At 35.6% G+C, this 72089-nt stretch overlaps 1 protein-coding gene across 1 annotated transcript; it reads right to left on the reverse strand.

Annotated features, from left to right (window-relative positions):
• Window positions 1-34630: 34630 nt before the first annotated feature.
• Window positions 34631-51145, reverse strand: XRCC1 (DNA repair protein XRCC1). Its single transcript, XM_089642535.1, has 8 exons — window positions 51019-51145; window positions 50295-50495; window positions 49416-49583; window positions 43760-43976; window positions 41636-42187; window positions 40726-40930; window positions 39092-39351; window positions 34631-37799 (listed from the first exon to the last, which is right to left on the reverse strand). The coding sequence occupies exons 1-8, from the start codon at window positions 51067-51069 to the stop codon at window positions 37069-37071; spliced, it is 2385 nt and encodes a 794-aa protein (XP_089498661.1). The 5' UTR covers window positions 51070-51145; the 3' UTR covers window positions 34631-37068.
• Window positions 51146-72089: the final 20944 nt, after the last annotated feature.

Consider the following 72089-nt stretch of genomic DNA (forward strand, 5'->3'; position numbering starts at 1 on the left):
ACATGGCCAAAAAGTGCCTTTTATTTTATTTTGTGGATGTTTAGGCATAAATATTTTTGTTTCCGATCATTTTATAAATAACTTAATTTGCCACATTTTTTTTTTTTTATAGTGAATACCTCACAAGAGTCCCAACTGCTCCCGTCTGGAGCCAGTGAGACTATGGCATCCCCAATTGGGGGATGTTGTGAGGCTGAAGGTAAGTGGGGAAGGGAAAGAGGAAGGTGGGGAAGTACCTGGCTATTCAGATCTAGTCACTCAACACGGCTTAAGCCATTTGGAGCAACGTTTCAATTCTGAATGGTGGTAATTCACATTATACAATAAAATCATAACCGAAAATGGGTTCGTAAGTAGGAGATTTTGAACTTTAAAGCAGTTTTCATAGGCTTATACATTTTTTTTTTGGGCTTATAAAAAGACTTATTTAAAAAAATACTCGATTATTTCAAAGGCCAAGATGTATTCTCCTCGCATTATTTAATTAAAGCATTAGAAAAATTTCTAGCCGACCAAATTTTCAAATCAAAAACACTTGATTTTGCATTCTCTGCAAATAAGAATACTAAGGTTTTTGTACAGCGCTGAGAAAATGCAAATGAAATTTCAAACTTCAAATTGGAATGCGCCTAAGTTTTAAAAGGTGAATAGGCCCAAATATATGTCTTTCAAGGCAAATGCAGGTGAATTAAAACGTGTTCCGATATATTACGAAGGTACTAAAAGTTTACCAGGAAACGGCTTGCAATCCCGTTTTTAACCGGATTACGAATAATTTGAAAATATTTAATAAATCAGTATTATTATTTTTTCTTCGTTCGCCGTTTTCCCTCAGCGCGCGTTAAGCAGAGGATGGACCGCAAAAAAATTGAGACTTCGTGCACGCCTCCCACGCGATGTCCCCACGGTATCCCCACGGTGTCCTCACGGTGTCCTCACGGTGTCCTCACGGTGTCCTCACGGTGTCCTCACGGTGTCCTCACGGTGTCCCCACGGTGTCCTCACAGTGTCTCCCACACGGCTACCCGACCCATACATTTTTTTCATATATTTTTGTTTGAAAAAAACATTTTTAACTGGAAACATTAAAAAATCAGTATTTTTATATAGTGAAACACGGGTGAGGATTTAGGTGGTTGGTTGCTCAGACTTTTCTTTTCTCAGACACTGTGGCACCGAACATTGGAATCCTTCTAAGAATTATAGTCTGCAGCTAAATCCGTAAGAAAATCTGCATAATATATCATTTTCGGAAAAAACATCTTTCCTACGGGCACAAATGCAAGACTTGGGTTCGGATTTTAAAAGCTGATTTTTCCGACTCTATACCATTGAACGGACTCAAATATTGGGATAGTACTTAGAATTGTATATTTACTATTGGTTATGTATAACTATAAATGTGCATTTAAAATAAAATATAATATAAACAAAAAATGTATGGTCTGAAGCGAAACCCGTAACAAAATCTACAAGTCTCATTTTTGGAAAAAAATCGTTTTTTGGGCACATTATATGCAAGACTTGGGTTGCTCTTGGGTGACTAGTGATGACATGTGACAGATGGTTTGCAAGACTTGGGTTGCTCTTGGGTGACTGGTGATGACATGTGACAGATGGTTTGCAAGACTTGGGTTGCTCTTAGGTGACTAGTGATGACATGTGACAGACGGTTTGCAAGACTTGGGTTGCTCTTGGGTGACTAGTGATGACATGTGACAGACGGTTTGCAAGACTTGGGTTGCTCTTGGGTGACTAGTGATGACATGTGACAGACGGTTTCATGATAACTCAACACAGTGACAATTCAACACACCTTTAAAAAAGGATATAAAGTCATTAGAAACGATGAAAAAAAAATTAAACCTAACCTTACCTAACCTACTTAACCCAGTTAATAAAGTTTTTGTTTCATCACTTTCCATGACTTTTTGTAACTATTTAAAAATGTGATGAATTATCATTTTGATGATTTATCCGGTCACCGTGACAGACATGTTAATAATGAGTCAAAATATATTTAACGTTTAGAATAATAATAAATGTAATATGTGTTATTAATAATTATTAAATATTCGAGATATGTTATTATGCATAATTACAATATAAAACCATACACAACGCTACTATGTAATTAGTTCAAGTTTGATGTAAAGCGAGATCACTGAAGTACGTTAAAAATAGGCTTTTACCATTGCGCCCCGGGCCTTATTCGAAAGCTTCATGGAGGAGTGTAGGAGGTTGCAGCACCACGTGACCTCTTCCCTGATGGGGTCACGCTAGGGCCCGCCTCACACTCGACCGGAAGCGTATGAATACCTTACAGATTTATTGTGAAGGAAGCGACTCGTAGTATAATCATAAATAATTATAATATTTGGATGATTTATATAGCGCCGTTTTTGTGCAAAATCACCTCAAGGGCGCTGTTCAAATATATATTACACTTCTACAATGATATACGAAGAACGATAGTATTTCGAAATATACAAAATAAATTCAAATCATTTTTTACCCATTCGTTCACTCGCTTTCGTCTTTCCTTTTCGAGAAAACATTTTTTTACGTAATTTATTAAATAGGTTTACCTCCTCGTACCAGTAGCTACCCAATATTTTTTTCAATCGACTGATCGGTCGGTAGTTCGTCGGCTGGGTTCTATCTTTGTTCGCCTTTCGAAAGACTTTCGGTCGCCGATTTCCATACCCGTGAAAGTGTCCTGTTAAGAGACAGTTTTGTAGTTATGATGGCTTTTTGCGTAATATGTTGTGTATTTGATATCTTCCCGGCTCTTTATTCGTTTTTAATCGCTTGATAGTAAAATGAATATCTCGTCGTAGTAAAATGAATATCGACAGCATTCGTCTGATCTGATTCGCTCAGTTCTCGTAGAGATTCAGCTACGATTTGGTCCGTTACCGGGTCACAAAGGCCGTCCGTGGCCACGTAGGCTCTCTCTTATCCGTCGGCGAGCGTGTCAGTTTTTTCTTGTTGCGACAGCACCGTTCCTGTGACGTTTAACTTTGCTAGAGGGGGGATCGTGTGATCTTTGTGTCTCAGCAGGCTTGCCGTTTTCCTTAGGAAATTGTCCTTTGACGTGAGCTATGCAACTTTTTTATTCCAAAGTTTTTCATCTTGATTTCTCTCTGCAGGCAGTTGTAGGCTGTCTTAAAATATCCGTCGCGCGGTAGTACATGCGTCGCAGGCGATTTTTATCATTGATGTGCGATATAACGTACTCGGGAAGCTTGATCATATACGAGTGTATTTCGTTGAGAAGTATGAATGCGTCTTGAACTTTTTGAAGTATTTCCGTGAGAGTGCTTGTGGCGGGGTCGATTTTTTGTATCGAGCGCAGAATTGTCAAAGTTAGATGTGTTCGTTCGTTGATTTCCTTTTTGAATCATTCGCAGTTGGCATTCTTATAATTGCGTTGTTTTCTAGAGCTCCTTGAAGTCGATCCTCTATAGTGAAGCTCACGGGCAGGTGGTCCGATGACAGCTCTGCTTGTGTGCATAGTGGCGAGATTGTCCTTACATTTTTCTCGAATACGATATTCAATGTACCGGGGTATCTTTCGTGCTGCGTGTAGAACGTCGGTTATATTATATTATTATTATTTTTTTATTTTTTTTATTAACGACAATTTTAATTACAAAGTTAAGTATATTATTCGCAGTCCTCCTCACTAGGTATTCCTGTTCCGAGGCGGACTGTAGGTTTTGGTATAGGTATAGATCGTGATTTCCTTGTTGATTTCTACAAAAAAAAATTTAAAAATTGTCCTCACATTTGTTCAGTTCATAATTTTATTGATTTCCTCATCTTCGTGTTTACTTAGCCATAATTTGATCTCGTTTTTAAATTTTTGTGTCTCCGTTGTGTTTTTGAGTTCAATTGGGAGGGCATTATATAGTTTTGTAGCATGGAAATGATGATTTTTCTGGCCAAAAGACTATTTAATTTTGGGATGTTCAATAGTTTTGAGGATTTCTTCCTTGTAATATAGTTGTGTTGGTCAGAAAGGTACTCATATTTTTCTGTAAATTTGATTAGAGCATTTTTTGAGTATAGAGTATTATAGAGTAGGTGTTTGTCTGCATGTGCGTAAAGAGCGTATTCCCGTCTCCATTGCCTCTATAGTTAATCCAGGAGTTGTGTTTGGCGTTTTAATCGTCTCCAATCACAACAATTGGTCCCGGATTGAGCAATTTATTTAAATCTTCTCTCACTAGATTTCTTGCACTAGTGAGTAGATGGCGATGATGGTATGCGCTCTATCCTCTATGGTGAGTGCGATAATTGTAGTTTCACTGGTTTTCAACTTTGGCGTAGGGATTTTTGTAGATGTAATGTATTGACGAACTATTATGGCGGTTCCTCCGCCCATTATTTCCAGTCGATCGTCTCGATGGATCTCGAAGCTTATCACTCTCAAAGGTACGCTATGTTTTATGTGGGTTTCTGATATGAGAATGAGATCGATGTCTGTGTAGTATGCCAGATATAAGCTAGACCTTGGAGCAGGGCCATAATATCAACGTCGTCCTCAGTAGATGTTGGCGCACGCTCATTCTCTTGCTGTGGGTGGGGCTGTGTGCGGGGATCTGGGTGTGGCTGGAGCTCGGACCTCTGTTGAGCGGGAGCGGGAGTCTCCAGCCATATCGGTCCACGTGCGTCCGTCCGTCCTTGCCTAAGGAGGTGGCCTGCTGGGACCCCGATGTGCCGGGCGTTGGGACTATTGGGTTCGCTTCTGGATCAAGGCGACGTATGCTACCCGCTTCGGGCAGCATCTGTAGTTGGCCAGATGTGGGCCTCCGCAGTTGCAACATGAGGTTGGCTCGTGTGGGAGCAGTTTCGGGACCCGTGGCCGAAATCCTGGCACCGTTAGCACTGCGTACCGTGCTGTAGATTATTACTGCTGTGCTTCTGCAGGCATATGCGGCAGTGTAATTTACAGCCGAGCGCAGGTGTCTCATGTTCACTTCCTTATTGAAGTGAACCAGGTAGATGGGGTATTCATCGGAGGCGGTCGTCATCCTGACCACCTTGACAGCTGAAAAGCCTTGTGCTTCCAGGTCCTCTGCAATTTCTACGAAGTCCACGCTCGGCAGGCCCTTTATGACGGCCTTGTTCAGCTTTTCTGCCTCTGCCGTGAACGTGAAGAAGCCGCGAGCCTTCGGTCGCAGCCCGTTGGTGAGGGTTCGGCGGTCCTTCGTCGTGCGCATGAAAATGTTGACCTGCTGCCCCTGTTATACCTGAAGGTTAACAGCTTGCCTACCCCCAGATGTCCTTGCGCCGCATCTGCATGTTCCCCATGGTCATTACTACCTGGAGAACTCGATCTTTCCTGCCGGCGCGCTTCATTCGAAATCCGGTATACTTCTGTCGGTCGGGTCATCTCCAAGCCTGGCCCTCTCGATATATTTTTGACGTGAGGTCTACTATTTACAGAACTCGTAGTCATAGATATTGCCTACGTTTAATTGAATACCTCATATAACAAAGGCGTGTTTTAATCCGTTCACAGAACAAAGAATCACGGAAACTGCGTTTTTGTATCAACCCATTTATGGGTTCAACGAAATTATTTGACGTTTGGACAAAATCAAGAATAATAATTCAAATCTTCCCACTTACGAACCACTATGTATGACGAATAAAACAATAATGTTATTATACTCCATAGATAATATTATTACAGATGGACAATAAAATATATTTATGGAGGATGTTTCTCTCGGAGTATTCTGATACCCTACCATAAATCATGTGCACACTTTGTAAAGCACTAGGAACGATGTGGCCCTGTGCTTCAGTCTGCAGAGTGTATCCCTCACGGGGTTTCTCAAAATGTACCCAGATTTTGTTATTTAACAAGCCGTTTTTTTTGTCTAGTAATGAACATAATTGAAAATGGTTGAACTATAGAATTACAAAAAAAACAGTTTTTTCGGCAAAATACTGAAAACGGAATAAATCAAATTCTGCGGCTGTTGGATGGAGTCATAGATATTTTAAAGAAGGGAGATAAGCTAGAAACAATAAAGTAGGTACTCCAGTCCAAGATTGATCTAAAATATTCACAGGTATACCACACAAGTAGTCCCAAGTCCCAACTGTCTGGAGCCAGTGAAACTATGGTATCCCCAACTGGGGTATGTTGTGAGGCTGAAGGTAATGGGGAGGGAAAGGAGATGGGGGGGTGAGGGAGTACCTGGCTCTTCAGATCTGATCACCAAACACGGCAAAACGCCATTTCAAGCAACATGGTATTCTTACACCAAGGACTGGAGTACCTACTTTATTCATTACTAGAATACCATATTGCTTGGTGTAAGAATACCATTTCAAGCAACATGGTATTCTTACACCAAGGCGATAGTGAGAGTATCTTCCACTCTGGAACGTGCCGCAAATATACTAAATATTATTTTTAATAAGTAAATTGTGAAATAGCTCAAATTAATCAAATAAAATTTATTTGCGCGTGCTGGAATTTGAACCTGCGACTTCAGGCTTGCTAGTCGAGAGCCTTATTTAATATTTAATAATTTAACATTTTTAAGGCACGCTAAAATGCACCAATTCTATGGCTTTTCGTGTTTACAGCCAACTTTTTAGTTTGACAGTGTCAAAAGTCAATAGTCGTTACTGTACTTCATCTAGCAGAATCAGCACTTTTTTTTTTTAAATGTATCTGTTTATTTATTTTTTGCCCATGTTTACTAGCATGCGAACCCTTTTTTCTTCCCCCGACATATGTATATATGTATACACTCACTCCATTGCTTCACTTAACTTACTGATTCAGCGTTAGTACTGCAAAACCGGTCTTAAATCCGACGTAAGACTGGTTTAACCATTCCTACTAATAATATTTCTCACTGTTTGACTTCACGTTTAAATCAATTCATCTTTGAAGAAAATATTAAAAACTGTCAAAGAAAAATCAGAAATAAAACGATTGCGTCTAGGAATTAAACTCCGGACCTCTGATTTGCCGGGGCTTTGCTCTAACCACCAACCTGATTCGACCCTAACCCATTTGCTCATTTTTAACTGTATATCACTTCGACTAAGAACTGCCAACATTATCTTCATTTTCTTAACGCATATATTTTTTGCTATCTTTATAATTGATTTCAAGATTCTATCCTAATATTGAAATCCAGATAGGGTGTTGGATAAAAAAAACATTTTTATTTTTTAAATTTTTTTTTAGCGCGATATCTATTGACTTTCTCACATGTCTAGGATGAAAATTCCGTATTTATAGTGGTGTAATTTATTTAGTGAAACCTAAAGTTGTATTTTGATGGTTTGGATTAGCCAAGTAATCAGAGCAGAGTTGACTTTAACTCCTGAATGCGACCGAATCTTTTTCTGATTTTTCTATTTCACATTTTTTGACCGATTGTTATTTGTATTATTTTCATTAATTAAATATTACAATTTGACGTTTTACTCACAATATTTTATTCCACTTTAAAAATCTTCAATTTATTGATTCTTCGCGACAAAAAATCTTTAGTAAGTATTTTCTGTAACGATTTTATTATTAATTTTTAAATATTACCCCACACACAGGCAGTGCCTTGTGGGTTCTTTTAACATAATCTTTTAAACGTATGTAATTATTAATTCTAAAAATTTGTATGTTACTTATGTGTAAAAAAAAATATTGGAAAATAAGTTCCCGGCAGCATTTTCATAAAATTGAAACTTGAAATGGCGAATTAAAATGGCGAATTGGTAAAGAATGGTAGAATTGAAAAATATTTCATGTGAAACCGGAAAAAATAAGTTTTAATTAATCATTTCAAATAATTTCTCCAATATCATAGAAATAAAAATACGCCATGACATTTATAAAAAATCCCCACAGTTGGAGAATTCCCGGTGCATGTGGGTTGAAATGCTTCTCAGTCTGGCGCCGGAAGTGTAAGTAGGTACCTACTGTAGGTGCACCGATCTGTGTACAATATGATTATAATCCGAGATATTGTTGTATGGATTTATCTCCAGTCGACTGTGGCGCAAGTTGGGCCATACCTGCAAATTGACGATGCCTTATCAAACTTGAAAAACGACAACTCATAAGTAAAATAAAATCATAAGTATATAAAAATCAATTTAAAAACGTATAATATGTACTGACGTGCGAGAATGTATTTAATGTTATGTTTATTCTAAATATAAACGGTGTCTGGAAACTCGTAGTACAAGCGGAAAACTTGTCAATCTCAATCAAATCACATTTCAAGTCGATTTTGTAGCATAATCCTTTTTGCTTTGAGCTTTCGTTTTCGATTAAATCGAGTCCAGGTCGATAAAGGGTTAATATCAGCTGTTTATATGCCTTTTGAAGTTTTGAAATTAATAAGTTTGTTAACCCGTTAGCTGCCTAAAAAAATGGAAAACTTGAAAAAAATATCGAAATACTTAGAAGAGGTTTTTTTTGGTTCTCTGTGTGATGTAGATTCACGTATCGTTTGTTCTACGCGTTTCCAGACATCGTGTAATATATATTTAATTTTTTATTCCATAAAAGTCGTTTCCCAAAATTTTCAATGAACGTCGTCAATGCGTTATCATGAAGCATTTGTTTTCTAATCGTTTGGCGTACCTACGGATTGGTAATTTTCAATTAACGTCGTCAATGCGTTATCATGAAGCATTTGTTTTCTAATCGTTTGGCGTACCTACGGATTGGTAATTTTCAATGAACGTCGTCAATGCGTTATCATGAAGCATTTGTTTTCTAATCGTTTGGCGTACCTACGGATTGGTAATTTTCAATGAACGTCGTCAATGCGTTATCATGAAGCATTTGTTTTCTAATCGTTTGGCGTACCTACGGATTGGTAATTTTCAATGAACGTCGTCAATGCGTTATCATGAAGCATTTGTTTTCTAATCGTTTGGCGTACCTACGGATTGGTAATTTTCAATGAACGTCGTCAATGCGTTATCATGAAGCATTTGTTTTCTAATCGTTTGGCGTACCTACGGATTGGTAATTTTCAATTAACGTCGTCAATGCGTTATCATGAAGCATTTGTTTTCTAATCGTTGGCGTACCTACGGATTGGTAATTTTCAATTAACGTCGTCAATGCGTTATCATGAAGCATTTGTTTTCTAATCGTTTGGCGTACCTACGGATTGGTAATTTTTACATGTATTTTAAAACGTTATCCACAAAAAAGTAGTTTCTTAGAATTATCAGTTAACGTTATCATGACGTTATCATAGACCTACTCTTTTAATCACCGTTTGACATATTTGTTGAAAGGATAATATTATATTGTATATAAAAGGAGATGTTGGTGAATCACCATAATATATTGTTAAAAAAACATATAAAAAATACTATCACATAATAATTAACAGTACAAATTCCTACCTTACTCGCCACGGTGAGATATGGGAGGAGGTAGGCGCTCTGTAATTTTAATTGCATGAAACGCAACAACTTTGTACCATAATTTATAATTATTTTTATTATCATTGCTCCATTTTACACTGAATTGAAGAAATTATATTGGGTTCTTTATCATCGTAATCGCGCTATTTGTTAAAACAGCTACCGTTGTAATACACAATTTTCAGAAATGCGTTAAATAACGTATTTCTGAAAATGAAAAAGTATGACTTGCAATTTCAGACACTAAGCCGGTAATAGAATCCTCGGCAACGAATCCGGTGATGGCAATTTCGAATCACTGCGTGTGTCAGTAAATTGTTTTAAAATTTGTACCTTTTTGTTTTTTTAATAATATGGTCAAAACTAGATTTGGCTGATAGATGTTTCGCCTTCTTAAGGCATTATAAAACAGTTTAATAATGCCTTCATAAGGCGAAACTGCTTTTTTAATAATAATTGAACAGTAGAACTTCTTTATAAATAAACTGTTAATAATAATATTATTTCTTCAATACTTGCAAAAAATATATGTAAATTTATATATTTAACCAATTTTTTATTTAAATTGAACAAAATATTATTGATAAATAAAAAAAATTATTATAAGAAATAATTAGTCGCCTGAAGTATCCATACAAATTGAAAACATCTCCCGAGTAAAAATAAATGATAAGAATTTGTTATCCTTTGTGCCAAGCATAAAACCTTGTCTTATAAATATTATAAACATTAATGTATTTAAAAAAAAAATTAAATTAGAATGTTGTTCTACATATTGAACTTAATAACAATAAATCAAAATAGATTTGACTATTTATTACAAAAATAATTCTCTTTTATTCCTTTTCAGGCCGGAATTATAACTGACAGTGGTAGAAATGGTACATTTATTTTCAAATGGCCGGTGTTTTTTTCAATAGTTTAGTAGTTATTGCTAATTTCTTTTGAAATAACACTAGATCTATATGAAGGAATAAGAGGGAATTTGATTTCTACGAGGGTGTGTTTCACATAAATAACATTAGATCTCTCTGAGGGAACAAGAAAGAGTTAGACCTCTCTGTGGGAACATCAGAGAATTAAATCTCTCTGAGGGATTTTTTCAAATAAAGAACAGCGCCCCTAAGGTGATATCTCACAAAAGCGGCGCTATACAAATTGTCCATTATTATTATTATTATTAGTAAAAGATATGCTATGCATAATACATTAACCTGATTTATTAATAACAATCTCTATGGATCTATAGTTCGGACCATCTCTTAAGGAACCGTCAAAATGAAAACACTTTATGAAGTCATACTGATATACCATTTATTTGGAAACAAAGTAATGCATATTTTTACAACATTATCTTAACACTCGCTTGCAACAACTGTATGCTGGAAGTTACTGGCTGTTTCATTACGTTTGTTAGAGGTACCATATACTTAAAAGCGCTACTGCTGTGCACCGATGTGGCAAGTTTGGGTTGCTTCTCTCGCGTCCCTCTCGTAGTTCAACCCTCCAGCGTTTTAGAGTAAATCTTAATTCGGCCTCACTGCTATTTGCGGGAAAACTAATGGTTCTTCTCCAAACTCCAACAACTGAAATCCATGGCTCTCTGCACTGAAAGGCCGAGTTCTACCACCTCAAGTCCTTGTCTGCCGCTCTGTGTTCTTCTTTCTCTCCTGTTTCGTCTCCCCTTCTCTTATTTTCCCTCGTCCGCAGTTAATCGTTCCTTTTATGGGCATGATTTTTGCGTCAGCGCTTATTGCATCTACATCGTTGGTTATCATATAAGGTGATCCTTCCGATTGCACGTAACCAATGCATTTTTTACACTATATTGCTGCGTGATCGATGTCGTGGTGTATCCTCTAAGATTTTTCGTGGGGGTGATTGATTTATGGAGGATATGATCAACTCACAACAGAACATTAGATCTCTCTGAGGGAGTGTTTCACATAAAGAACATTAGATCTCAATGAGGGAGTGCTTCACATAAAATGACAAATTGTTCACTGTATACAGAAAATTACACACTTCAAAAATATTTAAAAAATTAAACCAAAACTTGTTACTAAAATCCAATTGACAAAACAGCGCGCAAAGGCAGTTATTCATGACAGCGAACGGAAAACGAATACCGCCAGGACTGTGTCTCAATCTGTCTGCGCAGATAGAGAAACAGTAGCTTGACATTGTGTCACTTTTACGTCCAATAGATGGTGCTGTTTTTTTTCAAAAAAGCGTGTTTGTCTACAGATGGCGCTGTTTTTTTAAAAAAGCGTGGTTTACCTGTCACAGGTGACATCTATCTACTATAGGTATATTAAACACACGCGTAATCGAATGCATTGAATGTTGTGTAAAAATTTCAAAGCAATCGGTGAAGCATTCTGGGATATTTAAGATTTTGAACAAACTTTATTTATTTATTTATTTATTTATTTATTAAACGCCATAAAAGGCTTTTACAGTAATGTGAAACATTAGATTATAAGTACACAGTTCAGGGCTGTCAGAGACTTGACAATTAAAAATAACATTTTTCATTAAAATAATACATCCATTAGCCAACACTATAAGACATCTGAAGCAAGCAGTTTATATTGATGCTATACATATAAATTTCACATACATGTATATATGTGGAATGTATATGTATAGAACACCATACATATGTTACACATAAAGAAGAACATGTCAGTATGATGCAGTACAAACAGACATTTAACATTTCACAAACATATCAGTTACATTCACAACCAAGTATTTTTGCCTTGATGCAAGACGGTGAGGTTTTGAAAATATCAAAAAGGTCTGTATACGTGTTGACAGTGCGGTGAAAACGCGCCAACGGTGAATGATACAAATAGTTAGTGCTATGATTGTCACTGTGGAAAAGATGGTGGAGTCGAGTTGATTTAACAGGGACACGAAAATTTATAACACTTAACATTTGAGGGCAGTCTATGAGATTGTTCAGTAATTTAAAAAGTATAAGAATGTCATTAATAGTTCGCCGGGTAGAAAGAAGTGGTAGATTTAGACCAGACATTAATGTATTATAGAGATATCAATAACAGGCTGTCTCAATTTGAATTGAACGTATCGAAGAAATTTTCTTTGTACTTTCTCCAAGCGGTGTAAGTTACAGGTATAAATAGGAGACCATACAGGAGATGCATATTCTAGGTGCGATCTCACAAGAGAGCAGTAGAGTTATTTAATTGACTCAATGTAGTGAAAAGTCCTTGTGTTACGCATTACAAAACCTAGAATTTGCATGGCCTTATTGGAAATTGTTTCACAGTGACGATCGAAGGTAAGTTTTCTGTCAAAAATAACACCAAGGTCTTTGATAAATGGTACTAATGCAATTTCATTATTGTTAATTGAATACGATATGGTTATTGGAGTCCGTGAACGGTAAAAACACATGTGGAAACACTTTTTTACGTTTAGGAATAATTTGTTTATTTCACACCAGCTAGCAAGTCTATCTATATTATGCTGAAGGATAAGTGCATCATTTAAACATTTTATAATCTTAAAAAGCTTTAGGTCATCTGCAAATAGAATGAATTTGACATTTTCGAAACATAGAGATAAATCATTTATAAACAATACGAAGAGAAGTGGGCCCAGATGAGAGCCTTGAGGAACTTCCGATGTTACTTTAAATTTATATGAGACTTTATTATTTAATTTTACCATCAGTTCGCGGTTACAGAGGTAACTATTCAACCATTTTAGGAATGATCCATGTATACCAATGGCTTGCAGTTTCGCGAGAAGGATATTAATATTTACTTAGTTAATAGGTATAGTTACATTATCATTTTTCTGTTCATAAACACTAGAGAAATGATCAGCAAAGAGATCAACTATTTCTTGATCACTGTCAGCATGTTTTCGCCCTGAATACATTGATCGAGGACAGTCGTTGTTGTCTTTAAGAGAATTCACATAATTCCAAAAATGTTTTGGATTTGACTTGATAGTCTGCTCTACATCTGTAATATAATAGAATAGCATTTTTTAGATAGACTTTTACATTTATTTCGTAAAACAGAAAAAAAAATAGCAGTCAGTGGAGTTATTGGATTAAAAGTTAATGTGGGCAATTTTTTTACATTGAATGAGTTTTTTTTAGTTCAGTACTAACCCATTTTGGGTAACAGTCGTACGAACATTTTTATTCATATAGATAGATAGAAGATTACATTTTCTATATAAATATTGTTTTTTTGTCGTCAAATATACGCATTACGTAATCACCATGGTAAGCATGCCAGTATTGTAGTGCATAAAAACCCTTAAGCTATCGAAAATCTTTTTGGTTCAAAAGGTCATAGACGTACTCCAACTTACCTGATATTGCTCGGAGGCATTTATCCCAAATATATATCCATACATACATACATTACACGCGGCTGACGCGTGGTGAAGTAGATGCGGTTGATAAACATCGGATTTATACGGCGCGAGTGCCCGGGGTGCAGAAGTACGACCGGGTGATGAACGGTCCAACGGGAAAACACAAACCATATTCAATAAGCTGGAACATCTAATTACGGGAACGGTAAATCACGAGACGCTGTGTGCAGTCATTCGCCCCTCGTTAACGCAGCGTCGCAAGCGAGTGCATTCTGCGCTTTCTGTAAAGAACCATGCGGCATTCTGTTACCCTGGTACTTTGTACGACTCAAGTATCTGATTTTCTTAATCGTGCCATGTCTTCCTCGGGCGTCCCCGACTTTGGTACCTTTCACATTTCCTTACTATACTTTCCTTACACTCCTTCTTACACTTACACCTTCTTCGATAATTCGCTCTACATGCCCAAACCATATAAGCGTCCCTTTCTTAATTTTACTCATTACGCTTACATTCTTTCCGGATTTCATTTCTCACACGATCATACATGGTTTTACCACAGATACGACTCAGGGATCTGATTTCTTGTTTTGGAATATGTCATTTCTCATTTTGGAAAATACGCGAACCCTTGAAAAATCACGAAATCTGACATTTTTAACGATTAAGGCGATGCCATACGTAACGTAATCATGTGTTTTTGGCTTGAAAATTTGGTCGCCTAGAAATTTTTTAAATGCTTTAATTAAATACTGCGAGTAGAATACATCTTGGCCTTTGAAATAATCGAGTATTTTTTAGATAAGTCTTTTTATAAGCCCATAAAAAAATAATGTATACGTCCTATGAAAACTACTTTAAAGTTCAAAATCTCCTTCTTACGAACCCATTTTCGGTTATGATTTTATTGTATAATGTGGCAAATTAAGTTATTTATAAAATTATCGAAAAAAAAAACAATATTTATGCCTGAACATCCACAAAATAAAATAAAAGGCACTTTTTGGCCAAGTTTTTTTCTTGCATAAATCAAAACAGGCGGATTGTGTTAAGCGGGAATTTAAACCTTATCGCCATCTACGTAAGGGTTGTTATTGATAGCGGCTCAATTTAAAATATTACACGACGTAGTGCATCGCCTTAACCCTAACAAATTTAAACACTTACAGAAACACCCACAACCGAAATTAGTATTTATGCCTTCACTATTCAATATTGTAATAACAGGTGCCTGGAGCAAGTTGGACCATGGCAGCCCGGAGAAGGGATGTCATGGGATGGTGAAAATACAGCGGGGAAGATAAAAAACGGAAAAATGTTTACAATATATTATGGATATGAAGATGTCGAATGTGACGGTTAGTTAAGCTAGCCCTGTATTGGTTTTTCCAGTTCTATGGATTTTGGCTGGCGCAATAATTTGTCAAAAATGTTTTATTTTGGATCTCAAGGCTGTTGCTTATATTCCAGGTGATAATCAAATTTGTTAGCAACAAATAAAGGACAAAATTTCACCAAAATCGGCTTCAAAAATATATATTTATAAAAAATAAGTAAATAAAGATATAAACAAAACAAACTCAATGATATCAACAAACATAATAATTTCGGTGGTAATGATCGTGTCCGTGATGTGCGTTAGTCCGGCGTAAAATCTGGTATAGTGAAATCAAATTTGTTTTTAATGTGAGAGTCATTTTCAAAATTGGTTCTGATTGTGTATATTTTTGTAACCCACAATATTATATTTTAACAAAAAATTATTTTAATCGTCGTTTTCAAAATTAGAATTATAATGTCCCGTGATTTTTCACGGGTCTGAGCTAGTTTTCCGTAAAAGGAAGTAAAAAAAAAATGGACGAGATAAGTAATTGTCACCTAAAATAGTAATGCATCGATAATGATAACTTTCCTACGAATCAAACAGACGTTTAATCATTTTCGTGATAATAATCTTAAGCAATCACGGTGGGTTAAAAACCCAACACAAATGATTGTATCTCCTAATAGGAAGTTCAATAAATTGAAGCGCTTCAGGCGCACACATAAATCCTATAACCAATACAAACCATCCCCGAGACTTCTACGAGATTCTACCTTTGGCGATCGGGAAAGAACTAAAGAGATTAAGTCGTATAGTTACACGATTAAGCTCTAGCACGAAATAATTTATTTAGAAGCTTAAAAAATACAAAAAAAAAATCTGGATATATCTGAGCTTTTATTCACTTATTCACAAATAGCATTAAGAGTAAAGAAAATCCTCTAAGATGACCAAGTCTGAATAGCCCAGTACTTTCGAATCTTCCTCAACCTCTTCTCCTTCCCTTTCCCTCTCCCTTCAGCCTTATAATATACCCTAATTGAGGGCCAATTCAGAGGCGGCTCGTGACTGAAATTGCCAGCACTGCACTTTGCTTTTAAAATGTTTGCATGCATAGCAAATTAATTAATAGGGGTTCTGCAATTCATTTACTCCAATAAGTTACATTAAAAAATAATTGAATAGATAATACTGCTCAAGTATACAAAATACTGCTAAAGGAAACGTAATCCATCGCTTAAAATCTCGCCAAACCGTTTAAATTCGCCGCGCACGAGTGCCTATGTATGAATGTTGTAGCGCTAACACTATAAATTAGTATTACTAAACTAATTAATTCAAGACTCGGTAACCGGGCAACTCAGGACTGATATAAATTCATGAAAAGTGATGAAAAATAGGTTAAATTAAATTAAATAGGCATTTTTAATGACTTTATATCACTTTTCAATAGTGTGTTGATTTGCCACTGTCCTAAGTTACCATGCCATACCTGAGTTTGCCATACTCATTGGAGTACGCATGTTCAAAGTCGTACAAAATTCACTTGCTTTCAAGGCTTTTCACGTACACATCGAGAGTGCACAGGAAAAGTTATATATCTGCACTGCTCAAACTGTCTCGATACTGCCCGATGAAGTAAAGTTTTGAACACAGCGAAATATGCTTGATTCTTGTACTAAAAGATTGCTCAAATGACCTACAGCGTACTTTCGTACATCGATGACTGGGTCATGGATATCATTGTGAGTTTTGAAAAAACAGAATACAAGCAGTGCAAAATATTTCCGAATACGTAGTGGAATCCCAAAGCTTATCAATGCAAGCAATTCTATATCCAGTATATAAGTGAATACATACTTATCCGCTATCCACACACATGTTATACATGTTAATTACTGCTGTATAGGGACACTAGATTCTAGGGTCAAGAGTAGTTTGTTACATGAATTTTGTTTTTTTGAGTCGTTTTAGTGCGCATTGAAAGAGTAACCATTTATTACTTATAACAGAGCGGAAAAGTGGTTCATAAATCTAAAACAAATTACATCGTCTTGCTGGATTCTTTAATACTCTTCATTTACTGGCTCAGTTCAATTCAGGACTCGGGTTCATAATAATAGATCCTACATCCTACCTATCTTTAAATTCAATTGTACTTGCCCCGACATTTGAAATATCGTTCATCTAAGACCGGCAATTATTCCAGAGTAAGATTTGTACTATATTATATTATGTGGGGATATACATTTTTGTAATGGAATGTGGCTGGCCTAGTATTAGCAGGTGAACAGTATTTAATTCTATTTATCATTTTTTTTAAATAGACACACGTCTATACTCGGTTTACCATTTTTTTACGAGTTATATCGGATTCTTCAATAATGACCGGTCAGTGGTCGAGATGGCAACGCGTCGGGTTCCCACCCAGGTGTCGTGAGTTCAATTTCTCGGCTGACTAGGTCCTCCATCACGACACAAGCAACATTTCCACTTAGTGTGATGGTACTAGGAGATTTCGAAACAGGTTATTCGTAACCGATTTCAGGTTAATCGTAACCCAGGTGTGTTTGTTTTTCTTTACAAAATGTAATCTCTGACACGAAGAAGTAATTAAATGGTTCGGGATTTAAATTTAGAGTTATAAAGAAAAGAAATCTATTAAATATCTGAACTAGACATAAAGTAAGTTGATATTATTTGCTGATCAATCTTGTTCTACTTGCTAACCGCAAGTGGCTGCCCAAATAACTATATTTGCTGATAGAAAACACTTCAGTGCTGACCAAAACCCCAATATTATGTTGATAATTTAAATCATACGAGTATGTTCTCAAACTTATTTCGAACACCACCCACTTTGAGATTAAAAAAATCTAGTGACCCAAATATTTTTTAACTAACCCTTTTGCATTACCATCTGCTGCGTATCTTAAATTGCATAAATAATTTTTAGGCATGCATTTTTATATGGATGGGATAGATAGGGTGTGACCCAAAGATATTAGAAGAACGAGATATGCTATGTTGGCCGCCGGACCGTAGCCGGAGTACTACCTAATTAGGGTACTTTGAACGGTATCGGGACGTGTACGCACAGAAATCTGTTCTATGTATTAGTGCGGATACCTTAGCGCAAGCGAAGGTGTGCAGTAGTATTGGTGAACAAAACCGGCGACACTCGGCAAAACAATTCCACTCAGTACGAACTGCTCATAGCACATCTCGTTCTTCTAATATCTTTGGTGTGACCCATATAGATATGCTAATAAAAATTAAATAAACAATCACTGCCTTTAGATTGGAAAAGACTCGCCGATTGGAACAAGACAAACTTGCAACGACTTGTTTACCTCATGTGATTAACCGAATTCGTATTGAGCAAGTTGAGCAAGAACAATTAATCATGTCAATTCATGCGAGGTTATAAAAATCGTATTATTTAACAAAAACTTGTTAGAACTTGATTGCCACACGGCACAAACTGAAGGAGAATAGTCCGTTACAGTTTTCCATACAAACCTTGAGGAAGCAATAACGATGATAGTAAAGATATAATTCCATTATTAGTGTTTTACTTAATTTAAAAAAAACTACCTAACAAAGTGGCCAATGTCCAGTTTTGATGTAAAAAATGTTTTGTTATAAAGAAGTAAAACAAACTATTATTATTTAATTCATCTTAGATTCCGTCGGATTTTTATAAATAGAATTTGTCTGCCGTCGCCTCTCTAGATTTACTTAACGCCCCCAAATATTATAAGAGCCTTCTACTGTGCCATTTTGAGAAAAAATATTTAAATGTTAGCCTTTTACAATCTTCCATCAAAGTGACATCTTATATCTATCTATTTATATAAATAAGAGTGTCTGTGGCGGGCGGCCGAGTGGTGGACTCCGCGTGGTCGTCGGGCGGGTGGCGTGTATTTTAATTTTATACTAATCTACAGTTTTATTCTTAAGTTGGTGAGATTTTGCACAGTCGACCTATAAAACGAGGGGAAGTTACAGTGATGAAATATTTTTCAGATTTCAAATATTTCAAACAATGATATGTTTCCTTGGGTGACCGGATAAATCATCACAATGATAATTATTCATCACATCTTTAAAAAGTTATATAAAGTCATGGAAAGTGATGAAACAAAAACTTTATTAACTGGGTTAAGTAGGTTAGGTTAGGTTAAAAAAAAATTTTTTCATTGTTTCTAATGACTTTATATCACTTTTTAAAAGTGTGTTGAATTGTCACTGTGTTGAGTTATCATGGAACCGTTGCGTTGGAATGTCTCATATGTGGTATGTATAGGTTTGTGGGTGTGTGTGTAAGTGTGAGTATGTTTGTGTATATGTATGCACACTAAACAGCTTACAATATTATTGACATGAATTTTTGTATTGCCGCCTTTAAATTTGGCAGTGAATTTTGGCAATTGTCTTGTTGTAGAAATACAAACTTTGTAAAGGGTGTAATTACCTACTTTTAATAGTTTCTGACTTTCATAATTCAGGAGTTCTTGTTTATTTCTCCGCCCACGGCAAGAGACATGCATCTGCAGTGTGAACCTTCTATTGCTTGAGTTCTAACGATCGCATAAAATATTTCGTTAACGTGCTTTAAAATCGACTTGATCGAAGTATCAAAGTAATCAATTAATCGACGTCTGTGAATTATTGGCCACGCTTCAAACATCAATAAGTTCGGCACGAGTACCCGGGATGTTCCTTTGTATACCGATACCTACCCAGAGAGTTTATGGGTTATGGGTACCTAACCAAAGAGCGGTAAGTTCCTGGTTGCATTTCCAGATAGCAGAGAAGAACAACGGCTCAGTGATAAATTGTACTGGATATAAATATTGGTTATTGCTTTCCTCTGTGACCAATTTATTTGACCGCCCTAGGGAATTAGTCGGGTCAGCCCGGTGCGATGGCAAAGATACGCTTTTGCGTCAACAGCCAAAGCGAGGATTACGAATAGAGAGGTTGCGGGTTCGTAACCTTTCTTCGTAAAATCGAATACAGCGCGTTATGTTTTCATTTTCCTCCGGGAGCACTGAACATAAAATCTACTGCATCTACTTTATGGTGACTACCAGATGTGCAAAATGGGTACCCAAAACCATTTGAAATGCAAAATGGAAATGGGTCAAAACTTTTCCATTTGAAAATGCAAAATGCAAAATGGTTTTTAGAAAAGCATTTCAAATGCAAAATACCTATTTTCAAAATGCATTGAAAATGCAAAATGGTTTCTCAGGTCAAACAATTAAAATAATTACAGAATTTTTAAACAATTTTGTCATTTAATAATAGAATAGAACAAACATATTACATTATGTTAAATCCAAAAACACCACGACTACAGATTATGAAACCACAAAAAATTTGCGCGTGACTAATGTTGCCAACGTAAAAACATAGAAACTGTTTTCTAACATTTAATATTACAGCGTCATGGCCCCATGTTCAGTATTTGAATCAGTATTTTTTGTAATGGTATCACTCAATTGCCAGGGCTCCTACCAGGGAGCAACTTGACAAATATAAATTATCTCTCATAGCGAGGTTGAGGACCGACTGATATTTGGGGCTTATGAAAAAAATATGAGTGGAGATAGTAGGAAGAATGTTGCAAAAAAGCATTTAAAATGGAAAATGCATTGAGAAAAGAATTTAAAATGCAAAAAGGAAAATAACCATTTTGCATTTCCATTTGAAATGGATTTATTTGAAATAAAGCATATCTCTGGTGACTACACATAAAGCTATATGCATCAAAGCGTTTTCTATAACACCATATCGCTCGCCATATAATCCCATTCAGACCTGTCACACCTCAGAGATGATGTGTGTGGGTGTGGTGATGATTATATGCCATGATCTGCTACCCAGGCGATATTTGAAAATGATGTGACCCTCTGCTGCCGTAGATCAATTTACATGCAGAACAATTTACGGAGCTGCCGTGAACACGCAGCTGTCAGCTGTCAATTTGACATAACCCGTACAGAGAAATGATATTCCGCGGCAGCTCCCCAATTGAAATGTCCCCCTCGCCTGCTGTGGGAAGAGGAAGATTATAGCATATTTTGACATCTCAATACAATAATAATAATAGCGTTGATGCGTATAGCGTAATGTGTCTTGTGCAAGGTGGCTAACTTTGACTAAGATTATTTTTTCAAATGTAAAATCGTCGTGTTTACTTGGACTTCCTCATTAACATTTTTTTCAATTTTTTGTAAATAAAACTTGGAAAAAAGTTTGAAAAAAATGACATTGTGAAAGGACAGTGTAGGTATAATTCCTTATTTGAAATTTGTAATCTATCAGTGAGATCAGTGAGACAATACAACAGTGATCTACGCATTAGGAACCTTAAGGGCCCGTTCCCACTTCCGTTTTCAAATCGGGGGCGGGTCCCGTTTTCAAAACGGATGCCCTAGTGGCTGTAGTGGATGTATGGAGCTGTTCACACTTGTCCGACACGATTTGAAAACGGATCCGACATTTTTTGTCGGATGGCTCGCCTACGCAGCGCGTCCGTTTTCAAATCGTGTCGGAACACGCTCGCTCATAGTGTTGTATGGAGCTGTTCACACTTGCCGTCCAGTCGTTCCGGCAGAGTCCCCGCCAAACCCCGACCCCTCCCCGCCCGCTCCCTGTCGCAAGGAAGCAGGCACGCTGCGTGCTTGTATTTGGTTATTTTGTTAAGTAAATAAATCAAAACTACAATAATGGATAAGGAAAAAAATCCCGAAAATTTAATACCACTGGTCGAAGAAAGAGTATGGTAATATTTTATCTTTAACTAAATAAAAACAAAACACTCGGTGTACACAACTTTTGTACATCAAAATTTTTATTTTTATTTTTTTAAGTTTACTTTTTTAAAATTTTAAATCTTTAATGAGATGCACGGAAGAGCGTATTAGTTTAATAAACACATAATAAAAAATATTTGAGTTGTTATTGTTTTCTTACTTTAAAATATCGATAGCCTTTCTTCAGGACAAATGCACTTTCTCAATTTTGTATTTTGATATGTTAAGCTCTCTGAAACTCATTTCAGTAGATGGTTAAAGGAAGTGATAGACATTCTCTTAAGCCATTAAGCGCCCTTGAGGTGATTTTTCATGGTGAAAACGGCGCTATATAAATAATCCAATCATTATTATTCTAAAATAATTAAAGAACTTTAGTTCATCACTTCTCAACTCACCAATTAACACTTGGAAAATTCCTACAGAAAATCATTCGGCTATGATTGGGTGTACCCAAAATTTTCTTTTCACTTTTTTTCCTTCTTTTTAATAAGTACAACATGACAACAAGAGCTTCATCGTCGTCCATTGCGCACCATTACTGAAGAATGAGCAAATAACATGTTTTTGTTGAATCGACAATTATTTTTTTTCGTAGAGTATGGTCCGTTTTTAAAACGGTAGTGTGAACAGGGCCATTGGCCATCCGTTTTTAAAACGGGACCCGCCCCCGATTTGAAAACGGAAGTGGGAACGGGCCCTAAGTTGAATAATTAATTCCAACTTTACAAGAAAGAATTTTTTAAATATTTTATGAGGACAGTTTTGCATTTTAATAACGGATAATGTCATTATGTAGGTGTACGAATTATCGAGAAATTAATTAAAGCAAGAACAATCCCCATAATAAATAATTGATTACATGAATATCATTGGCCTCGCGCCCGGGGGCCGCCGTAAATAACGCGCCTGCCCAAATCTTCTTCCTTGTACGATGCGTAGAACAATGTATCAATTCGATATTAAACAATACGAAGATAATTGTGCAATGATCTCACGTTCTCATTATATTCACGAATTTCAAACTTTCCCGGGTTATGAATAACTCAACACTATTTAAAAAAAAAACGCTTAAAATATCATCTTTAGGGAAGGAGGATCTTTTTGAAAGGAAAAGACGCATATTGTAGGAGGGAGGAAACACGAAGATAAACAAATCTTTCCACAGCCGAACTGTTGAACGCAATAACGAGTTCCCCTACTAAGCCTCTAGTTTCTCGGAGGATCTTCAATTGAGATACCGGTAGGACAAGGACAGCATTCCCACCGGACGTCAATGCTCTATAGATTGGAATCCGTTTGTTAAATTACGGGAACCCATCCAACGTACCGATGGGTTCTGCAAGTGTCTTGGGGCTCCAGGCCAGAGGTGGTTGCCAAATTCAACAATAAGGAGCACTTGTGATCTGTGAAGAGTCAGCAGTTGTGTACAATTAAAGTATCTGCGGAACCTGTACAGACGCCCAGCTACCGAGAGACTAATTTGATTGTGCAATGATGGAGAACTTAGCTAGCCGAGGAACTGAACCCATGACGCCTGTGTGTCAATTGTCATCAGGCACTAACCGGAGGTGACAACGGAATAAATGATTGTAGGTAGGTATCTACCCGTACTTTTACCGCCGCCCCGGGAACCATTTATTGTATAACCAACACCTCTGCCATAGGTAACCCCAAGTGGTTCGCTACGTTTGGTGATTTGGTAGAGGTGGCCAGGTTCATCGGGTGAGGTGGGTCCAGGATGCGCCTGCCCACCAGCTGCGCGGCGTGCCAGATCGGGAGAGGCTGGTTTGGGGAAACCCTTTGACCTCTCCAACTGGGCTCTCGACCCACCACCTAGCGCCGCAGTGATTGGTACCTATATATTCATATGTCCGACACTCCTACAGACACTGAACCTAAGATTCCTACCGACCCCTTATTTATTTTTCCTTTGCATAATTTCCTTAAAAAATACCGTCCCCACAGCATCCCCAAATTTGGAATAGGCCCTGAGGGAATATATTTTCCTCCTACATCGTCTCACACCTACTGTTTCTCGAATCTTTCCATGACCTGACTCAAGTATTTTCGCATACATCGTCTCATACATACCCTTCTATTATTCTGACTCTTGCCATGACCTGACTCAAGTATTTTCGCATACATCGTCTCATACATACCCTTCTATTATTCTGACTCTTGCCATGACCTGACTCAAGTATTTTCGCATACATCGTCTCATACATACCCTTCTATTATTCTGACTCTTGTTATGACCTGACTCAAGTATTTTCGCATACATCGTCTCATACATACCCTTCTATTATTCTGACTCTTGCCATGACCTGACTCAAGTATTTTCGCATACATCGTCTCATACATACCCTTCTATTATTCTGACTCTTGCCATGACCTGACTCAAGTATTTTCGCATACATCGTCTCATACATACCCTTCTATTATTCTGACTCTTGCCATGACCTGACTCAAGTATTATGTACATTTGATCGTGCCAAGTTTTCCTCGGGCGTCCCCGACTTCTTCGACCATCCTTAAATACTGCAAATGTTCTCCTTGAACTTATTTATACCATCTAAGGGTCCGATTGTTAGTGTTGCTCATTACGCTTTCATCAGCTTCGCATTCCTCGCCCTATCACACATGGTTTTAACACACATACGCCGCAGGGATTTCATTTCTACAGCATTTTGTCTACTTTCATCCTTCCTCTACCAGTTCCATGCCTCACTTCCGTACATCAGGGTAGGTACCAGCACTCCTTTGTAGACTGCTAGCTTCCTTTCTTCGGCCCATTTTTGTTAGCGATAATCGGAGTTTCCTCTGCTCTCAACATCAGCCATTCTATCTCTCGTAAACATACTACCTGAATACACAAACATATCCACCTGCTCCAAATATTCATTATTTATAACCATATTGCACAGTGCAGACCGTTTTTGTAATCTGTATTTCAAACACCATAACCTTAGAGTTACTCACACTTATCATTTACTCTTTCTTCATACATACTTCACTCTTATATACACACCATACTGTTATAAATCAGCACCGCATCATCAGCATACAACAGGGCCTGGTACATGTTATCCGATTACTCATTACATTAAATACTATTCTTAAAATGGTGTATTGATCCTTAGCAGATCTCCAGAAAGCGGCTAACTTATTCCTTGTGTTAGTAAAATAGCAACAGCCAAAACAAACTTATTTCTTGTGTCAGTGAAATATCAGCAGCCAAAACCAACTTATTTTTGTGTTAGTGAAATAGCAATAGCCAAAACCAACTTATTCCTTTTGTTCGTGAAATAGCAGCAAATTTTTTTTTTAAATTTCCAATCGATGAGGAAATTTAAAAACGAAATATCAAAACTTCTGTTTGTGTTTCTTATCTTAATAACTTGTTTACCCCTTTACTGATAGCAGTTTATTTAATCCATTCGATAAAAGTTCCCAAAATAAATTGGCACAGTTTTCGCGCTTATCAAAAATATGTTATCATTAGAAGATAATTTTATATGACTCTGGTTGAAGGGCTATTTCCTTTGAAACATCAATTTAAATGAATGCAGTTTTTTTCACGATTTATTGAATTAAATACGGTTTCAATAGACCCAGAAGCTTATATTACCATTTTGTAGAAGGTGAAGTTTTGGGATGAGAGTATTTTTAGGAAAATCTTAACTTTTCGGGATTATTACCCTCGCTTCTGGTAGGTACCTGCCTACAAACATAAAAGATAACAACGGATATCTGGTTACTATCCGGTATCCGGCCAATGCAAAAACTTTATTACTATCCGGATACCATTTAGAATTGAAAGGTTCACTCAACTTCTCTCCTTTCTCTTACCCATTTCCTTCCCTTCCCCACTATATTTAACATCATACTGTGTCCAGATGGTTGGGAGCAATCGGAACAGATGAAAAAAATATTTTCGGTATTTGAAAATGTTTGATTAATTTTACCCGACGTAAGGTAAAATTGAGCTTACTTTGGAGGCACGGGCAGCGGACACTCTCACAACAAACTTCTATAGGTTTATTTCTCAGTGGGTGCGAAACACGTAACCCACGCATGGTGGCAACATCCTCCGTAGTTCTTTGACCTGGTGGTCCCGAGGTTAGCAAATCGGCGGTACGCTGGGTGCATTTGGGTGGTCCCCGTCCAAATTACGTATTATTAAGGAAACAAGAAAGGGAATTTAATTATTCTCACGAGATCGCGGGGAGTAGCCGAGACAAGATAAGAGTCTACACTCTTTGCACACGACCACACATTTTATTTATCGAGTTAGTTCATATGACAGGGCAGTAGGTACCTACAATTTACGGAATTACGTTTGTTAAATATTGTGTGGCATCGCGAGATCAACTGAATCATTTGTGTTGCTTGACATTTCAACCCATCTACTTTAGTCATTTTTGGTGACTAGATCGCCCCTTTACTTTTCTACTTTCTTCATCCTCACAATATACCCCAATTGGGGAGGCCATGTCAGACGGGCTTCGGACAGTTGAGAGCAGTTGGGTATCTTGTGCAATAATACAAAATTGTGGGTTGTTCATATTATGTTCATCTATCTTCCTGCCTCTGTGAGGAAACGATGGCGACGTGATGGTTAGTTACCTATTTACTTTGTAATGTGTGTTGATGAATATTCAATAACTTCTCGTGAAGTTACATCACACCGTTCGTTAATTTTACATGAAGCGAAAAGACACACTCTCAAGAAAACTCTTTCATTTACTTTAAATTCATTGATATTTTGTTACCTGTGTGCCTTTATAGGTATTTCTTATTTTATCATTATCGCGATAATGTATCGTTTCATTGCTATCTGCATTTCTATCTTATTATTTTGTTTAGGTCTCTTAATAATAGAATTTTGAAAGTACATGCCTCCTTAGAACAGGAAACCCTAGTGAGGAGGATTGTGAATTTTGAAAGTACATGCCTCCTTAGAACAGGAAACCCTAGTGAGGAGGATTGTGAATTTTGAAAGTACATGCCTCCTTAGAACAGGAAACCCTAGTGAGGAGGATTGTGAATTTTGAAAGTACATGCCTCCTTAGAACAGGAAACCCTAGTGGGGAGGATTGTGAATTTTGAAAGTACATGCCTCCTTAGAACAGGAAACCCTAGTGAGGAGGATTGTGAATTTTGAAAGTACATGCCTCCTTAGAACAGGAAACCCTAGTGAGGAGGATTGTGAATTTTGAAAGTACATGCCTCCTTAGAACAGGAAACCCTAGTGGGGAGGATTGTGAATTTTGAAAGTACATGCCTCCTTAGAACAGGAAACCCTAGTGAGGAGGATTGTGAATTTTGAAAGTACATGCCTCCTTAGAACAGGAAACCCTAGTGAGGAGGATTGTGAATTTTGAAAGTACATGCCTCCTTAGAACAGGAAACCCTAGTGAGGAGGATTGTGAATTTTGAAAGTACATGCCTCCTTAGAACAGGAAACCCTAGTGAGGAGGATTGTGAATTTTGAAAGTACATGCCTCCTTAGAACAGGAAACCCTAGTGGGGAGGATTGTGAATTTTGAAAGTACATGCCTCCTTAGAACAGGAAACCCTAGTGAGGAGGATTGTGAATTTTGAAAGTACATGCCTCCTTAGAACAGGAAACCCTAGTGAGGAGGATTGTGAATTTTGAAAGTACATGCCTCCTTAGAACAGGAAACCCTAGTGGGGAGGATTGTGAATTTTGAAAGTACATGCCTCCTTAGAACAGGAAACCCTAGTGAGGAGGATTGTGAATTTTGAAAGTACATGCCTCCTTAGAACAGGAAACCCTAGTGAGGAGGATTGTGAATTTTGAAAGTACATGCCTCCTTAGAACAGGAAACCCTAGTGAGGAGGATTGTGAATTTTGAAAGTACATGCCTCCTTAGAACAGGAAACCCTAGTGAGGAGGATTGTGAATTTTGAAAGTACATGCCTCCTTAGAACAGGAAACCCTAGTGGGGAGGATTGTGAATTTTGAAAGTACATGCCTCCTTAGAACAGGAAACCCTAGTGAGGAGGATTGTGAATTTTGAAAGTACATGCCTCCTTAGAACAGGAAACCCTAGTGAGGAGGATTGTGAATTTTGAAAGTACATGCCTCCTTAGAACAGGAAACCCTAGTGGGGAGGATTGTGAATTTTGAAAGTACATGCCTCCTTAGAACAGGAAACCCTAGTGAGGAGGATTGTGAATTTTGAAAGTACATGCCTCCTTAGAACAGGAAACCCTAGTGAGGAGGATTGTGAATTTTGAAAGTACATGCCTCCTTAGAACAGGAAACCCTAGTGAGGAGGATTGTGAATTTTGAAAGTACATGCCTCCTTAGAACAGGAAACCCTAGTGAGGAGGATTGTGAATTTTGAAAGTACATGCCTCCTTAGAACAGGAAACCCTAGTGGGGAGGATTGTGAATTTTGAAAGTACATGCCTCCTTAGAACAGGAAACCCTAGTGGGGAGGATTGTGAATTTTGAAAGTACATGCCTCCTTAGAACAGGAAACCCTAGTGAGGAGGATTGTGAATTTTGAAAGTACATGCCTCCTTAGAACAGGAAACCCTAGTGAGGAGGATTGTGAATTTTGAAAGTACATGCCTCCTTAGAACAGGAAACCCTAGTGAGGAGGATTGTGAATTTTGAAAGTACATGCCTCCTTAGAACAGGAAACCCTAGTGAGGAGGATTGTGAATTTTGAAAGTACATGCCTCCTTAGAACAGGAAACCCTAGTGGGGAGGATTGTGAATTTTGAAAGTACATGCCTCCTTAGAACAGGAAACCCTAGTGAGGAGGATTGTGAATTTTGAAAGTACATGCCTCCTTAGAACAGGAAACCCTAGTGAGGAGGATTGTGAATTTTGACTCATTTAACGCGGTATACTTACATGTACAAAGTGTGCGATAGAAACTAATAAAAAATGGTAACACTCCCCATCTCAAACACAAGAATAAAGTTCTAAACAGAGATGGGTAGTAATGTTTAAAAAAAAAACAAATAGCTTGGAAACAACCTATAACCATTATATCTTTGTAAACCAATTGTGAAAAAATAAATGAAAAATGAAAAAAAATTATATTCAAAGATTTTTTAGCTACACCCTTCGATCGCAACGATTTACGTAAGCAATTTTCTTAAATCATTTTTATGGAGAATTTTTTGGCAGAAATTGAATATTAATATACCAAACAAATTTACTGAAGCACTTAATAATCGTAAATTGTATTCGGATGAAAAAAATATACGGACACGTTTCGTATGTTATGTATTGGAAACAGCGCAAATTACCAGCCCAAATTAACTTTAATACTTTGTTTATTAGTTCAAGGAAAAAAATGCTCTGCTGGGGATATCTGGGAATATCTTTATCCACTACGACCGGTTGAAGAAGACGTGGCAAGATCAAGTGAATCAAATACTTGATCGGCAATTTGGGAGGCGGGTTTGGGTACCGGCACCCCGGAAACCATTTATTAGATATCCAACACCAAGCCATAAGTCACCCCAAGTAGTTTAGCGTTAGTAGCAAACGCTAAAGAAAATTTAGACAAGCGATAAAGTACCTACCTACAATAAAATATTTTTAATCGAAAATTGTGTTTCTTCCCTCCTACAACATGGGTCATGTTCACTCGTTCCTTTCCTCAAAAAGACCCTCCACACAGCATCCCCAGAGATGACATAGGCCTAAAAGGAAATCATTTTCCTCAGGGCCTCCTGTGGGGAGGTAAAAAAATAGTTAAATCGCCATTTTCAAAATTGGAACTGATTTGTCGAGAATTTGCCTGCGCTAGGACAACAATATTAGGTATTTTTGTGATTTGTAATTATTGTAATACTGCTCATCTTGACTCTCGACACGAAAGACAAACATTCCTGGGTTACGAATAACCTGAAAATATTTGAAATCTCCTACTACCACTAAAGTAAACAGAAAATGTTACTTGTGTCGTGATGGAGGACTTAACCAGCCGAGGAACTGAACTCGACCACCGGCCGATGCAGGCACAATTGGAGCAGTCCGCTCCGGGCGCCAACTTACCAAGGAGCAAAGGTGCTGATAATACCTTACACCTAACAAGAGGCGGCTCTAGGGATCTAGGCGTGGTAGGTTATTTAAAAAAAAATGTGTGACTAATCTTTATTTTATTTTGTGAAAAATGCACATACATTATCATCTGATTCAATTTTGAAGTCCGAGACTCTAAATACATATTGTGTTATTATATTAAATTGGAAATAACTACACAATCCATGTACTTACGGTAAATTATTTAAAAAAGGATTACGTTTTAATGTAGTTGTGCACAACGTTAAAGTAAATAAAATAAAAGTTTGAAACACCCAACCACAGTTTCCAAAGATACTGGGTGCGAAGCAATTGAAAAACAACCAGTGCTCCACACAATGTAAAATGAAAAACCGATGTTTATTTCACCAACTCTCCATCATGCTGTCTCCCTCACGGCCTTGATCAACACGTCCCTAAGATTTCTTCGGGACCCAATTTTTACTTCGACGAAAGACATAGAGCCATCTCGTTTATTCTATGGTGTGCATAGGGACAGAAGATGCCAAAGTTGAGACTTGAAAGAAAATGAATGAAAGCTTCTATTAGAGAGAACAGATGTCACTGCTCGTCACTCGTAGCTCTACTGTTTCGCGGTACATTTCAAATAAATTAAGAATAAGGCCAGTTGTTTTGATACACATAATTTATTATTATTGTTGTCTTATAATTTTTGGGGGTCAAACACCAATTGACCTAAGGGAAGAACCGCCACTGCACCTACCACAGTGCCATCGAGGTTTATACTAGCGCCAGGCACCGTTTGGCTCAGGACCGGCCCTGCGCGCACCTATTTACTATAGATACATTTATAATTTATATAGCATAACATAATAGGAAGTGTAAATGATTGGAGATTATTATGTTTAAGTGTCATCGTCAGGTTAGATGTGTAGATTGTGGTGAAGTGTATGCTTATGTATGTGGAAGAGATAAAAGGAACCGTCTTAAATATATAATCACGGTGCTACGTGAGCTAGGTTCAATGAACCGATGATGAGTCAGAGCTTAATGTGTTACTTTCTTGGAATTGGCAAACTGTTTTAGATTGAATATCAATCATTCTTTATCGATATCTCATCACTCGATGCATCATCGTTAGGGGTACGTAAATTTCGTTTTTACGAAATAGATGCGATAAATGCGAAATCTGCATTTTATTTGCGATAAAAGCGAAATTTGAAAATTAAATACTTTCGCACCTTTTTACGTTACGTGCTTTCAAATGTTGATCAGACGCGCTAACAATTATTACAACTCTGTTCAAAACAGACAGAGACGGCTATTTTATCAACCGAAAATTCTATTGATCACAGCATGATGTTGAGACAGCAGCTCAAAAGAGCTTGGATAAATTGTTGGTACACATGGGGCCGAATCCAACAAATGAGTGCTACAAGCACATTGACACATTTTTTTATTCCATCGGAAGCAGCAAATGTGCCCTCTTTTTCTGTCAATTCAAATTCCATAGTGGAAAGCTTCGCGAAAATTCCGTTTTTCAAAAGTGTACCACAAGAAGAACTAATTGACGGGTACTCACATTTTCACAGACAATTACTCCGATTGGTCGGCCAAGAAGCTCCTGTGGATGCAAGTTTTAGTTACATCAAAATCTTGCTACCCTGGATTTCCAAAAGCAGCTATTCATTGTCTCAATTGCCCTGTCAATAGTGTTGATGCCGAGAGGTACTTTAGTATCTACAACATTGTCGTAACTGATCGCAGGCAAACAATGAAAGATGAAAATGTAGAAATTACAACAATGCTAGCCTTTAATTGAGTTTTAAATACTGTATTTTTTTTTGCGAAATAAATGCGAAATTTTCTATTTTGAGTTTTTTTAAATGCGAAATCACGATTTTTTATTTGCGAAATTTACGTACCCCTAATCATCGTCTATGTTGAATCATAAGTCCAAACTTCATACTGATAAAAGTAGGCAATTTATGTTAATTTCGGCAAGACCAAAGTATGCAATAATTATTTACGTAAATGTTAGATTTGGCGGTGTTGCAATCTTGGCATCTACATAAATCTTCAGTAAATTTCATCAACACGATATTGCGCAGATTTTGAGCGCTAAAACCCCACTGTGATTTTCCGTGCTGTGGAATATATTTTCCATTTTGTATTTTATTTTATTCTTTTCAATTTACATTTTAATATATTAATCTAATACCTATAACACTAGCTAGATAGAATGTGTGTGACATTTTTTTCGTATTTCTCAAAACTTAACAGTTTAAAATATAGATTGTTTTAATTATACTTGTATTAGTTGAATATCGCACAAGTTGTGTCAATTCAATCAGTTTGTGTTTGGTTGAAATATTTATGAATTTCGTATCTCGCTGTTGTTTTATCACTGTTTTGAATGTATTGATATTTGTAAGTTTTTCGTAGGAGAGAGGTAAATCTGTTGTAAAGTTTTATGCCGTAGTAAATGAAATTTCTTGTTCAAATGTTGTGTTCATAACTCTACTCGGAATTATTTGCCCTTTCCAGTGCAATACACACGGAATTACTTTTTTTAAATATAAACTCTTTCATTTTCCAGGACCCGGTGTAGCATGTAAAGGATTGGGCATAATAAAAAACAAAATAACTCCCGAGCTCACTAAGTAAACGGAGACAGACAGTCTGACCCCCTTATTAATAAACATGTTTTCAATTTTACACAACTGATAAAACAACTTTTTATCACACATTAATGGTTGTTTAACAATTGTGTAAAATTTAAAACACGTTTATTAGTAAGGCACTAAATAAATGTTTGCCTAGAGAACTTGCCAGCGTGATAAAGTAATGCAACTAAGGAATCTTCACTTTGATCTTCAATAATTAATTACTTTGTTCTTCTATTCGATTCCGCCAGAAAATCTGTCGTCTGAAGTGCTGTGTGGAGGAACTTTTATAAGGAAAGGAAGTTCTGGCAAGGTAAAGGGTATGAGGGTGGGGGTAGGAATCTAGGGATCAGTGTGTCCAGGAGTGACGGACGTATGATTTTAACCCTCCCACTGCAGCGCTAGGTGATGGGTCGAGAGACCAGTTGGAGAGGTCAGAAGGTCTTCCCATCCAGCTCGCCACGCAGCTTCTGGACAGGCGCATTCTGAACACATCTCACCCTATGAACCCGGGCACTCCTGCTAAATCACCAAATGTAGAGGCAGAGGTGTTGGTTTTCCAATAAATGGTTCCCGGGGCAGCGGTACCCAAAACTGCCTCCCAAATCCCGTTACACAAAATGCTCCTGTTTCAAGGGCACTCCATCCGCTATATATTGTCTTGGGAGAAGTTATTAGTAAACGGACGCAATTGGTTAACTAGTAAGGGTAAAACGGTTATGTAAAAATAATAAAAACCCATATATATTGTAAAAAATATAATACATACATTGAATTAATTAAAATCATTACAAGTATTGAGTGAGACACAAATTAAAAGGGGTAAACTGTATTATGATAATAGTAACAGTAAATTGAGGACATTAAATAAAATACTGATAATACTAACAGTACATTGAGGATAATACATAAAATAGTTTTAACTGCCAACACAAACTAATATACACATCAATAAATCGGCTCAGAATGTCAGTCCTAAGCTATTATTATCCTTTGAATTTCCATTTAAAATAACAACTACATAGATACAATCATCCTTCAAAAAATGATTAAAAATTCATATTTATTTAGGTAATTTAAGAAAAAAATTAGACAATTAAAATAAGAGGATAACAACAAGATGAAAATTAATAAGTCACTGAACATCGAATGTAACAAGAAGAATCGCTCAATAAGACATTATCATTGTTTAAAAAGTAATTGAAGATTCATTTCTGCCATCAGAAATTTCAAAAATGGAACAACTGCTGAAATTTATTTTTAATTTTAACAAATTATGTTGGTAGCTACGTTTGTAATTTAAGAAAAAAATTATACAATTAAAATAAGAGGATAAAATTCTCTGAAATTAAATGTAACAAAGAGGATTGCTCAATATGACTGGAAATGACTCTCACGTTCAAATTAATGTAACAAAGAGGATTGCTCAATATGACTGGAAACGCCTCTCACGTTCAAATTAATGTAACAAAGAGGATTGCTCAATATGACTGGAAATGCCTCGCACTTTCAAATTAATGTAATAAAGAGGATTGCTCAATATGACTGGAAATGCCTCTCATGTTCAAATTAATGTAACAAAGAGGATTGCTCAATATGACTGGAAATGCCTCGCACTTTCAAATTAATGTAATAAAGAGGATTGCTCAATATGACTGGAAATGCCTCTCATGTTCAAATTAATGTAACAAAGAGGATTGCTCAATATGATTGGAAATGCCTCGCACAGTCAAATTAATGTAACAAAGAGGATTGCTCAATATGACTGGAAACGCCTCTCACGTTCAAATTAATGTAACAAAGAGGATTGCTCAATATGACTGGAAATGCCTCGCACTTTCAAATTAATGTAATAAAGAGGATTGCTCAATATGACTGGAAATGCCTCTCATGTTCAAATTAATGTAACAAAGAGGATTGCTCAATATGACTGGAAATGCCTCGCACTTTCAAATTAATGTAATAAAGAGGATTGCTCAATATGACTGGAAATGCCTCTCATGTTCAAATTAATGTAACAAAGAGGATTGCTCAATATGATTGGAAATGCCTCGCACAGTCAAATTAATGTAACAAAGAGGATTGCTCAATATGACTGGAAATGCCTCTCACATTCAAATTAATGTAACAAAGAGGATTGCTCAATATGACTGGAAATGCCTCTCACGTTCAAATTAATGTAACAAAGAGGATTGCTCAATATGACTGGAAATGCCTCTCACGTTCAAATTAATGTAACAAAGAGGATTGCTCAATATGACTGGAAATGCCTCGCACTTTCAAATTAATGTAATAAAGAGGATTGCTCAATATGACTGGAAATGCCTCTCATGTTCAAATTAATGTAACAAAGAGGATTGCTCAATATGATTGGAAATGCCTCGCACAGTCAAATTAATGTAACAAAGAGGATTGCTCAATATGACTGGAAATGCCTCTCACGTTCAAATTAATGTAACAAAGAGGATTGCTCAATATGACTGGAAATGCCTCGCACATTCAAATGAATGGTGTAATGACACAAGAGAAATATCCAAAAACATATTCTTCCTCCAACCTTTTAACCCTCACAAAGACATTATTCAAGCTATAAACTGTACAAACTTCCTGCATTAAATAAATAAAACACATGGCCGTGACTAAATTGGAACCTCCAACATCGGAAGGTTACAAATTACCTGACAATATTATTGAAATCCTCAATTATTATTATTATTATAAACGGGAAATATTGCTTGTGCAATGACAGAGAACTTCAACAGCTAGAGCAAATATAAAATACAAATGCATAAAACAAAAATAAACACACAAACAACAAATTGAATCCAAAACTTTAGCACATTTGACGACACTTGCCTGAAAACAGAGGTTTGTGATAAGACACTAAACCTCGGTTGTGACACCATCAGGCATAGAAGTGTTGGCGTTGTGACACTTTGGACTACTGCAATACAAATCTTGACTTCCCTCCTGTTGGGTCGTTTCGCTTCTCTGACTAAAAGATATGGTAACTGGATAACTCAATACAGTGACAATTCAACACACCTTTAAAAAGTGATGAAACAAAACTAGGTTAAATAGATTATGTAGGTTAGGTTTATATTAATTTCATTGCTTTTAATAACTTTATATTACTCTTAAAGGTGTGTTGAGTAGTCATTTGTTGAGTTATCATGGAACCGTCTGGTTTGCATATCAATGTAGATAGGTAACCTATTTTAATAGCATAGATGTAATAATAAATTAAATGCATCATTTGTAAAACATAAAAAATAGGAAGTGAAATTTGTAATACACAAGGTTCTGATTTTACACAGTTAATATGAGGTCAAACGTCACAGCGGTGCTACCAAGGTTATCTATGTGAGGATATTGTGTCAGCGCTTTATTAGCAGCAGACACATACCTGGACGGATGACGAACCTCGTGCTGGCGCCGTTGCTGGACTCTCTCGCTGCTGCAGCTGGTCCAGTTTCTTCGCCCTAGGATTCTAGCTGCAGAGTCTCCATCTTCTATTTTCGTGTCACCTGTTCCTGTACTTCATTTTACTTTACTTGAATTCACTTTCTTTTAGTAATATCAACTGTAAAGCGCCCCTGAGGTGATGTCTCACAAAAGCGGCGCTATACAAATTAGCCAAGAATAAATAAATAAATAAACCTATAATTTTTTAATAATATGTATGATGTACATAAATTTCCCTTTGTGATAAATACATGAAAGTAGTAGGGAAACCAGACAACCCTCCGTAGCAGAGTGGCTTCTTGTCTCAGGACTCGGAGGTCATGGTTTCAAAACCCAATGTCATGTGTCATCCAAATTAATAGACTTGCCCTAACATAAAACCTGGGTATCATTTCAACAAGCTGGAGGCAAACATGTGACCATATTTTTGTATGACACATCACATTGGGTTTTGAACCCATGACCTCTGAGTCCTGAGACAAGAACTCGGAGGTTGATGAGATGGGTTCAAAATCCAATGTGATGTGTCATACAAAAATATGGTCACGTGTTTGCCTCCAGCTTGTCGAAATGATACCCAGAATGAGATTTTCAACGACTAAATAGAAATATTTATTGAATTAAAAAAAAGGGGAGGGTCACACCTAAAATTTATATGGGATTAATTAGAAAATGATTATTATCATACAGGTAATTCATAATATGTATTATATTTAGCAACCAGATCTAAATAGACAGGTACTTCACAATCTTCCTTTGCTCTATCTCCTTCCCCTACATCACATCTGTCCACCTCACAACAAACTCCATTGGCTCGAGAAAATTGGAATTCTTGTGAGTATCGCATTTTAAAATATAACTTAAATCAACAGGTTGAAATTTTAATAATCTATGTCTTTTTTACTGGTATGTACAATACAATTATCATCGTTGAAATTTATAAAAATCAGCTCATTACAAAATAATAAAACTTTCAAAAGCATACAACTCTCGCGCATCGTTACACTTCCAGACCCACTCGGGGGGCATAAACGAGCACTTCTTAGACTTGCCCTCCCTCAGCTTCTCCGCCCACTTGGCCGTAGTTACGGCAACGTCTATCATCTTATTTGGCCACGTTTCCAAAATCTCCCCTTTATACGCCAGTACGTACCGTCTAACTTCATCCACATCGTATTTAGCTTTGATCAGATTCGGATCAATGTAGAATTTTATTCCTGAAAACAAATCGGGCAAAACATCGCCAAGACACACATCATAAAATTCTTCATATCCGTTGTTTTGTTTACTCTTCTCAACGTCAGGTAAAGTTTTCTTGGAGTCATTGTGACCAATGCCTTCTTTGCTTGAATTATTTTTATTTAATGTTGAATTTTTACTTTTGCCCGACTCATTATCACTAGAATCGGACAAATGTAATGTTATGTTACGCGAGTCGGTGGATTCCCTTTGAACTTGTGTATTGCTTCTGAATTTTTCCAGTACATCTTCGTCAATATCCGTAATAGATTCGGAGTCGTATGAAATATTTTTCGACAGTTTGTCGTTGTCTCTTTTGGGAGATGGTTTTTTAGTTTCTTTCGAAAGCGTTTTGGTTTTTTCTGAAGTTTCTTTTGAATCTCTGAGCGCTTGTTGCAAGATGGCTTTTTCTATTTCGTCATCTGTGTCTCCATCTTCATCAGAAACTGTGTAAAAAGAAAGTTATATTAACGTAGGACAGTGTATTTTGGTTATTTCAAACTTTCATCACATTGACATTGTCACAATTCTCGATTGGCAACAATTGATGATAAAGGTCGTGTTGTTACACATTTTGATAAAAGTTAAAACTTTAGGTTGGTATCTGGTAATTGACGGCTACACCAGAGCTAAATGAAGAAAACCACTATAAAAAAAATTATACTTTGATGTCAGCTCAGAGGGTTGGAGCTGACATCACAGTATCACATCCTCATACATAAGTTCACATTTCACCACAACCTCAAATAACACATATGCCCTGATGATGGACACTGCAATGCTGTCCGAAACGTTGGCTAAAGAAGGAGTTAGCGCAACACGGCATAACACCCCAAAAACAAATAACAAAAACAAAAAACAAAAAAGTTAAAACTGGTTAACCCATTGGCCTCAAACGACGCCGTCCCGGCGTGTGTACGGCGATGTGTCTTAAAATCAAACGACGCCGTCCCGGCGGGTCTGATGTCTGTCGGCTTAAAAACGAAAAAGGGATACATTATTGACATCTGTGTAAAAATTTTAAATGCCAATCGCTCTGTAGATAATTAAGCATTTATTTCGTAGTAATTGGCAGGACTCCGTTGCTACAATTTTTTCCTGATATTTACGATTGAAATTTTGTTATATTTCAGCTTCATTGAATTTTTTCAAAATGGCGTGTGGTTCGGGAATTGACAAGCTTGTTCGTAAAACGCATGGTGGGCTGCTAACAAGAGCCCAAATGACAAAAAATATATATTATGGTAATAAGTATGAATAATGTACAACTTTTCTTAATCCAATTATAAAAAAATGAAGAAAAAAAATAGTTTTTGAAAAAAAAAAAATTTCAATGCCTCGTTTAATCATATTATTATTTTTTTTAAACAGTGCATATATTTTTTACATACCTTGATTCAATTCACAAGTAAATTAAAAAAGATTGTTTCGTTTGCATGTTTAGTTTAAAAGTTATGTAAGATTTAGTACACCACTGCACTTAAAACTTTTAGTACAAAATTAATTCGGATGTGAAGGCCAATTTTTTAGCCAAACAATTCGGATGCCAATGGGTTAAAACAGCGTTTAATGTGAACCTAATTAATTTAAATGGTGTTCATGATTAATTGAGATGTCATATAATGTGATAATTGTTTGATACAAGAAGCAGTGTATGTATTTCGATGCGTGGATTTGACCAGAAATAATCGGGATAATAAAATGAGCTTGTTTGCATGTGAGTAAATAATCAATGTACCAGCATTAGAAGTAGAAGTAGTCGCAAGTTCAGCTGGTTTCCTTCCAGCATCCATCTTTACAGTATCCTTCTTCTCCTTTTCCTTGGGCAGTGGACCCTTGGGCCGGCTGATCCTCAACTTGGAGTCCATGGCATACCACTTCCAGGGCAGGTGCGCTTGCTCCGTCACGCACTCCTCGATCCACTTGCCGCTGACAATGGAAGCCTGGATGCCAGACTTCTTAACTTGTCCGATTTTGGGAGTATTGGCAAAAGCACAGCTGATAGGGGAAGTAAAATGAAAGGATTATTAATACATAATTGGAAAAATACAATATAATAATATTCATCACATTACGATGCTTGTAAGAAATTAACTTGTATGTTTTTTTAAATGATTCTTTTTCAGTGAATGGTAACATGGTATAGTACAGTGATTTTGTTCGTGTAGTTTTGCCACATGTCTTTTATTGTTCCTATTATCAATTGATTCCTATGAGGCAAGTTTCAGTGATGTAGTTTAGAAAAATGTAATTATTATCAAAAATACTAATTTAGGTTTGCTGGTTTGTCTGTGATTGTAACTATGGTTCAATGACTCGGATTCGTTTTAAAATTAAGAATGGGTTGTTTCAGAGAATTTGAACAATTCTTCAAATTTCACAGTTAATTTTTAAGGACTGTGAAAGTTCTGATCAAGTTCTATTATTATTTCAGTTCTGTGAAGCAACTGGCCGCTGTTGATATAATAACAGAACTTCAATAGGCCTTTCACAGTACTTGGAAATTAACTTTATATATATTTTATAAATTGTTCAAAGATTTTGAACAAACGAACATTTACATTTTTATTTATACAGTTTGACATAATTGAAATTTTCAAAATTGTAACTGATGTGTATGACAATCTATAATTTACTATTTAATTATTGAAGACAATATTAGTGATTCCAAAACGAAAATTTGAAACAGAAAAATATACAATCACATCTAGGACTTGAACCCAATATACGTAATTTCTGATTTTTCTGTTTCAAATTTTAGTTTGGCAATCGCTAATATTGTCTTCAATAACTCTTGCCTGGGCACCGCTCTACCAACTGAGCTAATGGGACCCTATCTCCTTCAGTCATATTTAACTAATCATAATTACCAACATTGTCGTCATTTTCTCACCGCACATTTTTATTGGCTACTATCTTTATGTATGATCGCAAGATTCAACCCGAACTAAATGCAATCTAGACAGTGTCTTAGATAAATACATATATCTTATTTTATTTTAATGTGCGACTTTTTCTGCAAGTCTAGGATGAATATTTTATTTTTGGAATAACTTAGTGAGTAAAACCTCAAATTTTAATATTGTCTTCACTAATTAAATATTATAATTTTAGGTTTTACTCACTAAGATATTCCAAAAATAAAATATAATATAATAAATGATTTCAATTATATATTTGAAATGTGTATTTGTTTTGTTAAAATTTCTTAGGGTTAATCTTGACAAGTAGTGTCAGTTTTCATGATTTTTCATTGGTCTGTGTTTTTCAATTTTCAAGAAAGATTTATTTACTAACAAAGATTTATGATCAAAACCTGTGATTTTTCATGTCTGCGCTTCAAACGTCTGTAATAAAACAAAGACATCTTACACGAGATGAGTGCAGTTGGCTCCCCAATCCGGGCTGTACCGGGCCCCCAGCGAGATTGCAGCATCCCTCAACTGACCACGTTTAGGATTTGCATATCCACTCAGGACAAACACAACGCCGTTCAGACACCTCGGCCCCCGGGGCATCTCCAGGTCCTGGGAATCTTCGCTGTCGTTTTGCACATCAGAAGCTCTTTGTTTTTTACCTGGACAAAATCACACATAATAATTAATGATGAATTATGTATATTAAAAAACCACTGGAAGTGACCCAGAGGTAGATTTTAGAAGTAGAGGTTATTCAGCTGCGAAAAGAGGATTGGAAAAGTACAGGAAGGAATGGGGAGTGGAGGCGAGTGGCGAGGGAGCGCAAGCAAATAGGAGTCATCCACAAGCAAATAGGATTGGAAAAGTACAGGAAGGAGTGAGGTGTGGAGGCGAGTGGCGAGGGAGCGCAGCCAGTGAAGGCTAATTATAAATACCACTAAAGAGGCTTCCTCCTTCCATCCACAAGCAAATAGGATTGGAAAAGTACAGGAAGGAATGAGGAGTGGAAGCGAGTGGCGAGGGAGCGCAGCCAGTGAAGGCTAATTATAAATACCACCAAAGAGGCTTCCTCCTTCCATCCACAAGCAAATGCTTCAATTGGAAGCAGTACAATATTAGTATATATTATTTCCTTGCCAAGCGAATAAAGTATATTATAGTATGCTAGGAGCATTTTAGGTACAAAATCCAACAAAAAGAAAGGATGTTTTGACATTGCCAATAATTTGAAATTAATAAAAATGTTCACCTTGTCGACGGGCAATGTCGGCGCACAGGTGGTTAGGCTTGATGAACATTATAAAAATTTAATATTAAATTCTTCAATGATATATTTAAAAAATAGTTTAATAAATTATTCTTACTTGTATTGGCTTCATTTCTATCTATGGAATGGTGTCTTTTCCGATCTTCCTTCTTACCCCCACTATCCGCGACATCTTTGCTCCTGTCGACGTAAGGCTTTGTAGGCCTTGGAGTATCCACGTGAGGCTTTGTAGGCCTTGGAGTATCCACATGGGGCTTTGGAGCTGGCTTATCCTTCTTCACCATCCCATCATCATCATCATCATAGAAAAGATTGTTACTTCTTTTAGGTGTTGTCTTAACATCTCTAGAATAGTCATTTTTTTCCTTGGCCTTTTTTTCATCGGTTGCTTTCTTCTTTTCATGTTCGTTTGCTTTCTCGTCTCTATCTCTTTTTATAATCCTATCTATTCTATCACTTTTAGCATCTTCTTCCTCATTGTACAATATTTCATCCCTTCGTCGGCATAGTTTGTCTTCAGTGTCGGATGATTTTGAATCATTGGTTGTCTTGTTCGTTTTCTGGGGACGTACTGTTTTGACCAGAAGGTTTGATTCTGTTTTATTTGAGACTAAATTGTGTGAAGAACCTGCGTGACGTATCTGCGCATCTGTAAAATAATTTTAAAAACAACGAATAAATTTAATTAGGCTTACTAAATAAAGAACTGCTAACTAAATGGCTAAATATTTCAGATTAAAATGAATTGCATTCCATACAAGTTGGCCAACTTCTAACGTGTGAAGAATATACTTCCAAAAGGATGGTCTGCATCACTAGCTCCATTGTTCTATCTACCATGTTTCAGATTCAAACGAATTGCATTCCATATAAGTTGGCCGACTTCTAACATGTGAAGAATATACTTCCAAAAGTAGCCTAGACATATGTCTCCCATATGACTCCCCAGATATCTGAAGGTGCTGGCAAACAAGATAAATTGCCTATTACTGCCAACTGCCGAACATTTGTCTTGGCTGTCAAGTCTTGCACCGTGAGATGTTGGCCGTCAATATTGGTAGCAATTTTGTTACAGGTAGGTGGCACAATGTAACAGAGTTAATGCATATGGAGCGAGAAGGAAATAGATTTGGCCCATAGACATATGAATATTAGTAGACCTGCCCTAAGTGATTAAAAGCGTATTATCCCCACTCCCCATACCGGTTCCATTGGAACCGGCTGTGCTGGCGTATGGCCTCAAGTGAAATTTGAAAACGTGACGTCATCATTCTTGTGCGAACTATGGTCGAGGCATCATCGGTTCATTTTACGAAATAACACGGCAAAATGTTGACTTGTACTATGAAAACTTGTAAAAATAGATGTGAAAAAGAGAATAAACCCAATTGTCGTATTACATTCCATATATAAGCATTATTTTACTTTATTTTAAGCATATTCACATCGTATAATATAGATCAGTTTTAGAAACATATTATACTATCACATCGAGAAACGTCTGGACGCGAAACACAAAGCTGGTTGGTTGCTGGGAAGTAAATTATGAACATTTATAAAAGTGTCTTAACTAAATACTTAAACGAAATATTCGACTCTGAAAATACAACCGAATTTTTTTGCCGAATTTGGACTTCGCAAATTTGTTCATAACGTGGCGAGTAATTTGCGCTATGTAAAAATGTCTATTCATTCAAAAGCAGATTTTACATTTAAGTAAATGGTGATATTATAATGCGAGATGCCTATTTACTGTCAGATTGATTTATTGACGAATCACAGTCAGCCTTACGCCCTTCGTTCTCCAACAGTTGATTTTACCCCTCGCCATTATCTTCTCGTCTATTAATTCCTATGTCTGTGATTTGGCCCGTTTTCTTATAATGTTGGTAGCCAAGCAAGCGCACCGTCAGGACAGGGTAACACGTCAACACGTACAGGCAATACACGGAAATTTGTTGTTCGTGCAATCTTGATCGACTGTGCGGTTTTCTTGACGGAAGTACCTTGTTGGAAAAAAATTGTCATATAAAATTGCTTGTTTACAAGAGATTTGAGGTTTTTTTCACATGATTCCATAGATGAATCTGTTTTTCTTCATTCTCTTTCCTCTCCCATCAACTGCATTTGTGTCCCCTGAGATGGAATTGTTCTGTTAATAATCCTACTGGCTCCCTCAGTGTGTGTTTTTAGTTAAGTAGTTTGTATTAATATTCTGTACCTGTGGAAACAGTTCCCTTCTGTTTAAACCTGGCAAACAGATCTCCCGGTTTGGCATCATCCTCGTCAGAAGACATATCCCTCAGCTTGAAGCGTCCCAACATGCTGCTGCCGCTGCCGCTGCCACCGGTGCTGGTCTGCGATGAGACTGGGGAGACACACACAGCAGAAGAGGGTTGGGAGTCAGAACTGAAGAGTTCCACAAAAGATAGGCCAAACTAAAAATTAAAATAAAATAAGCCATTTATTTAATTAGCTTATTAACTGACATTTAGTAAATTTCCAACACACATAGTGTTTGGGTGTAAATCGTAAACATGAAACCATTATAAGGTTATTTATTTTATTTACGTATTTGAAAGAAACAATCAATGACTAAATAAAATACCTAAGAGAGACCTAGCAGACCAGTAAACATGCTCTCTAAACACTAGTTAATTATTGAAGACAATATTAGCGATTCCTAAACGAAAAGTAATCTCAATCATTTTCATCCCAGTCTAAACGTTTGGTATGAAAATGATTTGAGCACACATGCACAAAAACGGCGCTATACAAGCCATCCAAGTATTATGGTTTCCTGATGATAGTACGGACAACGTGTATCGACATCGTAATAATCAATGTATTCGAAATTTATTAAAAGTTTAACAGGAAACCTGTTCATTCATTTGTTAAAGACCTGCAATCCGTTTTTTTTTTTAAATAAATTGGCAAATACTCATTTTTCTCCATTATGGGCAATCACCACGCGCGCATTCAGTAGCCACAGAATACTATTTTTCCCCTAAGGTATATAATATTTATACCCAATATTTTAAGACTACATGAATGTTCCTTTTCATGTAATATATCCTATACCACCTTCATCACCTCTACAGCAGTAGCAATAATTTGTATTTAAATAAATATGACAAAAAACAACACATTTTTGTTATGCGCAACATAACATAACATAATAAAGTAACATTTAAAAAATTGATCAATATATAATAAGAAAGGTATGAGTCACTTTCAGCTTTGTAATATATATATTTTTTTTAGTAAAAAGGAAAATTTAATTAACATAGTATGTACACACAAAATACTCAACGACGCAATTATTTCATATACAATTTATTCCGCAAATAATTGAGGACGTAATATACAACCCTGAATTAGACAAGCCCAAATAAATAACCCATACCAAGTTTGTCGCGCGTATCAAGTAAAAACGCTTGATTTTAACCAACACATCAATAATTATCATGTGCCAGTTTCGTGCCATAGCGTATTAATAGTGTATCGCACACTGCATGACGTCACGATTGTGATTAGTGTGAAAGATGACATCAGAAACTTTACTTGAAATAAGTATAACACTGTTAATTTCTTACATTTGCTAAAACTCTGCGTTCAAGCTATATCTAAGGTATATATATTTTTTTGTATTCATTTTTGTATTTGCGTTTTCTAAAATAAAGTTCGCGGTAGGTACAATCTAAAATATTTGGAACAGGGTTATTTTTGTGATTGAAAAAATTAACTTGCTCAGCATAGCCGAGATACAAAATAGCTCTACTCTAGACCAACAAAAGGCAAAACGCAATGCACAGTGCCCTTGCTCAGTGCCAGTGCTCTTCGCATTGCGACACAATGCGTGCGCTTTTCGCGAACCAAACCAAAATTGGTTTGGGGTTATTTCTAGGGGAATGGGCCGTGTCTAGTCGTAATTAGTCAATGGTCACATGTGATTATAGTAAGCCTACAATATTTGTGTACAAATATTTTAGTTTTAAAAAAAAAACGCTTATTGTGTATTTTTACGACATTTATTGTATTTTATAAAATCAATGACATTTTGAGATTTCGTGGTTGCATTTGACTAGCTAGTTTTTAATATTAGCTTGCAATTTTGAAGTAGAGATGCATAGTAATGCGTCTAAATGTGAATTCGATAACCGAGAACAGTATTTGTTTTTTCGATAATTCACAATTGAAAAAAACTTGCTCACAAATATATGTACATACTACCAAACAGTAATTATTTGCTGAGCAAACGTTTTTAACTCCTTGTAGTTTTCAGAAGGCAAACTCTTATATAAATCTACCAAGTCAGTTTTTTCCTTAAAAGCCATTTTAAGTGTGGTATCACTTTGCAAATCTATCGTGTTGATTTGCAAATCGGTTGGTACATTATCGATATCCACTGCGAAGGGTTTTCGATCTTTTGAAATCAGCAAACCGGTTTTCAAACTCAGTTAGAAGTTGTATTAATTTACTTTTCTTTTAAGTATTTTGCCAAACAAAATTTATTATAGAGCTTATGACATTCTGCCGTCAATTTTTAAAAGGCAATATAATCGATAGCCAGGCGACTTTGTTTGAAACTCTTGTTCAATATTTTTTTGATGTAAATTAAGTTTATCAGTTCTTTTGAGAACCATTTCGGGTAAACTGTCAAAGGTACAACATTTTTGATTGCAGAATTAACAGTGGAGTCAAATTTCACAAGGTGTACATTAATGTCAGAGTCAGTATCCAAGAATGACCAGTCAATCTATTTAAGAAAGTTAGTAATTTGAACATAGTCTGCTTTTTGAAATTTCGAGTTTGTTCTATCTTTTATAATAATAATAATAATTCTTTATTCCAGGATGTGGGGAGGTGAGTGCAATCCCACACATCCCATAGAGAGTATAAGTACATATAATATTTACATCATAGGTATTTTATAAATAATGGTAAATATAAAACTAAAAAAAATAGGAAAAAATAAATAAAAAAAAAGGTTAAAAATTAAAATTAAAACGAGATCAAAGCAAAGAAGCACAGGAATCGATCGGATCTAAGATTGTGGGAGAAAGTATCTTTCTCCAATGGTCTCTCGATGCTCGATCCTGAAGTCAGATGGGATTCTACGATGAGAATATTTCTGGAATGGTTTATCCTTCCCCTCAGTCCTGCAATCCTGGTTCTTAAGAGAGCTTCTAATATAAATTAATGTTTTTTTTTTTTTTCACTAACAAGCTTTTTATTTCTAGAAATAAAATTATAATAACATTTATCACTCAATTAACTAGAATTTTAATTCTATTACATTGTGCTACAGTACAATGTTATTCACTTTCAATGTGTGTTATCGTATATGTCTTACTTTTGAATGTGTGCTATATTGTATTGTACTTTTGAATGTACGCTATCGTATTGTCATTCAAAGTGTTAGTGTACTTGGGACGCTTTAGTGAGTTCTATGATTGTATGTAAGAGTCTGTTATTTATTTTATATAACGGGAGACTTATATTGTATTATAATTGTATATTGAGATAGAACCTGCAGACAAGCAGCCATGTGGCAGCTTCGTGGGACTATCTATACATTGTCTAAAAAAAATAAAAAAAATGTAAAATTTTCAGTCAATAAATAAATAAATAAATCAGCTTAAGGCTAAGGACTCACGGAGCGATTTTTACCCGCGCCCGCCGCGGTTGCGGGCCCGCAGCCTCTGTAGAATGCAGATATGTATGTAAAAAATTAAAGCACATTTCACGACGCGTATTACGCCCGCGGCGTGTGCGATTGTTTGCGGGGCCCGCTGCACCCGCGGTCATCTTGTACCGGCGGCGCGGCCGCGGTCCCGCGGCCGCGGCGGGTTGCCCCCGCGCGCTCTGCGATCGGTTGGCGGGCGAGTTAGTGGAACTCAGTCTTGCAACCGCCCGTCTTGCGATAATCAACCGCCAAGATTGCGGGCGATAACCGCGACCGCGGCGGCTGCGTCACCGCAAAAAAGAGCGGTCTCGTGAGTTTTGAAAATAAAACTCCATTCCGCCACCGCAGCGGACGCGGGTAAAAATCGCTCCGTGAGTCCTTAGCCTAAGAAAAAAAAAAAAAAAACGCTCAGCATGTTTATGCTGTTTAATACATGCAGAGCACCAGTGTCGTGAGCAAATATCACTTTTCGTTTTAAATTTATTATAATGTTTGAACAGTACGGTTTATAAACACCAACAAATGGCAATAGTTATTGAGATACCACCGAGAAATTAGTTATTACAGTGATTTATTGCGGATAATCTAGATTTATAACAGAGAGTTAAAACAATTAACGACCTTTACACTTAATACATAGTATTGTTTTGTAGTGTATCTATTAGAATGTATCTTGAAATAGGTTGGTACTTACCTATAACGCTAAGAGAAGGCACAAAAACAACACCACAGATATTATCTTATCATCTTATTAATGTAAATGCCGATGCGGGTGGGTAGAAGCGAGCTAACGCGCGGTGTTACTGGCGATCGACAACGGAATGAGGAGAGGTGCGGGTGGCATCCTTGCCGTCCTTCCCTTTCCCCTCGCTCCCCCATCGCTCTCTTTCTCGTCCCCCTTTCATTCCATTGTGTATATCGTCCAGGCACTTGCGTTGTGGCGAATATCTTGCGGGCCGCAGCCGCTGGTTGCCAACCCATGTTCTACACTACAGAGCCCTTGAGGTGATTTCTCACGAAAACGGCGCTATATAAATTAGCCAAATATTACACGATGGTAGAAGTAAAAAGGGTCATAACTTTTTTCCAAAATCCAATGTTTATTTTTCTATAAAAAAATATGAATCCATCCCTAACGGGATAGGAAATCCAGCAACCGTTGCCGCGCTACCGAGCTATGCTGCCCGGTGTTTGTTACTACTTAGTTTGATAATAATTCACGTGTTCAGAAATTGTATAAACAAAATTATTTGCTTGGTATATCAGTGAAGCGACCTCGCATATATATATAAAATAAGGCTGGACTAAAATATCATTTTGTAATTGCTCATTATAGCCGTGAACTCGCTATTGCCGTGATTGTTATAACCAAGTTCGACTGTATACATAAATTTTTTTATAAATAAGGTTAAACCATTAAAGGTTCTCATGCTAATGTTGGTTACATAATATAGGAGTTTCATTTTGCCTTAGAACTAATAAGGTAGTAACGCGAAGAGCAGTACAGAATTAGGATATGAGATGCTTTTGATACATTCTAGACTCATCCATCAATTTGTGATCTCGCGCATTACTTCCGTTCAATATTTCTGAAGGTTATTTTTAAGAATGTCGATATTATGAAATTGTGTGTTATACTGGACACATAAATAATCAATAAATAAACACTTTTGTGTAGTGGAATGGAAAGAATGTCAGATAACATGACACCTAAAATCATCAAGTGTGTGCTCCAGTAGAAGCAACCAAGAGGCAGACCGAGTGTCTGCGTGGAAGAAGATTGGAGTAGGACGGGAAAGCCTGAGAACTGGAGACAAATGCCTAGAGACAGAAGAAAGACAGGAAACAGTAGAGAATATTTGTGGAGGAAGCCAAATCACACAAATTTAATACTGAGATGATGATTAAATGTAAAAAGTTAGTGCTGACCGGGAGTTCAAATTCATGCGAAAAATTAAAAATATGGAATGCTAAAAACTTCACCATCGAAAAGAAGAAAATCAGAGGGACAAACCCTAACTATAAAAACTGTGCACTTGATACAGCATTTTTAGAATAACTGTAGTGTAATTTTATTTGACAAGATATCGAGATCTTCAATATGCAGAGAAATGAATACAGGTGATAATTTACAAGTTTATGGTAATGGCAGGAACTAGTTCCTTAAACAAAAGACTCCATCGTTAACCTGTATGTGTTTGTTGAACGGTTGCGTGCAGACAATTCTCACACGATCCCACTTTTTGGCCTGAATAGCCGGTACCATGTGCTCCTTGCTGAACGATCTCACACGAGTTATATTTTCAGAGTTGCGGGAGTCAACTGGGTTCATGAACGAACTGGCACAAATTAGAACCTGAAAAAAAGGATATTATTTACTAGTCGTTAGTTCACGAATTTTATTAATTCATACTAGTATCGTACTAAATGGAATTAATGGCGTATTTCTTTTTACCAGAATGTGAGGTTTGTATTTAGCAATGAAGCCATACGAAAAGATTAGTATTTTAACTAGATTTATAAACTGTTTTATAAATGTGTAAAACGCTCTTAACCTATCGGAGAGTATGGCCGTACTATTACAGCCAGAATAAAATACCTCCCAAGGAGTATGGCTGTACTATAAAGTCCTTGATTATTACGATTAAATAAATAAAATTATTTTTTGAATATTTTTAAATTGCAAGATTTTGAGAAAACTATGGTTTTTCATTTTTTTTATTTTTATTTGTGTACTTAAAAAATGCTCACTCCTCGGACACAGTTTTGTTCGAAAAAGCACACTCTTCGACAGGTTAAGGTTTACATAAAATAGAGAAAAAATTATTATATTGTCACGATTTACTAAAACATGCTGTCATTTTTTATGAAAAGCCGTAAAAAATTTACCAACACGGAAATAAATAATAATTCCCAGAGAGCAATGGTAAAATATTTGTACTTTAAATGCTGAAAATCGCCACCGGTTTTTGTCTCTTCTCTTCTGGAAAAATAACAAATATGACTTTTGTGAAAACGGATTCACAGTGAAGATATAATAAACAATGAATATAAAGTTAATTCTTACCTCAAAAGGTTGACTAGATGCCTCCGATCGCCCCACCAATATTTCTATCAGAGCAGAATGGTAAGTTCCAATAGATATTGATGATATTTGTGAAGATTTTTCTAATTGCAAAACAACTGAATTGGACGGTTCTCCTTTCTGCCCGACCCAGCGATTGTTATTAACAATGTCATTGGATAACAGGTTGTTTGCTGGATGATTCTAAAACATAACAAATTCACATTGAACTATAAAGATAAAAAACGATAGCTTATCTGGTTAAAATTGATCGAAGATAAGAATTTATAATAAATACTATAAATAATCTAAAGGCAATTTGTATCTTTGTAACTCTATTAATAAAGTTTGTATTTTCGATGAGCGACGGTCGTTAAATATCTGTATAACAAAAAACTCTATAAGATAGATATATACTTCGTAAATTAGACAATGATTGGAATTATTGATTGGATTTCATGCATCGCCGGCCCTGTGAAGGTACAATTGGAGCAGTCTGCTTTGGGGGCCGACTTGCCAAGGAGCCCGGGAACCAAGACGCTGATAATGCCTAACACCTAACACAGCCCAATGAGGTTTTTACTAGCTTCAGGCCCCGTTTGAGAATGGGCCGACCCTGGATTCGTGTATAAACTTGTTCAAAATAAGTTAAATGTTGACATGTTGGATTGACATTGAAAAAAATCTAGGTTATTTTGTTAAAGTGTGATACAAAATATTATATTACAGAATCTTCGCTGCTAAAGCTCACAACACAACTAATCTTTATTTTCGGCATTGTAATGCTTTAAAATCACTTATTTTATTCAATAAATAACAATATTAACAGTAAACATAAAATCTACAAACGAAATCACATTTCAAAAATAATTGTAAACAAATGGCATAGACAATGATAATAAAGAGGTGTGTTTTTAAAAATACATGGCTATTAGGTGAATAATAAATCCTACCGGAGTAGCGATAATGTAATTATATCTACGAGAGGATGGCTTGTTTTTAATGGTTCCTTGATAACTCAACACAATGACACCCAGGTTTATTTAAGATAATACATTTAAAAAGTGATATAAAGTTAACCTACGTAACGTATTTAACCTTGTTTGTGTTTCATTACTTTATTTCACAATTGAAAGGTGCGTTGAGTGTCATTGTTTTTAGTTGTCCGGTCACCATTTTTAATCTATTTTTCCTTCCACCTTATAAAAAAATATTTTACTCTGTTTATAATTTGCGATTTCCATTTTTTCAAGAAGTTTCGCTCGTAAGCTTTCGCTATTCCCCGCTAGGAGATGTGTTCATATAACGGCGCAACTTTCCGAACGGTGGTTATTCGATTGTAAACTTTCTAGCGGTTGAGCAAAGAAAATTAGGTAGTCGAATTTTTCAGTCAGCTGTTAGTTGTTGTTCTGTCAGTTCAATTGGTTCTGTGTCTCGAATAAGTTCTGCACACGACCGGTAAGCGAATTACACTACTACACGCATTATTTGTCACCCGGTTAAACATTTAACGAATCAATTCAACAACTTACTGTAAATAAGACCTTTTTAATATTTTATTTATTTTATTTTATTTATTTATTTATTTATTAGATACAAATAATTACATACATATTAAGGAAGCTTTGGCTGTCCAACTAGGAAATTTTCCCGTTTTAGGACAGCCAAATTGCCTGGTTTAGTTAACATTTGTACACGCTGCTGTTATGAATTATATTTCCATACTTTACATTAATAGTTACGCTAGTAATATAGTCTATATACATATATATTTATCAAAGTAATCAAAATAAAAACTTTTTCAGATATATTTGTACACCCGAATATTAGTTTTTTTTATGAAATCACCTGATAAATTTTATCAAGGTACATGTAATAATATGCAATTAAGGAACACTGTATCAGGGTACATGATAACATATTGGATTAATTCAATTTATAGTTACAATATAAGAAAAATATTAGGTGGGTTTCTTAATTTGATCGCTGTTACTGTGCTGTGTATTAATTTACATAATCAAGGTACATATAATATAATATACATAATGAAGAAACATATAAACAAGGTACATGAAAACATATTGTATAAACATTATCAATCACAAAAATTATCAATCGCATTGTATAAATCAGATGCATGGTAGGAATTTTTTATTTAACTGCCAATAACAATGAATAAATGTGAGTACAGAACATTTTTGTTTATCTGTTGGTCATCATAAGTTCGCTTTCGACTCTTCCCAAGTCTAGAAGCCAATAATAAACTAATTTACGTAGAATGATTATGCTTTTCGATTTCCATAAATCGCGTAAGAGGTTGAATAATTTTGGACCAAGGTAATAGAATTGTCTTTGGGCAAAGGATGTCATAGTAGTAGGTGGAACAACTGGATTCCTCCTTGAATGTCTAGTGTCGTGATAATGATCAATGGAAGGGTAGTGGTGACGTTGTTTTTGAGTGTGTAATACCTTAATATGAACCTTAATAACTTCTTCCACTTGTTTATACAAATGGAAAATAAAGGTTTCAAAATTAGAAACAATTAAATCTGTAAACTGTTATTTAATTTAACAGTTAACATCATAGATGTAAATTATATATTGTTGACGTAGGTACATATATTATGGTTTTTGATTCAATTTTAATTACTGCAATATTATAGTGTATTTTTATTTAATTTCATACTAATACTAAATACGTAAGAACCTCCAAAAAATAGATGAAATAAAAACATGAAAATTAAACGCATTAGAGGCACTTAAAATATATTTGAAGGGTTTTATTTCCGAAAACTCTTTTCATCTTTTCTACGTGAAGGTTGTGAATAAAACAGTTATTACTTTTACTAACTAAAATCATAACGCCATTTCCCGCAGGGGTAGGCAGAGCGGATGGACCGCTACACAATTCTCTCTTGCCACACTCTCCTTGCTAGATTCACATTCAAACATCGTCTCATACATATGTAGGTACTCTTCTGATTTTTAGTTCAATGAGGAGTCTATTTAAGTCGCCGGAGAAACAAAATAATGCATTATGAGGAAGCTACAAGACAAAAATGTGTATATCCTTGGTATACCTTATATTGTAGGTAATAGGCATTATAAACGTTTGACAAAATGAGTCTAGAAACGTTCGATTTCAAGCACAAAAAATAATCTTATGAGAAAGCAAAAAAGTTAATCAAGTGAAACTGTCACAGATAATCTTAGCTATAATGGTGTATTTTTAAAAAGTTGTTTCCTTTACGCGTTCATACATTTCTAGTGAAAAAAAAAATTTAGTGGTTTAGGTACATTTATATTTTTTATTGAGTCACTAAGTTTTATTTCTATTCTACTCAAGCGAAACGATAGTAAAACCTTCAATTTATCTAAAGCATATTTTTTGGTATTCATAATTTACACCCATTCGTTATAAAGATTAATCAAAATAGTGACTTAGCATTAAGCTTCGCCTTAATGGTTATTTCGTTCAAATGAATTTAAAATTGATTATTAACTAGGCGGCTATTATTATTGACGAAACAGTTTTCAGGTGAGTTTTTTCCCCATTCTTTTATCTAACCCTAACTAAGAACCTAAAAACCTAAAATAATAATAATAATAAAAATTGGATAATTTGTAGAGCGCCGTTTTTGTGAAAAATCACCTCAAGGGTAAAATAGGTTCTAGTTTGAGCTAACTATTTCTTACTGATAGATAAATATTCCGACACTTGACCTTGACACGACTAGTATTTGAATATTAATATTAATACATATTGTATTTGGTTCACTTGATCGTGCCATATCTTTCTCTGGCTATTACTTGTGTGTCTATTTACATGTAAACAGCTTTTTTTATGAAATATAGAAGTTTACAAATTTTCTTTTTATTCGTACCTATAACATTATTGAAAGGTTAACCACATTCATGTGGGTAGTCATTAGTCATTACACTCATTACTCATCACTTCATTACTGTCATTAGTTGTTATATGTACTGAAAAAATGTCACCAAACATTTTTTTGCATACATCTGAAAAGCAACCAAACTAAAGCAACAACAAAATTAACAAGATAATTCTTCTTCTTCCCCAATGCGATTTTCAGCTCGTAGTGTCATTACCTGCGTAAATCTATACATTATTGATATTTTTTTAAATTTTATTAACAGAGCGAAAACAAATTATACATATTGATAGAATTAAGTAAGTGTACAGCAGACAGAGGGATAGCATTAAGAAAATTAGACTGTAATAACAAAGTATATATACCATCCGTCCAATGACAGAGTACAACAGTATGTTGGTAAATATATAATATATGTTTGAAGCTGTTAATTAATACCTCCCTGATTGAGAATAACTCGTGTTTAGGGAGGGAGTTCGTACTACTAAAAAATAATAACTCGTGTTTTGGTATGGAGTATGCACAACTAACAAAGAATAAATACTAAAACTGGAAAGATCAAATCAACCAAACCGTCAAAAAAATAATAAAATTAATTTATGTATTTTTGAAAATTCGAAATTTTTCTCATTGGAAATTCTAACATCAGTCTACCACGCTTTAGTACAATCAAATCTCCAATACGCTATAATCAACTGGGTAACTGCATACAAAACAAATCTGTTGAAATTGTACAACGTCTAATTATAAAAATAATATTGAAAAAACTAAGAGATTATCCAACACACTTAATTTTTGAAGAATTTAAAGTATAAATTTAACGATCTTGTCCAAAAAACATAATAACTCAAATAATAAACGTAAAACAAAATCACAGCTTTTTAACTGAAAGTCGTACTCGTCAAAAACATATTTCCAACACAAAAATGTAACACCACTTTTGCCACAGACATAGGAATTAATAGACGAGAAGATGATGGCGAGGGGTAAAATCAACTGTTGAAGAACGAAGGGGGTTAAGCTGACTGTGATTCGTCAATAAATCAATCTGACAGTAAATAGGCATCTCGCATTATAATATCACCATTTAGTTTTTAAAAGTAAAATCTGCTTTTGAATGAATAGACATTTTTACATGGGAGCGCAAATTACTCGCCACGTTATGAACTAATTTGCGAAGTCCAAATTCGGCAAAGTATATTTCTTCTGTTTGCAGAGTCGTAGTTAGTTTCAGAGTATTTAGTTAAGACACTTTTACAAATGTTTCATAATTTACTTACCCCAGTAAACAACGAAGAGCACACTTGAGAATCGCTACATTGTGATGTGATAGTATATGTTTCTAAAACTGATCCATATAATACGGTGTGAATAAGCTTAAAATAAAGTAAAACAATGCTTACTTATGGAATGTAATACGACAATTGGGTTTATTCTCTTTTTCACATCTATTTTTACAAGTTTTCATATCACAAGTCAACATTTTGCCGTGTTATTTCGTAAAATGAACCGATGATGCCTCGACCATAGTTCGCACAAGAATGATGACGTCACGTTTTCAAATTTCACTTGAGGCCATACGCGAGCACAGCCGGCTCCAATGGAACCGGTATGGGGAGTGGGGATAATACGCTTTTAATCACTTAGGGCAGGTCTACTAATATTCATATGTCTATGACTTTTGCTCAACATCATTACATATATCTATGGAAAAAATACTTCAACAGCCTACCCGAAAAGATCAGAACAATAGAAAACGATAAACACCTAATAAATGCAATTAAAGAGAAGTTCAATGTAAAAATACTAAAATGATAAAACTATCTTTTTAATTAATTATAAATTTTAATATTCATAATTACAAACACTAAGGACGGGTTGTTTCGGAGAATTTGAACAATTCATCAAATTTCAACGTTCATTTACGGGTTCTGTGAAAGTCCTATTCAAATTCTGTTCTCATTATACGCTAGTTGCTTGACAGAACTGAAATAAAAACAGAACTTAAAAATTTCTTTCACAGAACTTGAAAATTAACTTTGAAATTTGAAGAATTGTTCAAGTTCTCCGAAACAACCCGTCCTTAATATTCGTAATCTTGATGCTCACCACTCTTCTAGACACAAGCGCCAGCTTCTATAGAAGAGGAATTTAAAAAAAAAACTCGTATTTAGCGAAGGAGTTCGTACAACTAACAAAGAATAACTCGTGTTTGCGTCGGGAGTCGGGAGTATGTATAACTAACACAGAATAACTCGTGTTTGGGTCGGGAGTCGGGAGTATGTATAACTAACACAGAATAACTCGTGTTTAAGTAGGAAAAATAGTACGGAGAGCAATGATATTCTTTGATACATAAATGTCGGTCAAATTATTATACCCAATAAGTATAGATACTCATTACATAAAAAAACTAATAAGAGATTGTTTTTTTTAATACGTTTTTTTGCCTTTTTCATATTCTCTAAAACGGTTAAATAAGGTATCATAGAGTAATAAATATTTAGGCTAAGCTATTGGCAGTGTTTTTGGTAACTTTAAATTTTATAAAATATTTCACTAAAACCGCCTTATTTTTCAACTCTTCTCACTTAGTTGGTTCTCACTCAGAGTGGTGGATAGAATACTAACAATATGAAATACCATCGTACAGAATCGAAGCGTTGCTTGATATTACTCTAGTCGTGTTTAGTGTACAGATCTGCCAGGAATAGCCAGGTACTTCTTAACCTTCCTCTATCTCATCTCCTTCTTATCCTACTCCCCTCAGCCTCACAATATACCCCGATTGCGGATGCCATAGTTCCACTGGTTCCGGGTACTGGTCCACACTACCAGCAAAACACACCATATCCATCCCAATGTCCCCACGAGCTCCTAATGTTCCGCAAGGCTCGCGGGTCAGTCATGGCGGGGTTGACGAATTTCACATATATTCACAATGGTTCTGTGATGTTATTTATTTGCCTAATTATTCATAAATTCATAAGTATATTTTAAGAGAAGCTACTGAACCACACTTAAACGGAGAAAAATGATTATTATTAAAAATCTCTATTATTCGTAATCCGATTAAAAACGGGATTGCAGGCCTTTAACGAATGAATGGGACATGTTTCCTATTGAACTATCAGTATAACACGAATGTGAATCCTGATAAACTTTTAGAATATATCGGAACACGTATTCATGTACCTGCACCTGCACCTGCACCTGCACCATGCCTGGGCACGGAGAAAACTTACTAATATAAAATATGGGAAATTTATTAAAAAATCTGTTCAATTTATTCGTATTCCGGTTAAAAATGGACTGCAAGCCTTTAACGAATGAATTGAAAGGTTTCCTAATAATTATCAGTAAAACACGAATGTGTTATGGCGATGTCGGAACACGTGTTCATAAGAATTCTAATGTTTTCGCATTTTGTCATTGTGTATTATCAGGATAAACGAAGGTGCATGATCAAGTGTTTTGATATATTACGAATGCACTAAAAGTTAATTAGAAAATGGCGTGCTATCCCATTTTTAACAGGATTTTAATAAATCAGCGGTACTAATTTTTCTCCGTGTGGTAATATATAATGACGAAATGCTAAAAATTTATGATTTTTATGAACACGTGTTCTGATATCGTGATAATAAATTACTCTTTTACTAAAAGTTTAACAGGAAACCTATTAATTTATTCGTTAAGGGCCTGCAATCCCGTTTTTATCCGGATTACGAATGATTTGAAGAGATTTTAATAAAATAACAATATTTTATATCGGGAAGTTTTCTCCATGCAGATACCGCTTGCCTGTATACTGGAAGAACGCAGCCCCGCTCCCGCGCCGCACCGATGAGTGTGCGGGCGTCAATAGAGATAGCCACGCATTCTTACAGCACCCGGTTTAAGGTCAATACCTTACCGACTCATAGATACATTATCGAGTATCAACAAACGAACCCCCATGAAAATGGTGAACGTTTATCTAAACCATGAAGTCTATGTTAATGATTGATCATAAAAAGTGAACAGAACTTGCAAAGTACTTCCATCATTTTTGAATTATTAATATTTGCGCACGTGCCAAGTGGAGTTTCTACTATTTACTCAAGGTCAACAAACTATTAACGAAGGTCTCTGGCAACGGGGTGGAACAAACATTATTATTTATTTTCAAAAATACTTAATTATGTGCCGAATAAGGCAATGCTCATCATTCGATGTAACATCGATATGCAAGTGCAATGTAACCCGTGTAACAAATAGACTGTGGTTTGGTAAAACCTTCGAAGCCAAAAAATTAAAATCTTACAGGACGACAAAAAAAAATATTTACTTACAAATTATTTAATTTCATTACCAAATGTTTATGTAAAATACTGAAATTCTATTTATAATTATGAAAGATTGATAGACAGACAAAAATATAAAGTATCTGATAGTATTAATACTTCAGCGTCTGGACGGTGTAAGCCCTCTGATTGGTCAAATTTAAATTGTCTGTTTCGGTTAAATTCCGCCAACTTGAAAATGACACGATTTCATACTAAAATAGGATCGCCTCATAATAATACGAGATTTCTTCAAAAGCATCGTTTCTCCTCATATAATTTTTGGATAATATCAAAGAAAATATGTTTTAGAAAGTTCATAATCCATTGGATTAATTACATTACTGTGAAAATTATCCACAGTTACGTAATTATGTTTGACGTTTATAAAAAAATCACGCGATCCTTCAATGGCCGATACGCACGGCTTTAGATTAGATCGCCGACAGAGCGCACCTCTGGCGGTCTAAAAACGAACCAAATGAATGGCGCGAATATTTAAATATGCAGCTCACAATATTTGAGTACTTACGATTAACAAGCAGATTTCTTCTGGAAGTTTATCACTTTGTAATGGCATTTTTCATTATTATTTATAATTTTTTTGTTTATTAATTATATCTGATTTTATATTGACATGTTTTCTAATTTCAAAATTATTTATTTGCGATGCTTTATATCCTGAGTGAAGTATTTTAAGACCTGAATTTTTTATCGAAAGTGTGATCATTATTCAAAAGATGATTTGCAAACTCAGATTCACTATTTCCATTTAGAGCCGTGCGATATTCTTTAGTTCTGACTTCAAAATTTCTATTGGTTCTACCTTTGTAAAAGAAATTACAATCATCCCAGTTGAGTTTTTAAACTCCTGATTTTTTTGTTCAACTGTCATTCTTATTAAGAATATATTTCTTCATTGTTATTAGTGTAAAACGCCAGTTGAATAGTATCAGGATTGTTTTTATATATAATTTTAGAAGTATCGTTATCCACAAACAGAATTCTACGCCATTGTTTATTTCTATCTTTAGAAAGACCGTTTGAAGAGAATATGTTTAATTTTTTTATTTAGTATTTCAACTATCAATTTATTAGAATAACCGTTATTAAATGCTATTTGTCTTATGGATATATTGTTTTAAGGTTGTATGCTATTTGTTTTTTTCAGGTCTTAGAATACTTCACTATAAATAATATATAAATTTTGGAAACGAGGAAACATGTTAATATAAAAGCAGATATAATTAACAAGAATTTTTTTATAAACTCTCTTTTAAATATTGTCCCACTCAACTGGTCTTTCCCGTCTAACGATATTGTAATTCCTAATTATTATAAACCCAGCCTACTCTTACCCCTCCCCCCTCCCTCCTTCCACTTCTTCTTTCCCAATTGCAATCTATATTTAATTTTTGACTTCGGTGTATACACAATAAAATGTAAACATTATATTTATTTATTTATTGGACAATTTGCATAGCGCCGCTTTTGTGAGATATCACCTCAGGGGCGCTATATTGTAATAATCTACCTTTATATATAGATTTTTACTCTCCTGATGATGTTGTATATATAATCTAACTTTAAACTTTATTAGATACAGTAACAGTTGTAGGTAAAGAATTACCACCAGTTGGAGTAAAATTAACACCTTTTAATTAAACCGACTTCTAATCTCATCGCACAATTACCCTCCTTTTATTCATTAACACGGGTACAATTAATCACTATGTAATAATCTATTATTTAAGTCAACTTTGTTATAACTATCTTTAATTGTGACAAACTAAACGATATTGATTCAACTTATAGACATTGACGGTTGTAACACATATTTAAGCACTGCAAGTCTCCTATGAGCTAATTATATTAGGTACCTAAGATAACAGTTAATATCAGTTGTAGACATGTAGTCAATAATAGTGTTTCATTTGAAATAATCCATCACAAATACGTAAAATTTAATTTATTCAAACAACTGTCATTCTTATTATGCGTAAATTTAGCATGTTATTATTAATTAACTCCTTTCTGTTCCGTGTTTTAACAATATATATACTCACCCTCTCTCTGTGAACGTCCTAATATCTATCTATTAAATGTAACTGTTGTTAATATCACTTAAAATGGGCGAAGCCCAACGAAGAGCCGCCCGCAGGGCCTAGCAGAAAAAAACCCGCGGAGCGGGTTTTTAACTGCTAGTACACTTATATTACCCACGCACAGGCTGCGCCTTAGTGAGTTCCCTTTCTTATTATTATAAAACTGTAATGTCAAATGTATAAATTGGGAAAAAATAAAGGAAATAAAAAATAAAAATAAAACTATAGGATTGAGTAGTTTCATTTACGGTTTTCTTGAAAAAAAATTCAATGACCAAATTTATTTTTTAGTACTAAAAATGCCTTAATCAGCAAAAAATACGATACCATACTTTGGAACTATTTTTGACTATTCTATTTGAAACCACTGAAAAGTAACATTCCTAAAAAATGTGGCTTAAAGGGTTTTACCAAACCAAACACATTCAACATTATTATTATTTAATTGCCGGCAACCCGGGCGTTTATTGTAATAACATGATCAATATTACAAACATGAAAGTAACCCGCCTCACTAGAAGATTTCTGTTCTGAGGCGGGTAAAATAATATATAATATCAATGTTAATCTTCCGATATAACTAGAATAATTCTCTTGAATCTGAGTACCGCGCAAGAGTTCCAACTGCTCCCAATCCTCTGGAGTCAGTGAGACTATAACATTTATTTATTAATTTTTTGGGGAAATCGACCGTTTACATTTAATCAGTTTGTACATTTATTTAGTAAAATAAAACCAATTATGGATTTCCTCCTTGTGACTTTAACTGAGACAGCATAATTTAAATTTGTGAGAAAGGAATATGAATTAAAAAATTTATACAAAACAAAAGATTATATAAAACGAAAAATTTTAAAAAAATCCAAATTGGGGTGTGGTTTTTCACCAGGGCAATACTGAAGCATCTGTCTATCACTCTGATAAGTTCCAACACCGACCGTGTTCTTTTTCTCTTATTTTTAAATGTACTATGACGTTCTCAATTTGGAAGTCTTGGGTACCGCCGCCCCGGGAAGCATTTATTGGATAACCAACACCTCTGCCATAGGTCACCCCAAGTGGTTCGCTACGTTTGGCGACTTAGCAGGGGTGTCCGGGTTCATCTGGTGAGGTTTGTTCAGGATGCTCCTGCCCACCAACTGGGTGGTATGCCAGATCGTGAGAGACGGTTTGATGGTTTGGGGAGACCCTTTGACCTCTCCAACTGGTCTCTCGACCTCGCCTTGCGCCGCAGCGTGAGATATATATTCATACGTCCGTCACTCCTAGACACACTGATCCCTAGATTCCTACTCAACCCCCATACCTTTTACCTTCCCAGCCTTTAGAACTTCAAATTAAAACTACCCCCAGTCATTGATAACCCCGAGTACGTCATATATACGTCTTCAATAAATTTCTGTTAAATAATACGAATAAGTTTTGCGAAGATACAATCAATGTGTCTTTCTATTGCTATTGGGTAGGTGGGTACCAATTGTCTCACAAACAACCTACGCCGAGCGTTCACCTTTCAGTTCCAAATATATCTTTACTCGAATGAAACTTTAAAATGAAGTTGTGTTCCTGGAACAATGCCAGCCTAGTGGAGCCTTACCGCACGCGAACCCCGCCTTCACCCAGCCTGAGCAGTAGCAGTACCCATGGGGGCAGAAGCCTTCGGTAAACAGGCGGTAGTGCGTGCATTGTTTCAAATTGCAACCTGAACTTGCAACCTCGGAGTTAGGTGTTTTGACACCCTTTCCGAGGTTTTTGTGCTTTTTTTCTTTTTCTGTATTTTTGTACAAGGGATAGTTTAAGTTCTTGCTTACCAACAATTTAATTTTGGCCATCCAAAATATCAATAATTCTGCCTCAAACGTTTTTTTAACGTTATGAAATGTTAACGGATGTTTGTAGAATCTGAGCATTACTTTTCATATGAATATTTCATATCAGTATTATATTATAAACATTCCTTATTTAGGTTCGTTCTCTACAGCAACTAGATATTTTTTATGTGAATACCGCAAAAGTGTTCCAGATGTCTTAATTCAGTGGAACTATGGCATCCCAAATGGCAATGACCGCTCGTTACTTTGAATTTACCATCCCAGAACTTCCTCTCCTTCTTTTCCTCATAAAAAACCCTCCACACAGCATCCCAAAATATGACAGAGGCCCTGAGGGAAATTATTATCTTCCTGTGTGGGGTTAATGTAAAAAAAAAGATTTTTTCGTATGAAGATATTCAGATATTCAGGATTCTTTCAGTTTGATGGGGGGATATCCCTCACATAAGTTTGGTGGGGGGTTATCCCACACATAAGTTTGGTGGGGAGTTATCCCACACACAATTATAAATAAAAACTAAAAATAGTATTCGGTTATAACAACATTAATAAAGTGGTATTTTTCATTCTCAGCACTCTAGCTCACGTAAGTCACGAGCCGCCACTGCCAGATGGGGTATGGGGAGGAAAGTTTGGAAGTAGGTACCCGGCTATGCATATATATATATTTACCAAGCATGGCTAAAGCCATTTCAAGCTACGTTTCGTTCTGAAGTAGGTACCTACCTATCGACCGTGGTTTAATTTGGTTCAAGTGTATTAGTTGCAATCAGCCATTAGGTAGATTAGCCTGCTGCCGTTTTGTATAATTCGTGCCCCCACCCTGCTTATTACTTATAAGTAGATTATAAGTAATAAAAGCCACAAGCGTCAGCCTACAGCGCCGCGGCGCTCAAAGGCCGGACGATTTCAGATAGGCGTAATTACACTACTTCAACCATTCATGTGAAAGGGATAAGCTTGGCTTTTTCCTATTTTCTCTTATTTAATATTATTTGTTTTTTTTGGCTTTCACTCTTTTTGGCCATACAAAATTAACATTTTTTCTTAAAACTAGTTACATTTAAAAAAAAAACTAAACTATGAAATAGACAAAATTATATCAAGTACAAATTTACTTCCGAAATTACAATATTTTTATGTAGGTACTCAAATACCTACCTAATTAATTATATTTGATGTAATTTTTTTTAATTTCAACTATACAATTTGTCCAAAAGAAGCTTCACTGTGTTCATGGCATTTAAAAACAAATTCTCCAGACAAGTAGGTATAAAAAATGCGATTAAGAAAGTAAGTTTGTTTATCAAGTAGTGTGGCGGATAGTTTGCAGGAAAATCCCTGCCTCTCTCTTGTTCTGATTGAGTAGATGTACCTGGCCAATGCGATTTACATAATAAATATTTTGCGATCTAAATAGCAACACTTAGTAACTGAATGGGGACCTCACACCGAGGCGATGTTAAGAATAAATACTAGTACTGCAATTTAGTATTGCAACATTTCGTAACTGAATGGGGACCTCACACCGAGGCGATGTTAAGAATACCATCTACTCTGGAACGAAGTGAAAATCTAAAATTAGGTTTTGTTGTTCGAAAAACAAAATGAGTATTTTCATATTGTTATTGCCCTCGCAGCGTTTTGAATCAAATACTGTTGGTTCCAGAGCTTACGTCTCAGGCTGAGCGGTCATGGACTGTACTACATACGTACTGTACATGTACTGCACGCAAGTAATTATTGGATTGTTATAAAATCCTTAGGCCCGTAGGCATCTCAGTCTCAACGTTTTTGGTGCTTTATACATCACAAAAATACGTCCTCTGTTTAGGCCCAGGGCGCACCAGGACAAAGGAAAACGCCTACATAAAATAATGTAACATTGAATAACGCCTTTCAATACACTACAGACGCACTATACACTCTATACAGTAGGTATACACATTAAAGAATGAAAAGGTTACCGTAATCATATTCTCAACGGATACAATCACCGGGTAATTGAAAGAATGTATTTCAGATTCCTTTCATATTATTACAACGCTGGGTTTGCTTGGGAAATATTATCTTCCATAAGTATTTATATCTATCTATTTATAAAGAAGAGTGTCTGTGGCGGGAGCACACCGAGCGAATAGCGTGTATTTGATGTTAAGGCGATGCACTACGTCGTGTAATATTTTAAATTGAGCCGCTATCAATAACAACCCTTACGTAGATGGCGATAAGGTTTAAATTTCCGCTTAACACCATTCGCCTGTTTTGATTTATTCAAGAAAAAAACTTGGCCAAAAAGTGCATATTATTTTATTTTGTGGATGTTCAGGCATAAATATTTAATTTTTTTTCGATCATTTTATAAATAACTTAATTTGCCACATTATACAGTAAAATCATAACCGAAAATAGGTTAGTAAGTAGGAGATTTTGAACTTTAAAGCAGTTTTCATAGGCCTTTACATTATTTTTTTCTGGGCTTATAAAAATACTTACCTATCTAAAAAATACTCGATTGTTTCAAAGTCCAAGATGTATTCTACTCGCAGTATTTAATTAAAGCATCTGAAACATTTCTAGGTGACCAAATTTTCAAACAAAAACACATGATTTTGCATTACTACGTATGGCATCGCCTTAACTTATATAAAGAATAGTATCTGTGGCGGGCAGGCGGCAGGCGGCAGGCGGCAGGCGGGTTGCCTGGCTTTTTTTATGCAAATCTATAGTTTTATGCTGAAATTACAGGATTTTTTCACTTTTTACTTTCACAACAAGAGGAAGCTCATTGTTTACGTGAGATTTCGAAAAACCACCCAATCCCCTTTTGTCACTCCTTAAAGCAAAACTTTGATACTTCTATTTGACTTTCAAAATAAGTGAAAAATTACTATCTACATCTGATTATGTAAAACTCTGTGCAAAGTCCGGGCATCGCTGGGACTTCAATTAGTATTATATAATAAACTAAACATTGCGTTATTCCCCGGTGGTGTTATTATGGCGGTGGGCAAATGGGTTGGGTAATGGGTATAATATCTGTCTTCGCGCAAACTCCTTAATTTTTTGTGTGACTGCCGCATAATGATGTTAAAAATATGTATTATGGCGGTCGAAATTTCATTTTGATTTAACTTAATTTTACGTCTATTTGGTTCTATGCCCTCAATCTATCAAATAATAAGATTTTTGTCGTGTTTTGTATATATTTATGCGGATGTTCGCTGCCATTCTCTAGTGGTAGAACAAATTAATCATGCTAAGGAATGGTTGGACGAGAAAGTTAATGCTATTTCCTTAAGACCCTGGGAGGCGAAGCTGTACAAGCGGATTTCCGCCAAAATCTCCAGAAGCGCTGCAATTGCGTGGTAGCCGAAACAGCATTATGTTTAAATTATTATACCGCCGTGATAAGAGATAAGGCAGCGATTTACAAAAGTCATCTATTTATAACATAAAACCAGTATATAACTTAATAATCAATAAATATACCTATATTTTATTTAACAACATTTTCTTCAGCAAGAACACATCATATTAACTATTATAAATTAATGTAATTGATAATTGCTCTTCCACTAACCAGACTCTTTAATCTCTCGTTATATAATTTCCTAGTTGGCTAGTCAAAGTTTCCGCATGTTTTATTGTATGATTTTATGTGAAATAAATTTATTATTATTATAATGGATTTTTTCCTGACAAGTGTAAAATCAGTTACTTGACTCCAATTTTCAGAAAGGGTGAAAAGTTAAATTGGTAATTACATTATATGCATTCAATCCACCATACCTAAACTCTTTGAAAGCCTTATACTGGACAAACTATTATACAAATAAAACCTGTTATATCACCTCACCAGTTTGGATTTGTGTCAGATAGAAATACTCTTTTCAATTTAATTATCTATGAAAACTTTATAACTGATGCCTTTAAAGGAAAATAAAACAAGTGGACTATTTATGCTGATTTTAGATAAGCCTTTGAGGTAGTCTCCCATAAAATTCTTATTTGAAAACTAGAAAAGCTTGGTATACGAGTCACCCTATTAGCCTGGTTTAAGATCTATCGTTCTGGTAGACAACAAATTGATAAAATTGTATCCTCCCAGTCAGAAAAAAATAATGCAACAAGTGGAGTATCACAGGGTTCACACCTTGGTCCAATATTGTTTATATTGTTTATAAATTATGTATTTATCTTACTTTTTGCTGATGACCTCAACATTTTTAGAACTGTTCAATATTTCTAGAACTGTTTAAAATTTGTAGAACTGTTCAAAATATTTATCATTGTAATATTCTTCAAGATAATATCAACAAATTGTTAATTTGGTGCAATGAAAACAGACTTTACTTAAATATCTCAAAATGTCAGATAGTTTTTTTCGAATAAAAATTCCAGTGACCTTTAATTGCAACATTGATAACATTTCACGTGAGACATTGATACAAATTTAAACTTATGCATCACTTTTCAATCAAATCTTTATTCCGTTAACCACATAAGGGGAATCTCTAACAAGGGCTTACAAATGTTGTGATTTATAAGTAGGTTAACTAGGAATTTCAACAGTATTAAGGAAGGGTTGTTTCATAGAATTTTAATAATTCATCAAATTTCAAAGTTATATATCAAGTTCTGTGAAATTTCTATTCAAGATCTGTTACTATTTCAGATACGTGAAATAGCTGGCGAGTAATAACATAACTTCAATAAAACCTTTAGGACGGATTGTTTCGGAGAATTTGAACAATTCATCAAATTTCAACGTTCATTTTCGGGTTCTGTGAAAGACTTATTCAAATTCTGTTTTTATATCATTGTAGGCTAGTTGCTTGACAAAACTGAAATAAAAACAGAACTTGAAAAAATCTTTCACAGAACTTGAAATCGAACGTTGTAATTTGATGAATTGTTCAGATTCTCCGAAACAACCCGTCCTTAGAGAACTTGAAAATGAACTATGAAATTAGATGAATGGTTCAAATTCTGTGAAACAACCTGTCCTAAGTGTATTAAACTATATTATATTTTGTCTTTGTTGTAAAATTGTAGTGAAGTCAACTTAAATACAATTCTCCCGTCTGGAACCCACATTACAATATTTATGTACAAGCTATTGAAAGAATACAAAACAAATTCTTACGTTTTCTAAGTTTTAAAATGGGTATTTCAGCTATTTTGTTGAACTACAACACTCTTGAAAATTAAATGAATATACTCAAATTGTTTGACAGACTATAAAATTCTAAGTGATGCAGTTGATAGTACAGAATTGCTTGCATTGATAAACTTTAGGATTCCACTACGTAATACTAGAATAGCCCAGAATACTTAGGAATAATTATACCGACTCAGGGGACATTTTCAATTTATGAATTCACATATACAAAAGATTATTAATGAGACAGTTATGTGTAGTAAATATGTACTGTATTAATATATAATTTTTACTATTTTGATGTAAAAAGCCCCTAAAAAGGGCGTTAATAAAGTGACAAATATTTTTAGTATTCTGCGTTCTTGCATATGAAAATACTGTTTTATGTAATCGGTTTTACAAAGAATTTTTATTTTATCAACAATTACTGTCTACAGACGATTCGTTGTCTATTATATGATTTGAAGAGAGGACTGTGAAAAATTGAAAATATACTAAAAAACAAAGAAAAGATTACTGCGATTTGTACAAGAAAAGATTAAAACCAACTTTCTTGTTTCTCCCGAAATATGGAATAAAGTCTTTGCTATTTTTCTAAGAACACCGTATATCGAGTGTCATGAGCAAAAATTATGAAACTTGGTATACTGTCTTATTGCCTAGTATTACTGCCGTCTTATGAAAAAATTAAAGCATTACTTAATTTTTAATCCTGATATATATTTTTAACTGTTTGTTGAATTACGAGGGTTTCATAATTTGATAGAGAACATTTTCTAATATTTGGTTAAATTTGTCATTTTTGATTTGTATTATACAGAGTGTACAGGAGTAAAGTGTACAAACTTCGGGAGGTGATTCTACATGATGGTAGAGGTAAAAAAGATTTATTCAAATCCCGTTGTTTTTTGATACAAAAATCTTTTTTTATAGAATTGACGTTAGAATCATCTCCGGAAGTGTGTGCACTTCCCCGGACACCCTGTATGTATTCGCTTAAGACTTGTTATATTTTTATTACGTTTTTAAACATTGAATGCAAAATGTAATGAATTTAGATTTAGACAACCTTTATTTAGGGTACTTAGTACCATCAGCTGTTATAAACATCCTGTCACCTCAGGTAGAAGTTAGCAGTTACCCAATAATCAGCTGCTCTGTCAGTTGAGTTTCGCGTCTGGAGAACCAATATAGATATATATTCAGGGTGTATCGGCACGAACCCGACAAACTTTAACCAGCTATGTTAATAGCTGATGGTTATAACTAACTAACCATCACGCCGTTTCCCCGCAGGGGTAGGCAGAGAGGACGGACCGCTAAACAACTCGGTCTTGGCACACACTCCTTGCCTCATTCACATTCATACATCGTCTCATACATACTCTTCTATTATTCTGACTCTTGACATGGCCCGACTCGAGTATCTGATTCACTTGATCGTGCCATGTCTTCCTCGGGCGTCCCCGACTTCTGCTACCATTCACATTTGCATCATATATCCTCCTTACACTCCTATCTTCGCTCATTTGCTCTACATGCCCAAACCATCTAAGCGTCCCTTTCTTAATCTTACTCATTATGCTTACATCCGCCTTGCACTCTTTGCGGATCTCCACATTTCAGCTATTATATTATACCAGCTATTCCTTAGCATATTTGGAGTAAAAAATCTTATGTGCACTTTGCTGTCCGATAACGTTATTTTTTCATAAAAAAATATTATTCATATTTTCACCACATGTCACCACTGTTTTATCCTTTGTCAAAGTTTGAAAACCCATCTGGCAATATTTTATTCGAATTCCGTTGAATAATGCACGTGTGTACCTATATTGGTGCACTTTTACAATCACAACGAAATGGCACGGCACCATTCGTCTCATTTTTAACTATTATTATTTAGTGTGTGCGAAAGAGCGAATACGCTTTTCGACATACTTGCTTATAACAGCTGTTGAACACGAAAAGCAATGCCAATGACAGTGATGTAGTGTGGAAATTTTAATTTTTTTGTTAATTGGAAAAAAAATGCTACCGGACAGCAAAGTGCAAATAACATTTTTTACTCCAAATGTGCTAAGGAATAGCTGGTTAAATTTTGTCGGGTTAGTGCCGATACACCCTGTATATAGGGTATTGAGGACCATCAGCTGTTATAAACATACTTTCACGTCAGTTAGCAGTTACCCAGTAGTCAGCTGCTCTGTCAGTTGAGTGTCGCGTCTGGAGAACTAATAATGATTTTTAGGGTACTAAGGACCATCAGCTGTTACAAACATCCTGTCACGTCAGTTAGCAGTTACCCAGTAGTCAGCTGCGCTGTCAGTTGGGTGTCGCGTCTGGCGAACCAATAACAATAATTACAGCACGGTCCATCTGACTACTGACAACATTGTTTCGTGGCGCCAACCAATTATCCTCAGCTCTCGTCATAATAATATCATTATACGCGGTGGGACAGTTTGCGGTCGGCATTCTCACAAGGGTTTTTAGAAGCGAATTTTAAATTTCTTAGCTGAAATTCACATTATCTTCTAGTATTTTCATCTTCGTACGTGAATACTTCAAGAGTCCCAAATGCTCACCACATGTACATGGTTGGGAATAAAGTTCAATGACGATGGCCATCTTGAGTACGGGAAGGTTAAAGTAGTCGTCAGTATCGACCTCATAAAGCCTACATAGGAAAGAAAATTTTGTAAAGTCACGAAATAAAGATATTCTTTTAAACACCTACTTTTTCTGTAATAAATTTCGGTTGTTTTTATTATAGCTAGATGTGAGAAGGAAAAAATAATTAGTTTTTTACGGATGTTTTTTATGTGAATACCGACAAGAGTCTCAACTATGAGACCATAACATCCCCAATAAATTGGGTTATGTTGTGAAGCTGAAGGTAGTGGAGAGGGCAAGGAGATGGAGAATAGGAAGGTGGGAAAGTACTTGGCTATTAAAATCTGGTTACCAAACACGGCTTAAGCCATTTCAAGTAACATTTTAATTCTGAATGGTGGTCTTTCACCAAGGCGATATTGGAATATCTTCCACTAATTAACAACACAGATTAATTAATTAAAATTTACTTTCGTACGCCTGGATTTGAACCCGCGATTCACAGTGGGATGGAGGCTGTTATAAAGTATCTTAAGAGTATTCCGAAAAATAATTAAATAATGCATAATATAATATAATATAAATAATGATATATTATGATAAATGCATGGCCTATTTAGATGTTTTCTTTGGATGTACAATTTAAGATAGTTCAAAGCTTTGACATACCAAAAAATGATTATTAATTAAATACCCGTTTTATTTATAGTCGGCCTATGAAATGTCTCTTCGTGTGAATAAAGCTTGATATGCCAATATTGTAGATCCAAATCGTCCGTGCAGTGACCAGTGACCAGTTGCACTTCTTACTCCAAGTGATACGCACAGCTCCGTTCGCGAGATGTGAAATATCAAATAACGCTTAACACTGATGATGTGTCGGTACAAGTTCATTATGAAATGCACACTTCACTGATAGTTTTAACTTGATAATGTCGTGCGGATAACAATACTAACTCTATAATTTGTATAACCGGTTTCGTGAAAAATCCCCTAGATGTACAAATATTACTTGCTAGGATTGATTTTATTCTACATAACGTGTACAAACAGATACAGAGAAATAACCTTAATAAATAACCTTAAAAATAACCTTTGACCGGTCGGTGGCCGAGTTGACATCGCGCTTGGGTCCCACTCAGGCGTAGTGTGTTCAATTCCTCGGCTGGCTAAGTCCTCCATCACAACACAAGCAACATTTTCTGCTTACTGTGGTGGTAGTAGGAGATTTTCAAATATTGTCAGGTTATTCGTAACCCGAGAATGTTTGTATTTCTTTTTAAAAAAAAAAATAATTATCAATTCTTCTTTTCATTTACATATGTAGTTATTTTATTTTGTGTAGCAGATTGTGAAAAGTTTCAGGCTTTTGTACGAATGTATGTAGCAGTATGGAAATAACATATAATTCTGTAGAAGTGCTGTTAATTCATATTAAATATCCACCATAAATGAAAAACAGTTTCATTGTAAATAGTTTCGTCAATACAAAACTCTACTTTTATGTCACCAGTGATTCGGTGTGGCGTGATTTACCTACCTGTGTTATTTCTGTTTGTGAGTGAGTTTAAAACCTAACAAGGACGTAATACTTAAATTAAGGTAGGTGCAAAGCTCAAAAACAAAGAATTATTTTATTACTAGCTTTTACCTTTTAGTGGTATTAAGAATAAATTACTGTACAATGGTTTATCCCACAGAAATGAAATGTTTTTTGGGGTGAAAAGTAGCATATATCACTTCCCAGTACTAAAACTATCCCTAAAGAAGGACAAACCAACAATCAGTCTTTCGCATTTATAAAATTAGTTAGGATGACGATTAGAATAAATTAACTTAGTTTGAATTAAGTGAAGTTATTTT

Source organism: Hesperophylax consimilis, chromosome 18 (genome assembly GCF_061612785.1).
Source record: "Hesperophylax consimilis isolate HC1 chromosome 18, BYU_Hcon_1.0, whole genome shotgun sequence".
NCBI lineage: Eukaryota > Metazoa > Arthropoda > Insecta > Trichoptera > Limnephilidae > Hesperophylax > Hesperophylax consimilis.

Coding starts and splice junctions, on each gene's coding strand:
- XRCC1 (XM_089642535.1), bottom strand. CDS start 51,069: ATGCCGAAAATAAAGATTAGTTGTGTTGTGAGCTTTAGCAGCGAAGAT. Junction 50,496..51,018: donor GCTTTAGCAGCGAAGATTCT/GTAATATAATAT, acceptor GTTATGTTTTAG/AATCATCCAGCAAACAACCT. Junction 43,977..49,415: donor CGTTCAACAAACACATACAG/GTTAACGATGGA, acceptor TTTAATTTTTAG/TTTGGCCTATCTTTTGTGGA.